This window comes from Sarcophilus harrisii, chromosome 4, assembly GCF_902635505.1.
Source record: "Sarcophilus harrisii chromosome 4, mSarHar1.11, whole genome shotgun sequence".
In the NCBI taxonomy this organism is placed as follows: domain Eukaryota; kingdom Metazoa; phylum Chordata; class Mammalia; order Dasyuromorphia; family Dasyuridae; genus Sarcophilus; species Sarcophilus harrisii.
Window position 1 is genome coordinate 416,166,169 of NC_045429.1, and position 60,626 is coordinate 416,226,794.

A 60,626-nucleotide genomic window follows, 5' to 3' on the forward strand; every position below is an offset into this window, starting at 1 on the left:
GCCCGTGCCCCTGGTGGGCACCCCCTGGTGTTCAGAGCGCCCCTTCTGGCACAAATGCGTCCCAGGCAGCCGCGGGGTCTCTGCAAGTGTCATTTTGTCCTGTCCGATTTAAGGATCATTTCGTTGGGCAGGGGAAACAGAAGTAGAAGAGAACAGGTGCTTTTTCTCCTTTGAAGGAGGCATTTGGGAAGAGCTTAGCATAGGGACCAGCACACAGTCGGCACTTAATAAAGGCTCGTTCCCTTCTCCTTCCCCCATCCACGATCCTGTTCACAACAAGTACGTGGGGCCGCCAGGTGGCGCCACAGCACACAGAGCCCCGGGCCCCACCCAGGTCAAGAAGACCCCTTCCCCAGTTCAGATCTGGCCTCAGGCCCTTCCCGGCCGCATGCCCTTGGGCAAGTCACTTCACCCCGGTTAGCATCTATAAAGGGAACCGCGCCAGGAGCTCTGCAAAGAAAACTCAAACTGGGTCAATTACAGTGAGCGCTAACTGGCCAACCGACCCTCTCCCACGATAGAGCCAAAATCGGGAGGTCAGACAGACCCAATCTGGTCCTTCCCGGCAGCCTTTGCGCAGCGTTTCCGGTCCGCGTTTCTGCGTCCGAGGTCCCTCGGCAGCCATGCTGGTCTCTGTGGCGGCCCCTTCTCTTTGAAGCTGCGGACCTTCCGTCCCTACCGGGCGGACTTCCTCCTGAGAGTTGGAGGCCGGGATCTCCTCCTTTCTCATTGCAGTGGGCCGAGATGCGGGTTGCGGCTCAGTCGGCTCCTGCTTGTCTCCGCTCTGCTCTGTCCTTCCGGGCGGAAGGAGCATTTCCGCAAGCTCTGCCGCTTCCGGTCCCAGCCACGAGTTCCTCTTGTGGAGGGAACCAAACCCGGAAGCCAGTTTTCCCCACCATTGGTCTCCTCACTTTTCAAGTCAGTGATTTTTATCTCGCCTGCTGTTGGAATAGAGAGAGCCAGCAAATTAACTGCAGAATCTAAGATTGCATTAAAAGCATTCTGCAGTTCCATGCTGGGCTTGTGCTCTTTCCTCCTATACCCAGTCATGTTAACTCCCACAACAGCGTCCCCCATCTTTTTTTACTCTCCATCTATTTCCATCCAAAAGCTTTGGCCCCGGATCCAGTTCCTGGATTTTATCTTTGTACAAATGTGTTTTGGGGGGTTACATCTGAGTTCCAAGTCTCTCTCCCAGCCCCATCCTAGAGAGGGCTCGCACTTGGCCCCGATATATTCATGAAACTATCAAGTCTTCCTCCATTGGTCCTTTGCACTTCGTTTCAACATTCATCCAAGTCAGTGGCTTAGTCTTTCAAATTTGCTCTTTCTTTGAACAAAGTATTGTTCTTGTAGGCAACGTTCTCTGGTGCTGCCCATGTCACCGTCATTTCATGTTAAGACTTTCCATGTTTTCATAAACCCAACCCGCTTTTCATTTCTCACACCACAGGGCCGCTCCTCCACACCCAAGTGCCACAAACCCTTCCGCTGTGCCCCAGATGAAAGGCATTGCTTCAGTTTCCAGTTCTATGCCATCGGAAAGAAAGCTGCTCTAGAAACTAGGCACGGACCCACACCTGACGCCCAACAACAAGATCAAAATGGGTCCGTGACCTAGACGTAAAGAACGAGATTATAAGTAAATTAGAGGAACACAGGATAGTTTATCTCTCAGACCCGCGGAGGAAGGAATTTGTGACCAAAGACGAACTAGAGACCATCACTGATCACAAAATAGAAAATTTTGATTACATCAAGTTAAAAAGTTTTAGTACAAACAAAACTAATGCAAACAAGATTAGAAGGGAAGCAATAAACTGGGACAACATGTTTACAATTAAAGGTTCTGATAAAGGCCTCATTTCCAAAATATATAGAGAATTGACTCTAAGAAATCAAGCCGTTCTCCAATTGAAAAATGGTCAAAGGATATGAACAGACAATTCTCAGACGAAGAAATTGAAACTATTTTCACTCATATGAAAAGATTCCAAATCACTATTGATCAGAAAAATGCAAATTAAGACAACTCTAAGATACCACTACACACCTGTCAGATTGGCTAAGATGACAGGAAAAAATAATGATGATTGTTGGAGGGGATGCGGGAAAACTGGGACATTGATGCATTGTTGGTGGAGCTCTGAACGAATCCAACCATTCTGGAGAGCAATCTGGAATTATGCCCAAAAAGTTATCAAACTGTGCATACCCTTTGATCCAGCAGTGTTACTACTGGGATTATATCCCAAAGAGATTATAAAGAAGGGAAAGGGACCTGTATGTGCACGAACGTTTGTAGTGGCCAGAAACTGGAAACTGGGTGGATGTCCATCAATTGGAGAATGGCTGAATAAATTGTGGTATATGAATGTTTGGAATATTATTGTTCTGTAAGAAATGACCAGCAGGATGAATACAGAGAGGCTTGGAGAGACTTACATGAACTGATGCTGAGTGAAATGAGCAGGACCAGGAGATCATTATACATGGCCACAAGAAAACTATACGATGATCAATTCTGGTGGAAGTGGATATCTTTGACAATGAGAAGATCCAGTTCAATTCCAATTGATCAGTAATAAACAGAACCAGCTACACTGGGAAATGAATGTGGACTGCTTGCATTTTTGTTTTTCTTCCCAGGTTATTTTTACCTTTCTAAATTCGATCTTTCTTGTGCAACAAGAGAACTGTATAAATATATACACATATATTGTATTTAAAATAGACTTTAACATGTTTAACAATGTAAGAGACTGCCTGCCATCTGGGGGGAGGGGGGTGGGGAGGGAGTGGAGGGAAGGAAGGGAAAAGTTGGAACAGAAGTGATTGCAAGGGTCAATGTTGAAAAATTACTCATGCATATGTTCCGTCCATAAAAAGCTATAATAAAAAAAAGAAAGCTGCTATAAACATTTTAGAACATACATGTATATTTTTTCTTTTTCTTTGATCACCTTGGGAAACAGGATTAATAATGATATTTCTGGCACAATGGGTAGAGCACCAGCCCTGAAGTCAGGAGGATCTGAATTCAAATGTGGTTTCAGACACTTAACACTTCCTCGTTGTGTGACCTGGGCAAGTCACTTAACTACAATTGCCTCAGCACAAAATAATAATGATGACAATTTTGATGAGTCAAAGAGTAGATACAGTTTTATGGCCTTTTGGCCTTAATTCCAGATTGCTCTCCACAATGGTTGGACAATTCTACCAAGTCTATTAGTGTCTCAATTTTCCCACATTCCCTCCAACATTTATTGTTCCCCCTTCTATCATTTTAGCCAATCTGATAGATGTGAGATGGTATCAAAGTCATTTTAATTTGCATTTCTCTAAATCAGTAATGACATAGAGCATTTTTCATATGTCTACATATAACTTTGATTTCTTCCAAAACTGCCTCTTCACATCCTTTGTCTATCAAATGCGGAATGACTTACATTCTTAAAAATTTAACAAAATTCTATATACATGTAAGATATGAGACCTTTATCTGAAAAACTTAAGTTTATAAAAATGTCCCCCAATTTTCTGTTTTCTTTCTAATCTTAGCTAAATTGGTTTCATTTGTACAAAATCTTTTTAATTAAATGCCATCAAAATTATCCAGTTAACGTTTTACAATCCTCCGTTTATTCATAAAATCTTCTATCCATATATCTGATATTTATATGTTTCATGTTCTATTTTACTCCTATCTTTATGTCTAAATCATGTATCCATTTTGACTACCTTGGCAAATGGTGTAAGATATTAGTCTTTACCTCATTTCTGCCTGGTTTTCCAAATATTTTTACCAGGGTGAATTTTTTCCCCCAAACCTTAAATCTTTATATATTCTACTTTCCATTGCATAACTACTTCTTTCCATTAATGCATCATTTTATTTCCTAGCCAACACCAAGTAGTAGTAATAATTACAGCTTTAGAATATGGTTTTTAAGATCTGGCACTGCTAGGCCTCCTTTTACATTATTTTTCACGAATTCCTTTGATATTCCTGATTTTTTGTTCTTCCAAATGAGTTCTGTTACTATTTTTTCCTAGTTCAACAAAGTAATATTTTTAGTCATTTCACTGGGCTGGTATTGAACTGAGATTAACAGGTAGAATTCTCATTTTTATTACATTGGTTCAGCCACTTTATGATCAATGAATATTTCTCCAATTATTTAAATCTGATTTTATTTATATAAATAATATTTTATAATTAGGTTTACAGAGTTCCTAGGTTTGTCTTGGCAGGCATTATATGTTTTTTACCATTATTTTAAATGAACTATCCTTTACTATTCTTGCAGAGCTCTGTTGGTGATATATATATAGTTGATTTTTTTATGTGCATGTACTTTATATCCTGCTATTTTGCTAAAATTATTGTTTCAATTAGCTTTTTAGTTGAGCCTCTAGGATCTTTCAAGTAAAAACTATTATACAGTCTGCAAAAAGAGATAGTTTTATTACCACAATTTCTTTTTCTTTTCTTATTGCTACTGCTAGCATCTCTAATGTAAGATTGAATATGATAGCTCGCTTTCTTTCAAAGGCAACTATGTGACACAATGGAGAGATTGCTAGGCGTGGAGTCGAGAAGACTCATCCTCCTGAGTTCAAATCTGGCCTCCGATACTTACTAGTTGTGTGATCCTGGGCAAATCATTTAAACTTTCCTCAGTTCCTCATCTGCAAAATGAGCTGGAGAAGGAAAGAGCCATTCCAGTGTCTTCCCTAAGATAATCCCCAAAGGGGTCACAGACATGATTGAAAAATGACTGAACATGCATACTGAGTATGATATATCATTTGATTATTAATTTGTAATATGCCCTTTCCACCAATCTTGACCTCTATCTTTTTTGGGGGGGTCTACCCACTGTACCATCTCGCTGCCCTTGACTCTGATCTTTTAGACTAGAAGAGAATCCTCTTCCAGTTTGGAACTAGCTAATGAGGAAGACAGCTACTCCCTCGTCCAAAGGCAGCTGCTTTGTTGGTCCCATAAACAGAGTCAGTTGGGGGTAAGATCACCACTTAGGGGTGGTTCTCATTAAAATTTGGGATGACCTGGTTTCTCTGGCATTCTCAGAGAGGGCATGAATAGTCATACCTGAAGGTCTTCTCCACCCTCCGATCAGAGTTGCCTTACATTTGCCAGGGCAAGTCCAAATGATGTATTCTTAGGCCAATCAGATCACCCTGCTCTGGATCTGTGCATGAAGCTGCCATAAAGACTTTACCTCCTGTTATTGCTATTCCACCATGATCATAATGCCCTCTCCGTTTCTATAGCATCCATCATCATCAGGATCAGCATCTCTAATTGTTTCATTTATGCATGCACATATGTACAAATGGCTATTTTTCCAACCAAACTGCAAAGGACAAAGACCACATCATACTTCCGTAATCTATCTCTGTGAGGTACCAAGTACAAATAGGTGTTTAATGAATGCTTTCTTTGAGTGATGGCACAAGCCTTTCTTTACAATACAGACAAGATTCTGTTCAATCTCAAATCTTAATACCTGTTTAAATGGTTTGGGCTTCCAGTTCACCCCAATTTGGCTTTCCAAAACACAACAAAATGAGCTATAGTTAGAGCCTGAGATTAGTCACTTTTTCTTAATTCTATTGCTGTGGGAGGTACCTTACTACACAGTAGTATTTGAGTCATGAGAGATATTAAGAGCTATTTGGCAAATGAAATGACAAAGACCTGGAATAACTCTCGTGAGGACTCAGCTTGTTAGCTGCCAGAGACAAGCCACCATTTCCTTATAGACTCAGAGACATCACAGGAACAAATTTTTAATGCTCCTATATTTTACACTAAGACCATGTTTCATGTAAAAGATATGAATAAATATTACCTGGTGTTTCATTATCTCAACAATAGCCACGATGATTGTTAGGATTAACTCTAAAAGCATGCAAGCTCTATAAACTCAATCTTTCTTATAGTCTATCAGAAATTTGCAGTGAAAAGTGTCAGTTTTGTTTTATTTATTTTTCATAAGAAAAGCCAAGAAACTGAAAATTCTCCGATAAGGTTCTTTTATTGGATTCAACCTAAAATAGTTTCAATTTGATCTCTTTGCTATAGAATGGAAATCTCCAATTCCATAGATTATAATGGAAGAGAATTGAATTCACATTTTTTCAGGAAATCAAATGTGCTTCACACTTTGGGCATTTACCAGTCACTTAGAAGGCTACTTCCATGTAAAAATTGTAACTGTCAAAGCATTGAAATGCCCAGAATAAATTTCCTAACCTGGGAAATTATTCAGTGTAATATGGTAACACAGGAGAGGCATTAGTTTTCCAACGCTTCACATTGTTTCAAAACTGTAAAAATGAAGTCTTTAGCATACACACGGTTGTGTGCCAACTCTTGATTCCCAGGAAAAAAATCATTCACAGATCTGTCAATAGATGAGAGCACTTCTGCATGCAAAAAAGTGGAAGGCTGTCTCACTTGTTCCTGCAGTTGTTCATCAAATGGTTAAGTACCGAAACCAGCAAGGATTTATGGTCCAAATCCACCACTCGGCTCATGGCTTAATTTTCCACAGCTAAGAAAAGAAAACATCCACCAGAATGACTTTAGCATTAAAAAAAATCAGCTTTGATGTAATTCAATTAGTGATCTGAAGGCACACCTACATAACAGTAAACTAGGGAAACATTTTTTTGGTTTGTACATGGACACAGGAATGAATTATGGGCTGTAAGCTTGACCCATCCTGGGCAAAGTATCTAATGAAACTATTAAATATTAACAACCTCCCTGTTTATTTTTGTTTGTTTTAGTCACGCAGTATTTATACTGTTGTCTAAAAGGAAAGAAGCAACTCTGCTGTGGAAGAGAGGGTCTTGGATTGAGAATCAAATCCGGATTCAAGAGCAGGTTTTGCAACTTACTAGCTATGTGACATTATTAGCTGCATGATCTTGGCCAAGTCCTTTAACCCTGCCTGCCTCAGTTTCCTCATATGTAAAATGAGCTGGAGAAGGAAACGGCAAACCCCTCCAATATTTTTGCCAAGAAACACCACATGGGGTCATGAAGAGTCAGACATGATTGAAAAACGAATGCTATGTGACCTGAAGAAAATTATTTAACTTCCCCAAATCTCAGTCTGTTTGCCTATAAAATGAGGATTGTAATTCCTATACTACCTATCCTCATAGGGCCGTTAATACGGAAAAGCAATTGATCAACTTTAAAATGCTCAAGAAATAAGATCGTATCTTTCCATTCTGTTAAAGTGAAATGAAATCTTGAAACTTGCTTGGGCCTAGTTTATCTATTCTTCAAAATAGGAAAGGAATGGAATAGACTGATACTGTCAGATTTAGAGTTAGTAATGTTAGCCATATATAGTGAACAATAAGGGATGAGAACCCAGAAGCCTAACACTGTACTGACAACAAGAGCAAACAATTATTTTCATCGGAATCACTCCCTCTTCTCTATCACACAGAAAAGTATAAAGAGAAAATATAAAGCATTTTGACAAAGAAACGACCTCAAAGAGGGCAATACAAATGAAAGACATTTTCAGACATACTTACTCTTATATTAAATCCTAGTAGATCACTTATAACCCCCGAGACAGCTGAAAGGATAACCACTCGAGTTATATTGTAGATTAGGGGATTCATGGTAAGGCCATAGAGTCTAAATGGTGTGTCCAGCTCCTATGACAAACATAAGGAAATTGAAAAAAGAAGAAATCAGGCATTCAGAACGGCATCAATGGAGGGCATAATTAGCTTTCTGAAGGCCTATGTCACAGTGACTTATGTCTACTTGAAGAGAATGTGATTCAGTTCCCTAAAATACTCAGGAATTAATAGTGTTAAAAGCCACCTTCCAAAAGCCTATAATGAACAACATCACTACTTTCCCCAGTTGGATTGTGTAAACTATCTCATTTTCCTCAAGCTAAAATGGAGAGTTAAAAAACTCAAACTATATATGGAACCCATCTAAAGAAATAGGGGTTCAAGATGACTTGACCAAGATGACCTGCTGATAATGCAAATTCTGCCCCTCCACTAGGCTCCAGGGCAGGAGTTCTTAACTTGGAAGCTACAGAATGGATCCATTTCAGAGTTGGTGAACTTTAATGAGAAAAAATGACATATTCATTTTCACTAACCTCTGAAATTTATCACTTCTTCAATTATGAATTTTTTTTAAAGGGAAAGAAATATTCTGAGGAATCTCCAGACTTCATCCAACTGCCAAAAGCAGTCCATGACACAAAAGAAGGGTTAAAAACTCTTTGTCTAAAAAATTGTTGGGAAAACTAGAAAACAATACAGCAAAAAGTAGGGATATATCAACATCCTACTCCCTCTACCAAGATAAGGTCAAAATGGATTCATGATTTAGATATAAAAGATGATACTGTAAACAAATTAGGAAAACAAATATATTTTACCTGTCAGAGAAAGGAGGAATTTATGACCAAACAAGAAAAAGCTAGCATTACAAAATGCAAAAGGGATCATTTTGATTACATTACGATAAAAAGTTATTGTACCGAAAAACCAATGCAGCCAAGATTAGAAGGGAAGCAGTAAGATGGGGAACAGTTTTTATACAGTGTTTCTGATAAAGACCTCATTTTTTAAAATATAGAGAAAATAAGTCAAATTTATAAGAATACAAGTCATTCCCCAATTGATAAATGGTCAAAGGATATGAACAATTTTCAGACAGAAACTTAAAGCCATCTACAGTCATGAAAAAAAATGCTCTTAATCACTACTGATTAGAAAAATGCAAATTAAAACACTTGAGATATCACCTCATACCTCTCAAATTGGCTAAGACGATAGGAAAAGATAAATGCTGGAAGGGATGTGGGAAAACTGGGGCACTATTGCATTGTTGGGAGAGTTGTGAACTGATCCAGCCATTCTGGAGAGCAATTCAGACCTGTGCCCAAAGGGCCATCAAACTCTACATACCCTTTGATCCAGCAGTGTCTCTCCTGAGCCTGGATCCCAAAGAGATCATAAAAGAGATGAAAAGACCCACATATGCAAAAAGGTTTGTAACAATTCTTTTTGTGGTGGCAATAAACTGGAAATTGAGTGCATGACCATCAATTGGGGAATGACTGAAAAAGTTAAGATGTATAAAGGTAATGGAATATTATTGTTCTCTAAGAAATGATGAGCAGGCTGATTTCACAAAAGCCTGGAGAAAATTACATGAAACGATGCTAAGTGAAGTGAACAGAATTAAGAGATCGTTGTACACAGTAACATCAAGATTATGTGAGGACCAACTATGACAGACTTAATCCAAGTGATCCAAGACAATTCCAATAGACTTGGGACAGAAAATGCCATCCTCATTCAGAGAGAGAACTATAAGAACTATAGAGACTGAATGTATATTGAAGCATATTATTTTCATCTTTGTTTTTTGTTGGTATGTTTGCTGATTTTTCTTTCATAATATGACTAATATGGAAATGTTTAATATGATTGTTCATGGATAACCTATATCAGACTGCTTACTGTCTTGAAGAAATTAGGAATAAAGGAGGGAGAAAAAATTTGGAACTCAAAATTTTATAAAATTGAATGTCTAAAGCTATCCTAATGTAATTTGAAAAAAACAATTGGACATTGATACTTTCTACTGTCAATTTTTTACTGAATGTGGGGGGAGGCAATGAAATAATTGACAGTAAAAAATATCAAATATTCCATCAAGATTTAATTGTTTATGTAAAAATAAATGATAGCACATCCATTTTATTAGTATGCAAATTTACTTTCAACTTTAATAAATGGCAAAATTATATGCACAACCAAGAATTATTTTAAAATAAATTTCTTTATGATTTGTTATCAGTAAATGTTTGGTTTGTAGACCTACTTTTTATATATCTATATACCCAGAGACATGTCAAGATTACTTGGGTCAAAGCGGGTCACAAGTAGAAAAGTTCAAAAATCCCTGCTCTGGGAGAACCAGCTGTCTTCCTGAAACAGTGGGCTGTATTTCCAGCCATGTAAATCCTTCTCACGTAGTGTGGATGGGAGCCCACAGACTGTAGGATACTCTAATCTTTCACCCCCCCTCCCAGCACCAAAACATGATAAAGAAGCTCTGAAATAGAAGGGGAGGGGACCTGAGAACACCCACAGAAAAACACACGCTCAGGCCCCCCTTAAGCTCCTGGGCATCCCTAGGCTGACTCTACACTGCCTCTTACTCTTTTCTTTCTCACTCCCAACACCTAAACTCCAGACTCACGCACCATTAACCTTAAGGGAGCAAAGGGGTTTGAATGTGGACAAGGAGAGCAGTATGGGGGTAGAGGGAAAAGTCGATGGAGACCTTCCCGCCTTCCCCCACTGGCATCTGCAGAGTTCAGTGGCCCCTGGTTGTCAAGAACAGCTCTTTTAAAATAGGAGGCAGTTTGCCTATCTCTTTGCTTATTTGCCTCTCCTCCTTTTCACTGTCAAATTTCTAGGAAGTTTTCCACATTGCCTGCTTCATTTCCTCTCCTCCTATTCACTTCTTAACAATCTGCAGTTTGGTTTTGGATCTCACCACAACTAAAACTACTCTTCAGGTATCCAAGCCCTCAAGTACCGAGTTCAAGCCTTTCCTCACTTTTTTCCCTTCTTGATACTCTGCAGTTTTGGACCCCAGTAACTTACCTTTTCCATCTGGACAAGCCTCCCTTCCCTGGGTTTTGGCCATGCTGCTCCCTCCTGGGCCAGCTCCTCAGTTAGCAGCCATGGCCTACTAGTGGGTGTGCCACAAGCTTCTGTTCTGGACCCTGGTCTCTTCTGCCTGAATTCCCTCTCTCAACAGCTCCCAAGGGCTTAATTATCTCTATACAAGTGACTCCTATCTCTGTGCATCCCTACCTAATCTTTCTTCTTATGTGCTGCAATGACTAGTTCAAATATGTCCTGATGTCCAACCGTGCAGACATTTCCACAGCCTTTCCAAATTTAAGAATCCAAAAGAGCGCTCCTGACTCCCTTACCCTTCCCAACTTTCCATTTCTGTCAGGGTTCCTTCAGGCACCCGTGGCTTGCAGCTTCTGCAGCTTCAGCAGCATCCGGGATTCTTCCCTTTTCCCCAACCCTCTGTCCAATCAGTTGTCAAGTTGTCCCTCCATGACGTGTCTCACCTGTGTCTCTTCTTCACTCACAGTCACCGTGCTAATTATCACTTCTCATTCTAATTATTAATGTGGCTTCTAATCCAAAACCGTCTCCCCACACAGCTGCCCAAGGAAGCACAAGTCTATCCAGCTCTCTCCCCAATTCAATAACTCTCTGTGGATCACTATTAACAAAAGTTCCTCAATTTGGCATTTGAAGCCAATTCCTAGGCTTGCTCCAGTCTTCCCACTAGACTTAATAACCAGTCAACAATCCAGACAGATTGGCTTCCTATTTTCTACCTTTGTGCCCTTGCACAGCTCACTAAGTTGGGAATGCCTCCCCTTCCCTTTTGCTTTGTAGGATTTTCAGCTTCCTTCAAAGTTCAGCTCATATGCTTCCTCCCATAAAAAACACTTCCGGTCACCCCCCTATTGTTAGCATTCTCTCCCTCCTCAAGTACTACCATATTTATATAGTTAAATATCATAATCCCTTTATAAAGTAGGCAAGGTAACAAAATTAATTTGGAATAGTTCTAAATTCTCAAAAGAAATAATCAAAAGATGCAGAAATAGAGTGGGAATAGCATTGCCAGACTTCAAATTATACTATAAAGTAGGAATCCTGAAAACTGTTTAGTATTGATTAAAATACAAAATTTGCAAAGTAGAACACAAGAAATAAGGAAAAATCTGTATCAAATACACTCAATTGACTTGTTCAGTAAATCCAAGAATGTAAATTACTTATAGAAGAACTCTCTATTTGAAAAGAACTGCTGAAAACACCAAAGTAGTTTGGAAGAAATTATTTTAAACCATACTACAATAATTTCAAAATGGATATACAACTAGAATATCAAATTAGGCCAAGCCATAAAAAATTTACAAGAGAGCCAGATTGGGTACTTTTCACAAGTATGGTTATTGACAGAATTCTTAACCAAATGAGAGGCAATGACAAATGATAAGATACAATTACAATTACACAAACCTGAAGAGTTTATGCACTGACAGAATTGAGATAGTGAGATAAAAAGGGAAGCAGTCAAATGGAAGAAAAAACAATTTGTATCAAATATCTCCAATAGGGGTCTCATATCCAAGATATATAGAGAATTAAAAATTTACAAAACCAAAACCCAATTCCCCATGGGAACAAATGGTTCTCAAAAGAATAATGTACTATTAATAACCTTGTGAAAGATCGTCCTGAGTCATTTGTAGGGAAAATGAAAATCAAAACAATATAGAAATTTCATTCCATATATTTAGAAAATTAACAGAAATAATCTATTTATTTAGTGCTATACCAATCAGACTACCAAGAAAATATTTTAATGATCTAGAAAAAATAACAACAAAATTCATATGGAAGAACAAAAGGTTGAGAATTTCAAGGGAATTAATGAAAAAAAAAATCAAATGAAGGTGGCCTAGCTATACCTAATCTAAAACTATATTATAAAGCAGCAGTCACCAAAACCATTTAGTGTTGGCTAAGAAACAGATTAGTTGATCAGTGGAATAGATTAGATTCACAAGACAAAATAGTCAACTATAACAATCTAGTATTTGACAAATCCAAAGATCCCAACTTTTGGGATAAAAATTCATTATTTGACAAAAACTGGGATAACTGAAAATTAGTATGGCAGAAATTAGGCATGGACTCACACTTAACACCGTATACCAAGATCAGATCAAAATGGGTCCATGATTTAGGCATAAAGAACGAGATCATAAATAAATTAGAGGAACATAGGATAGTTTATCTCTCAGACTTGTGGAGGAGGAAGAAATTTGTGACCAAAGATGAACTAGAGACCATTATTGATTACAAAATAGAAAATTTTGATTACATCAAATTTAAAAGCCTTTGTGCAAACAAAACAAATGCAAACAAGATTAGAAGGGAAGCAACAAACTGGGAAAACATCTTCACAGTTAAAGGTTCTGATAAAGGCCTCGTTTCCAAAATATATAGAGAATTGACTCTAATTTATAAGAAATCAAGCCATTCTCCAATTGATAAATGGTCAAAGGATATGAACAATTTTCAGACGAAGAAATTGAAACTATTTCCACTCATATGAAAGAGTGTTCCAAATCACTATTAATCAGAGAAATGCAAATTAAGACAACTCTGAGATACCACTACACACCTGTCAGATTGGTTAAGATGACAGGAAGAAATAATGATGAATGCTGGAGGGGATGTGGGAAAACTGGGACACTGATGCATTGTTGGTGGAGTTGTGAATGAATCCAACCATTCTGGAGAGCAATATGGAATTATGCCCAAAAAGTTATCAAACTGCTTTGATCCAGCAGCGCGCATTTATCCCAAAGAGATACTAAAGAAGGGAAAGGAACCAATATGTGCCAAAATGTTTGTGGCAGCCCTGTTTGTAGTGGCTAGAAGCTGGAAACTGAGTGGATGCCCATCAATTGGAGAATGGTTGGGTAAATTGTGGTATATGAATGTTATGGAATATTATTGTTCTGTAAGAAATGACCAGCAGGATGAATACAGAGAGGCTTGGAGAGACTTATATGAACTGATGCTAAGTGAAATGAGCAGAACCAGGAGATCATTATATACCTCAGCAACGATACTGTATGAGGATTCTGATGGAAGTGGATTTCTTTGACAAAGAGAAGTTCTAACTCAGTTTCAATTGATCAAGGATGGACAGAAGCAGCTACACCCAAAGAAAGAACACTAGGAAATGCATGTAAACGGTTTGCATTTTTGTTTTTCTTCCCGGGTTATTTTTACCTTCTGAATCCAATTCTCCCCGTGCAACAAGAGAACTGTTCGGTTCTGCACACATATATTGCATCTAGGATATACTATGACATATTTAACATGTATAGGACTGCTTGCCATCTGGGGGAGAGAGTGGAGGGGAAAAATTGGAACAGAAGTGAGTGCAAGGGATAATGTTGTAAAAAATTACCCTGGCATGGGTTCTGTCAATAAAAAGTTATAATTATTAAAAAAAAAAAAGAAAAGAAAATTAACAGAAATGAGAAATGTTAATGCTGGAGAGTCTTATGGGAAGACAAACGGGTACACTACTGCATCGGCAGTGGAATCTATCACAGTGGTTCAACCACTCTAAAAAGCAATGTGTTTCTTTCCCTCCTTTGTAAAAGGAAGAATAAGAGGAGAAGGGGACAACTATAGATGTGGAACAAGCCAAATACCAGAGTTAATATCCTGATCTGCTTTCTCCCTCTTTTACTTTTATTCTTTATTGTAAAGGATTGCTCTCTGGGTGGAGAAAAGGAAGGGATAGATTGGGAAATGAAAGTGATGTAAAACACCAGCTATCAATAAACAATTAGCTTTTAAAATTGAATTTTATTTTTCTAATTAAGCAAAATTCTTTTTTCCCCTTCCTACCTTCCTCAATTGAGAATGAAAGAAAAAACAAAATCCTTGTTGCAAACATGTCAAGTCAAGCAAAATCATACATACATGTAACGTGTATACATTACACAATATACAGGTGCATTTTTATTGCACACACATGTATGTACATGTACATATGTTCATGCATACATGTATTGTTTTCACTGAGTCTTTCTCCTCTCTGTCAGGAAGTGAGTAGTATATTTCATCATTCATTTGTCCTCTGTAATTATGGCTGGTCATTGTGCTAGATCAGAATTCCTAATTCATTAAATATATAAATGACTCTCCCAGTTCTGTTCATTTTCCTCTGCATCATACCAATCTCCCCAAATTTCTCTGAACCCATCATCATCATTTCATATAGCAAAACAGTATTCCATAGCATAATTATAACTTAACTTGTAGATATATCTTCAAATTCCCTTCTTTTCTGCCTTAAAAAACTATGTATTTTTGTTCTTATATTTTGGTTTGCTTAGAACAAAGCTTCCCTTTTATCTACCTACCCTCCTTTTCCTTCTTTCTCCTCTTTCCCTCTTCTCTGAAATGTATTCCTGTGTCCTACAGTGTGTATATTCTTCCCTCCTTTGACCTTCTTTGTTAGATGAAAATAAGATTCAAAGAGCCGTTTGTCTGCTCTTCCTTATTGTCTATAAAAACCTCTCCTTGTGCACCCTAATTATGTGATATACTTTCCCCTAATTTTTCTTTCCTTTCCCCTCCTAGTGTACTCTTCTTTCCCTCTCTTACCATTACTCTTTTAAGATCATCAAGACATAACAGAATCACTCCCCAGACCTTGTAATTAGATTCTCTCTACAGCCTTGATTGATTAGAGTTTGGAGGGGACACATTTATCATCTTCTTATATTAGAATATATACAGTTTATCCTTGTGCATCAAGTCCTTTATGAGAGTTCTAGGTAATCTTTTAATGTTTCTCTTCACTCTTCTGTTTGTATTGCAAAGTTTTTCTGCAGCTCTGGTTTTTTCATCAGAATGCTTGTAAGTTTTCTCTTTTTTCAATAAAGGTTCATTTTTTTCCCCAATAGGATTATTTTTAATTCTGCTGAGTAAATTATTCTTGATTGTAAGCTCCCATACTTTGTCTTCTGGAATATCATATATCATGTTCTCTACTCCCTCAAAATGATCGTTGCTTAATTTTGTGTGATTCTGACTATAGCTCCTCAGTTGGTAAATTCTTACTTTCTGGATGCTTGCAGTATTTTTTCTTGGATGTGGAAGTTCTGGACTTTGGCTATATAAACTGTTCCTGGAAGTTTCCTCTTTGCATTTTCTTTCAGGAGGTGACTAATAGATTATTTCTATTTCTACTTTGCCCTCTGGTTATAACAGATTTGAGAAGTTTTAATATTTCTTGAAATATGTAGAACTCTTTCTTTTCTTTTCTTTTTTGGTCATAGCTTTCAGATAGTCCAATAATTCTTAATACTTTTGTTTCCCATCTGTTTTCAAAGTCAGTTGGTTTTGCTGAGATGCTTTAAACTTCCAATCTTTTGATTGTTTTTTTTTTATTAAAGCTTTTTATTTACAAAACATATGCATGGGTAGTTTTTCAATACTGACCCATGCGAAACTTTCTGTTCCAAATTTTCCCCTCCTTCCCCCCACTCCCTCTCCTAGATGGAAGGTAGTCTAATGCATGTTAAATATGTTAAAATTTATGTTAAATCCAATATATGTATAAATATTTATACAGTTATCTTGCTGCACAAGAAAAATCGAATCAAGAAGGAAAAAAATATCTAAGAAAACAAAATACCAGCAAACAACCACAGAAAGAGTGAAAATGCCATGTTGTGTTCCACAGTCCTCTCTCTGGGTGTAGATGGCTCTTGTTATTACTGAACAATTGGAACTGGTTTGAATCATCTCATTGATGAAGAATGCCACGACCATCAGAATTGATCATTGTATAGTCTTGTTGTTGCCGTGTATATTGATCTCCTGGTTCTGCTCATTTCACTCAGCATCAGTTCATGTAAGTCTCTCCAGGCTTCTCTGAAATCATGCTAATGATCCTTTTTCTTACAGAATTTGATTCTGTTTTAATATTTTTTTTCTCATGTAATTAACTGACTTCTAGTCTAGTTTTCTGGAATTTTGTGGTTTCAATAAGGATTTGTATTTCTTATGCAAACTTAATTTCCTTTCTAATCTCTTCTTTCATAGTTGCCATTTTATTTGAATTTTTTTCAAGCACTCATTTCATTTACAAAAATATTTTAAATTCTTAAAAAAAAAAAAAAAAACAACTCTCACTTCATGTCTTCTAAGGATTTTAGCTGAATTTGTGCCCAATCTACATTTTCCTTTGATGCTTTGCTTATGAATACTTCTGTCACTCTTTTTCTATGTATTTTATTTTACTTTTGTCTTGAGCATCCATTACCCTAATTATTTTTTTATTGCTGGAATTCTTTTTTTTTTGCCCATTCTTCCAGCTTATTTCTGACTTCAGACTTGATAAGAAAGCCAGACTCCACACATGTCTGGAGGAAAGATCTGGGTTAGTTCCACTGATGCTTCATTTATATATTAAGTGTTATGTTATTCAATGTTTTCAGGGACAACTCAGGCTAAGGACCAGTAAGCTTCCAATCCTCCAACAGGATAAAATTTTTAGGGCAAAATTGCTGCTCTTCTGGTCTGCAGATTCTTGACCTGGATTTGGGTCTAAATAACACTTAGACTTCTGGTATCAGTCCCTATCAGCCATCTAGGAAGCTCTGATGGTTCAGGGGGCAGAACTATGGGCTTCTCTGTGGTCTGGGATTACTGTCCTAGTTATTCATCCGCATTCTTCAGACTAGGCTGGAAATTTGACCTACGCCCCACTCTGCTCAGAGCCCCCTGCTGCTGTTTGCTTCTCAATCTGCTCCCTTCTCAGTACACTGCTCAGGACCTGCAACTATGCCTTCTCTTGGAAAGCTAAACCTAGATATAGGATCCTCCTCTATGGTCCTGGATGCCTACATAGTCATAACTCAGAACTTGGCAGGGAATGACAAAGCTCCCATACCATGCCCGAGGCTGAGGGTCTGGGTCTGGATCTGTGACCTTGTCCTGATCCAGTGCACAGCTCTGCAAGGCACACTGTCGGTCAGCCGCCACTCCTAGTCTCTACAGACTTCTCTTTCTTCCTTTAGTTACCTGGGCTAGAAAAATGACTCACTGTGATTTTTTCTTCAATTTTCCTTTCAGGATTCAACCTGAGGTACTTTTTAGATCAATTTGGAAGACTTTTGTTGGAGAGGATTTCCCTGTATTTCTTCCAACTACTACTCTGCCACTTTTACAAAGTTGTATTCTTTGGTATAACTTAAGCTCCTTAAGGGAGTGCACAAAGTTTTTCTTGTTATTTTCTCCCCAGTGGCTAGACAGGTGGCCACATATACTTATTAAGTTCATACTGTGGGTCAAGCACTGTAATATGTACTAGGGATAGAAATACAGTGAAAAATAAAAACAACTCCAGCCTTCAAGAAGTTTACTTTCTAATGAGGGAAGAAACATGGCAAGAAGTTGGAAGGGAAAGTGACCAAGGAGTTGAGAGAAGTTCCAGGGGACAAAGAAAAGGATCAGTACCTGCACAGAATAGGTGTTGAATCAATACACACTGGACAGAATTGAAAGTCATCACAGATATTCCACAGATGTGAGCTTCGTCCCCTGTCCCCTCATGTCCTTTCCATTCCTCCCACATACTTCCAACAATGCCCTTCCTTTCTTTGCCTCAGGTGCAAACATTTTCTGCAAAAAACAGCAGTAAGAAAGCCCATGCTCCTCAATTTGCAACATGATATTGGCTTAGAAATGACAAACCCAGAATGTTCCCTCCCCAAGTTTTCAGGTGTCATGGGCAGTAGATGCCCTAAACATTTCGTAAACCCTCTATACTACTTCTCTAGGACACACTGGCTGATTTTGTTTTAACAAAGATAATAGAAACATTGTCAGATAACACTCACTTTTAATAACTTGGTTGACAGCTTTAGCACGTTGTTTACTAGAGTAAGCTGTTCTTTTTTATTTGGCTTCTTTTCCATTTTGAGATATAAGTTGATCTAAGGGAAAAAAATAAGTAACTGAATAAATATCACAATAAAATGATTCCCATTAGAAAAACTGGCAGATTCTCTGAAAATATTTGTAGTGAAAAAAATGCTCATAAGCAATTTTTATAAAACTACTACTAAGTCACATAACTAATTCCCAACCTGGGGAACAAATTCTGCCTTTAGGAAGGGAAGCACTTAAGAGAGGAAAAGTGTATTTTTTAATCTATCAATGAAGCTATATTCCTAATAACAACAAAGTTGGTTAAAAGGTAACAATTACAACTATATTAATGATAAAATAATATTCAGGTGTTGTCATTCTGGGTACTGAACAAAACATATTTATATTAAACTACAGGAATGTATTTAACTCTCATTCATAAAATTCAATCTAGTTACACTATAGGTTTCAATTTAATCCTAAATTGATAACTTTAATTTATCAAAAAATCCCATACTTCCATACAATTAACCAATTATTAAACATTTATTAAGCACCTATTATGTGGCAGGGTAGGTGGCAAGTGGATAGTGTGCCAGGCTTGGAGTCAAGACCACCCAAATTCAAATCTGCCCCTCATTTGGCTTTTGACTCCACTACTCAACTGCTCCCTCCAAAGTTAGAAATGATCTTTAGAACCTTTTATCTTTCAACTTGTCTGCAGCTTTGAGTGCTTCTGGCCCAGTCCCTCATTATCAGCTCTCCTCTTACCTGACTGGCCTCTTCCTTTGTTATGCTGGAACATCACCTTTCTCCTGCACTATCAGCAGGTATCTCTGGGGACATCTCCCCTTCTCTCTATACATACTTTTTAAACATTAGCTTTTAAAAAATAGCTCCAAGTTTATTTATTAACTCAATGGTTATTTTGCTTTGAATTTATTAATCTATTCTTTAATTTTCAAAATTACTGTTTTGTTGCTTTTGTGGGGACAAAACTGCATTTTTCTTTGAGACTTTGGCTTACACACGCTGGGGTGGTATTCTCTTCGGTAGCTCTACACAGTTCTGGAGGGAAGAGTAGGTTCTTATTTGGACCCACGTTGTACTCTGGAGGTCCCAACCCTGCTTCTCCAGGCATTTTTCAAGGATGCTAAAACAAACTAAGACCAGGCAACTTTCAGGTCTCCCTACGTGCTCTCCTCTGAACAACACAACTGCAGGCTTGCCTCTCATTGAAGCTCCAGTAGACAGCTGCTAGGCAGCCTTCAAATAGCTGGAAAAATGTGCAGATTCTGAGAAATACAACAGCAAGCTGGTCCCTAGTGTCTTTGTCACCATTGGGCTTAGTCAGATCCAGGCTTAGGAAATCGAGCATAATCTTGTTCCAGGCTAGACTCCTGCTGGTCCCCACAGCCTGTCCTGGTACACAGATTCAGGGCCTACTCGCCTTTTCTCCATACTGCTCGGTGGTCACAGGGACACAGCTTTAGGCCCCAAATGCACTCCATCTATGGACCTCTACTGTCTCCGGCTATCTCCCCATGTGGGGAAAAATGGCCTTCTGCAGGATAGTGCCAAAAATACTTCCTTGATCTTGTTGGAAAAATTGTGGGAGAGTAGAGCTCGATGTTTCTTTTTATGCTGCCATCTTTGCTAGTCGTCTTATTTTTATCATTTTGATGAAAATCTAAAACTTAATTCTAAAATTAAGCTGGCAGAGGATTTGTGTGCAAACAAGATTTCAAATGGAATTGAATTTTTTCCTAAGAATAACAAGTCTTTTATTTAATATTTGATAAAGTTCTATGGACTGTTTTCCTGACACCCCTGAGGCAGCACTGTCATCCTTATTTAATATGTTAGGGAACTGAGGTACCAAGGACCTTAAGTGACTTGGTCAGAATCACATAGTTCAAAGGTGGGCCAGCCAGAATCCAAATCCAAGGCTCTCTGGACTCCCAGAGCCACTGTTCTTTTTTGTCACTTTAGGCTGTGTTGAATCACACAATCAGAGGCCATTGTGACATATGAAGTCATTTCTTCTTGGTTAAATGGGGCTTTGGGAAAGACTTTTTTGTTTTTTGTGTCTTTTGGTACATTTAGTTTTTTCTCTCCTCTCTGCTTTTTGGTATGTTTATTTTTCTGTCTCCTTTCTGCTCTTAGAAAGCTGTTCACATTTTGTTTCAAATGACTATTACTAGGTTTTCATATCTATAAAATAAACATTTTAGGATGTGAGCTGAGTGACATCTATTTTGGCTGCTCTCAGACCCTTCTGTATTTTTTTTTCTTGGTTAGGGTCTGGGATAGCTAAAGGTCATTGACTAAAGTCAATAAGCAAGGTACTTTATAACAGGAATCTTCAATGGAAACATGTTGGAATTGTACTGGCTATTCCCCACGCCCTACTAGTCCAGCAGCACCATTACTGAGTCTATATGCCAAGGAAATAATAGAGAAATGGACCAAAATGTAGCAGCTCTCTTTGTGGAGCAAAGAAATGGAAAATGAGTAGAGGCCCATAAATTGGGGAATGGCTGAATAATTTGTGGTATATGAAGGTAATGGAATATTATTGTTTTATAAAAAATGATGAATGAGCTGATTTGAGAAAGGCCTGAAAGATTTACACAAACTGATGCTGAGCAAAAGAAGCAGAACCACAAATACATTGTGCACAGTAACAGTGTGTGATGATCAACTATGCAAGACTTAGTGCTTGTCAGTGGTTCAGTGATCCAAAGCAATCCCAATAAACTCTGAATAGAAGACATCATCTGCATCCAGAGAGAGAACTGCAGAGACTCAATCTAGATCAACACATGCTCTGGTTTTTTTTCTTTTTCTTCTTTTTTTTTTCCTCTTGTGATTTTTCTTTTTTGTTCTGATTTTTCTCTCCCAACAAGATTCACTAAGAAATATGTATTTTAAAAAATTAATGTGCATGTGTAACCAGAGACATAAAGAATATTTTTAAAAAGCTGTTCCTCCTCACAAGTTTGGAGTGGCATCCATACACCCAGGGAAGCAAGAAACATGGACACACACCTTTCTTAGCTTCTGGATTATGGAAAAAAGGCGATCATTTTCTGCAAATGTATTGGTCACAAGAAATCTCATTTGTTCAATGTTGTTCTGCAGCTTCTCAATTCTCTCCATCAGCTTTGCCTCCTTGGAAGTGGTTTCTAGCAGAAAGCAATCTTCTCTGTTCTTTCCATGAAATGTGTCCCACTTAACGATGCTATGACATTCTGTTAATGCCTCTTTCAATTGATACAGTTCCACCCTATGAGACTCCCGTTCTCTTTCCAAAGCCCCATACTTCTGTTTCACTTCAGCATTTTCCTTGAGCACTGCCAGGCCATAGGTTGCAGCCTGGACTTTCTCCAGGATTATCTTCTGCGACTCGCTGGATAACCACTCTACCTCTGCTTTCAGATCCTTCTCTGTTCCAGAGGGGATGAGCTGGGCCCCTGCCTTTTCACAAGAGCTTCTGAACGCCAGACCAAAAGGAACTGCATGGATGCTTTTCTTCTCACCTGGGGTAAGCTTTCCAACTTGTAGCCAGACAGAGGTAGATGGAACAAGGGACAGCCACAGGTAACTGGCACATCCACATGGACTCACAGTCTCCCATACTTTTTCTTAAAGATCTTACTGGATTCAAGTTAACACCTCTGTGCAAATAACTATCACTCAATAGTCAGCTCCGATTGCTCTCTTGAGCTCATCAGACATTTCTCCCTGGAATGTCCAGGAGATATCACAAACTCAACATGGCCATGAAAGAACTCATTATGTTCCATGCAAACCTGCCTCTTTTTCACATTTTACTGCTCCTTCCAGTCACCCTATTTTGTAACCTCAGTCATCTCCTTTCCCCTCCCCTCTAACAACCCATCCTATTGTTCCTTCCTCTACTACAGCTCTCCTGTCCCCTTCCCTTCTGTCCACCTTTGGCCACAGACTACTCATTCTGGCCCTCCTCTTCTCTTGCCTAAACTACCCTGAGAGCCTCTAAACTATTTCTCCTGTCCCCCTCTCCTAGCTAACCCTCCACATGGCTGCCAAGAAGATCTTCCTGTATCCACTGTGCTCAAAAACCTTCAGTGCTTCAGCCATGTATCTGTATCTGTATCTATATGGTAAAATTCCAAATTCCTTGACTTGGCATTGAAGGCTTTGCACAATCCTTTCCATCTACCTGGCCTTTTTTATTTATATGCAACTTGCCTTTGTGCACTCTGTTGTTTTAGCCAAATTACACTATAAACTATTTTATGAACCTGATAACTCAGTATGCCATCTCTAGAATCACATATTTCATGCCTGAAAATCGGGGTTAGGTCCTCCATAAACTCTTCCTTAAAATCTTATACCCACTACCCCCTTGAAAAAATTATCAGTCTCTCACCTCCCTTTTCTTCATATTAGAGGAACTTAATTCAAGTAAATGTTGAATCCCTCTAGTAGAATGTAGGTTCCTTGAGGAACGTGTTTCTCTTGCTCCGTTTATGTCTCTGCGTGCCCCGGGCCTAGTACACAGTAGGTGCTTAACAAATATTTGCTGAATTGAATGAAACTCTGCACAATAGCAGAGATTAAAAGCAGCAACATCACCCCTAAAGTACATCATCGGACTGTAAGCTAGATGAGTCAAGTGCATATGTGTTACCTGCTCCGTAAGCAGTACTGAAATATTACTGTATTTCTTATTGGTTTCAGACCCCAGCGAGGCAAGGCGCAATAAGAAGAGCAGTAGAGCTGTTTCCCAAATCAGGAACTCCCAATTGTAAGCGTCATCCAGAAAAGTTTTATGACCTTGGAGAACCTACAGAAATGACACACAGAGATTTTAAAATCATGGCAGCTCAGAAGATTCCCTTAGTCTTCACATTAGTCTGCTTCCCACAGTGACCCAAAAAACAAGGGTTTTATATGTCCCCAGCATCTCTGGAAGGTTCCTTCTCTCCAGGAAAGTTACTGAAGGGGGGTGAGGTGAGGAGGCTTGTGCTGTAGGACAATTACAGCTGGATGGAGGACGGATTAGAATGGGGAGAGATTTAAGTCCAACTTAAAGGCTCCTGCCAGGAGAGGAAGGCCTGGACTAGATAGGCCAGTGTGGGAGCTGAGAGGGGGATGTCTGAGAGATGCTGCAAAGGTGGGAATGACCAGGCGTGACTGGAGTGGCTATAAAGGAAGAGGTGGGAATGATTCCAAGACTGTAAGCTCAGGTAAATGGGAGCAGGAGGATGCCCTATACAGTTATATGGAGGCTGGGAGGAGGGGTACATTTGGAGAGAAAGAGAATGAATTGTTGTGGACATGTGAAGTTTAAGATGTGGGCCAGCAGCTCAGGTGTGACCAGGATAGGATATAGAATCTCAAAGCCATCTGTATGAAGATGATAATTCAACCTAATGGAACTGATAAGATCACCAACAGAGACACTATATAAGGAGATGAGAGGAGGGCCCAGGACAGAGGCTTGTGGGGCACTCATGACTAGTAGTAATCACCATGATAAGTAGGTATGATTACTGCTCAGCACAGTGCCTTACACACAGTAGAAGCTTAATAAATGTTTATTGAGTAACTCATAAGTTATTGAGTAACTGACTGACAAGAATGAAGATGCAACAAAGGAAACTAAAATGTGGTCACAGGTAGGACCACCACCATGAAAGAGCAGTGTCATGAAAACCTAGAGCGGGGAAAGGTAATCAACAATTTCAAGTGATACAGAGTAGTGGAGGAGGAGGACTGAGAAAAGGCCTTTATAGATTTGTCAATTTACAGATCATATAAGAATAGCATGACTGTATGATTTTGCTAAAATGTTGATAACTATGTTTATATCAATTAAGCTGTGAGCTCCTTGAGTTCAGGGGATGTCTTTTGCCTTTCTTTGTATTCTCAGAGCTTAGCACAATGCCTGGCACATAGGAGGAACTTAATAAGATGCTCGTTGGCTGACATTCTATGACATTTCCATGATCTGTCCAAAAAGGAAATGGGGTTAGCCTGGCATTATATGTTTTTGATGAAACCATTGTGAGACTGTGATTCCCATTGCCTTTTCTAGATGTTCTATTAACTATCCTTTTAATAACTTTCTTGATTAGGACTCATATTTTCACTGATGCAGAGAATGAGGAAATTTCCTCTTTCAATGTAGATGAGCAATATAGAGGTTCTATAACTCTCAGTTTTAGAGAAGTGCCTGGGATACTAAGAGGTTAAGTGACTTGCCCAGGATCACAGACTAGTACAAGTCAGAGGCTGAACTAGAGGCCAAATCTTTTTTAAATATAAGGCCTATCTATGCATGGCATCACAATGGGGAAAAATTAGACTTCAAAATTTTTAATTTCAGACCACAAAGGATTCAAAAACAGTAACAAATAAATGCAAAGACATTTTTCAAATGTAACATACCTTAAAATTAAAACAACTGAGGAACAGAGGATAAACCTGGGATTTTAAATGGGCAACATAAAATAGCATTTTCAATTCTTCTGTGAAATTCTTACCTGGGCACAGCAAATAAAAGCAATTGAAAGTGTCAGTAAGAATACTGAGGACACAACCACATCAACTGAGCGCTGTGGACCCCGTCTCTGTAGAATGAAATATAATAAGCTAATTTATCAGACTGGAAAGTTTAAAATATTCAATTCTAGAAATTACAAAAAACTAATGGCAGCAATCTAGCAATTTCTTTACCCAAAAAAGCAATTAACATTTTGAAATTTTATACATTTTTGTTTTTAAAAACTAAAGGCTTCAAAATATAGGAAGTCAATGGTATAGGACCTGAAATATAAACAAAACAAAACAAAACAAAAAATAACAACAATCCAATTTAAATCTTAATTTTAATCTCAATTTAATCTCAATTTAAAGTTACTAGTTTATTGAGAATGGGGGCATTCTAAAATCTATCCCCTTTCTAAATAAGGCAGTAATTTGCCTGGGGTGGGGTGTATGTATATGCAAGTATGTCCCAGAAGCAAAGGAAAATCATGGTATTCTAATACTATATTATTCACACTCTAAGAAATTTAATTTTCTTTTTTCCTATCTAAATTCATCTCTCAGGGTCTTAAATTCCTATGGGTAAGTAACGGCACCTATCTAAAACTTCATTCTTGTTGGCTACCGAAGTCTCTTCCTTGCTGAAATCCAGCAACAGTGTATAAGCATTTATGATAATAAACATTGATACAGCACTTTAAAGTTTACAAAGGGCTTTCCTCATAACAACCTTGTATAGTGGATAGATCAAATTTTACTTGAAAAGGAAATTGAGAAATGAAAACAGACGAGATCATAGATTTAGGGATTTTAAAGACTGACTCCATCATTACGTAGATGAGGGAATTTTTTTTGGTTTGGTTTTTGTTTTTTCAGAGAGGTTGAGAAGCTTGTTCAAGGGCAACACGAAGTAAGTGGAAAAGTGAAGACTAATTTTCAGGTCTTCTGCTTCTAAAACCAACCCTCATTCCAATACATTATGGTATCTCCCCAAAATAAATACATGCAAAGTACATTTTGGTGGTAAAATATCATAATATCTCTGTAAGTCTCTCCATATAATGTTAAGTTAAAGTTTACCTTTAAATAAGAACGTAGTGATAGCCATATCTTAATGTTCTCCACCTTTTTGAGTCTGAAGTGGGGGATTTCATATTTTCTAGCTTTCCTGGCAGAAGTAATATGACTAAAAAGTTTTGCAAATAAAAATCGCTAGGGAAAAGAAAAACATACAAAGAGAAACAATGTAAACCATCTGTCAATCTCTGTTATTGCCAATTCCCCCCCCGGGGGGGGGGTGAGAAAGAAACAGCATGAAATTTTACTCAGTGTACACTATGACATGACTAAATTTGTTTAAATGAAATTACCTTGGCAAAACAAATTCAAAGTGATATATGCAACTAGTTGCAATCACTCTTATTAGGTGGTTTTGCTTAATTGTTCTGAAGGAATATATTTGGTCAGGGAAAGGCTGATTAGGTTTTTGTTGGAAAATATCTGTTATGTCAAAAACAAGTATCACAAAATTAATTTATTACTCAAAACTTAAAAGATATAAAGACAAAATTGATCAAATGAAAACCTATTCCATTTCTCAACAGGGTGATCAGAAAGGATTCCCTGTCTGTCCCAAACAAAGAGCAGGCCCTACAGGGCAATGCTTGCTCATCTAGAAATAAAAACAAATTCACCTTCCACCAAAGACTTTCTAGCACTTTTAGACTTCTTTAATCTCCTTTTTCTTCACTATCTAAAGTGAAGATAGAGAACTAATTCTATGCCATAGGATGTTAAAGAAATGTTCAGAAAAAAAGACATTAGCTAAGTATAGAATATTTATTCTTATGAAGTAGAAAACCAGTTCAATAGGGGCAGAATAGATTTCCAAACTCTTTTGTATACACAAGAATCTTACTCTAAGAAAATCCATGGATAGAATATTATCCTCTATTCCTCCAGTAAATTTTACAGATACATGATAAATTCATTTCCAATTAAAAAATTTCAAAACCTCAAGAATATGTTAAGAACTAAGCTATATGATATAATGAAATACACTCTCCCAAATTTTTTTTAATGTCTTAGAATTCATATGAAAGAAACATTATCTTTTCCATGGCCAGAAAGAACCTAATTTATGCAGCTGAAAAGGCACACAATTTACTGAATACACTGAAAATAAAAGGAATGATGTTTAAAAGCTAAGTAATTTTTCAGATTTACAGTAGAAGTTTCTTGGTCATCCCACATTCTTAAATAACAACACACATATGGGTTACATATGTACTAACAATGTTTCAGAGATATTCCTCCTTTTGTACAGAGGAGAAATGATGAGAGCGGTCCTGCTGCAACATGACTTAGGAAGACTCGGTGAGGCTGCCACTGACCTGCTTGTATGTTCTTTCTGCCACACACATCATAAAAAAGAACATCCAGGTCAGACATAAGCGCTCAAGAAAACTGATCATCGCCAGAATGATGACTGATATTGAAGGCGGTGCTCCACAAAAGAGAGTCAGGAGCTCCTCAGCCGAGATGGTTCGTATTTGGTCGAGGTTCTTCTCGTGAAAAAGTCGGTGTAAGAAAGGGAAAAAGGCTAAACCGGCAGTTACAATATTTCCCAGCATCTGGTAACCTACGCCCTGCTGATATGCATTAACCTGGAGATTAATGAAAAATCACCATCAAATAAGGATTTACAAAGATCTTATTTATCAAAAACTCTTTGAAAAATGTATTACACCTGCTTTCCATAAATGGATCTAGCAATAGAACAATGTGACGTTTCATATACACTCTGCTGAGCTTTTTTTTTTTTTGGTTGGAAATTTGAATAAATATTTAGTTTATAATATGTGTTAGGGATATAAAGGGGAAAAGGCTTTGTCCTTAAGGTCACATTCTAATGCGGGGATAGATTAAATATAGAAACACAATTCAAGGGAAATTGAGAGAAAGAGAATTAACTGAGCAATCATTGACTGCTTCACTAAGCTTATTCATAAAGTAGTCCAGGATCCTGAGAACTGGAGATGAGAAAGTGCATACTAAACCCAGGGGAAATGACATGTAAAGATATAGAGGTGGGAGACAAGTTTCATAATAACTATTAGTCTAGACAGGCTGAAATGTAAACTTCATGAAGGGAATGAGTATGAAATAAGGCTAGAAGCATAAGTACAAGTCCAATGCACAAGGCCTTAGATATTAGCAGTGGGAGTTTATATTTTATAGTTTTCTTTTTTCCCCCAGCACGTTTAAGTTGCATTAAACCTTTGTGTAGCTTATTTTTGATATATTTTTCTCTTTCAAAAAGTTCTTCTATCAGCTCATACTGAAATCCAGATAGGCAGCCTGGGATATGAGCTCTGCCTTGTGACTAGGAAGATCCAAGACCAAGTCCTGTCCCTGACATTCTGAGCAAGACACTTTCTAAACCATTGAGGCTGCAGAGAATGCACTGACCTTCTTAAGCACAGGAAGTTTTCTCACCCTGAAGTTCTCCAGTGAACTCTAATGATATCAAAGACCTAATCTCAATCCATTTAAGTCTAATGCTCAAATCCATAGACATTCAACAATGAATTTGGGAGCATAAGATATAGGAAAAAAAAGAGAGCTAGGAAAATTTTGACAAAAAAGAGAGGAAATTATGCCATTATTCTCCCAGACAAAACAAACACTTTCCTCTAATTGTAATACTTCAAAAGAGTTTTAGTTACACTGTCACAGGTATTCCCTCCACTGACACAGATCACAATAGTTCCATGTTTTAGTTCTGGGCTTCTAGTAGCCAAAATTACATTCCATCAATTGGAGACCAATTTTATTTCTAAAGACTCTCCTGGGGAAATTGAAGAGTTAGTTTGATTTCCAGCTTTGATTATCAGGGAAGCTTTCATAGAAGAGATGACATTTAAAGTGGACATTTGGAAGGACAAGTCTTTCTTTCAAGATAAACCCCACTTCCTCCATGATGCCCTCCTTGACGCTCCATTCCCCTCCCACCCCAATCCAAGTGGTTTATAGTAGATCTTTGGAATCATATTTTTTAATATACAAGTTCCTAGGAACAGGGGCAGTTAAATTTGTAGAGATCATTTTAAAGTTTAAATGCACATGGCAGAGGCAATAGATAGCCCCAATAAAATTAGACGACTGTGACCTTGCAAATAAATAAAACAGATTTTTTTTAAAAGACCTCAGTCCTCAGATATAAAATCTATGGCTGGATTTATATGCTTGAAGATTTTTGATCTTTAAAAAAAACAAACAGAGCTTATACTCTAAACTGGTCTTCAAGAACTCAGTCATCGCAAGCCATTACAAAGTAGGGCAAGGGAAGCATTTTTATAACAAATTTCATATTTAACATTTAGAAGGAAAAATATCACTAACACCAAGATTATCACATAACTCTTACTTCTTTCACACAGAACTCTAGGATCCCAAGGACCACAATTTGGGAAGTATTGGAATAAATCTATTGATTTAAGATTCTTAAACCTTTCTCATTAAAGATTAGTCTTAAATTTGGAAATAAATATACATAAATAATAACAGCATTAGTTGTCCACATACAATATATAAGGCATAGGCAAACACCAGCAGCCCTCCCCTGGAAGCTGCCATTGTTGGTGACACATAACAGACCAGGGGGAGGAAGGACACAAAACACTGAGAGATATCTCTTCTTCCAGACTGCACAGTATCAGAAAATCAATAAAATATGAACATTTTGAAAACTGAATTTCTGAAAACAGATGCAGGACTATTTCAAAATAGCAAACAGAGCCCACCATGTGGAATGTGTGAGAATAATTTCAAGATTTAAAAAAAAGACAAACTTACCCTACTCATGATGATGCCACTGATTTCCAAAACAGACATATCCATTTTTTTGCATTCGTTACCTTCCCAAATTATTGCACTCACTCGTTCAGAGGCAGGGCTTGTATTTTGAAGCCAAAACAAATGGTTCTAAAAGTAAAAATAAAGCAAGGTTTCTTACCAAAGTTTTCTCAGTCTCCTCTGCTAGCACTTCTTCCTCACTCTGTCCCGAGGACATTTACCAATGCACAGGACTCACCTTCAGTAAATTTCTCTCTACAAATCCTTCCCCAGAACTGGAATTGGGGTTGGAGAACCACCGTGGATAATAAAGAAAAGATTCCTGCACACTGGGTGACAAAGCATGCTTGCTGATCTCTTAAGATGTTGGATTTCTAGCTGACTCTTAGATGGTTCTACCTAGATTCCCTACCACCATTTCAAATGTAAAGGAGAAAGCAAAATGATATATTAAATTAGGAGACGGGAAACCTAAGTGTTGCCCATGATTTTGCTATCGTATAATAAACCTGACAAGTCACAATCTTTCTGGCTATCAGTTTCCTCATATGTGGAACTACACAAGATCTAAAGTTATTTAAGTATATGATTCTATGAATAAAACTAAACTTTCGTCATGGCCACCACTCTCATCAAGGATATCCCAACCTCCAATCTCTATCTCCTCTTCCAATTCAGCCTATTTACTGTAGTCAAACTGACTTTCCTCAAATACACTTCCCTCATACCATTCTCCTCATCAAGGAATTTTCAATATTCTTGACAATACTATTTAGACTACAAGTTTAAATTGTTAAGTGTGATTTTCAAGGTCCTCCATAAGATAATCTTACAAAATCTAACTCATTTGCAATATTCTTTAACATAAATAAAGCAATCCTTGAAAACATACTATATATTTTTTAACAACTCTAAAACTTCACCCATGTTACTTTTCCTGTAACAGAAATATATTCTGGTTCCCACCTCCTAATTATTCCCATCCCCTAAGGTTCAGCTCAGATCTTGTGTACTAAAGTCATCCTTGACAATTCTAGTTTTTATTCAATCCTCTCCAGTTTTTTAACCAAAGAAAGCAAAATTTCATTACACAAAATCTTTAATTATCTTCTACCATCACAATAAACAGTTTTTACAATAAACAAAATAATATACATAAAATATATTAAAATAAATAAAATAAAACACTGACAAAGGAAACGTGTACAGGAAGTGACAAAATTCCAAGGGCCCAAGGTATACATTCTCAAGATATCTGAAAGAGGGAGGAAGACACTGAAATTGGAAGGAGGGAGATGACCTTGATGGTATTAGAATAACCAACATATCTACTTTCTCACCTCTACAAAATTTTTATGAGCACAATCTAGGTACCCAATGAACATTATCCTTGATGAAAATAAAACTGTTAAGTTTTTGCAAATAATTTTCTTCATCAAATCTTTAGTTATACCAACTGGTGTTACTTTTCAAAAGGCAAAATGAAGCCTTAAAGGCATTAAGGTTTAATGTGTCTTTCTCTTGCAATTATTAATATTATGCATGATTCCTTTATAGATATAACAAAAGAGCAAATTGTTAGCACTATCAAGTAAATCATCAAACCAAGAAATGTTTGGAAAAGGTACTTTCCACATGTGAAAAGCAAGCTCAAATGGAAGAGAAATTTCCTAAAAATGGAGCATTACTGCAAATGTTTCTGTTTATAGATGGACTTTGTTGATTGCACCAATCCCTGGAAAAACATAATACCTCTTTAATGATACTCATGGCCACTTAAGGAAAAGTTAAGTGGCTTAAGAATGCTTAAGAATTGGACAAAATATGATAAACAGATGGATGGGAAAATTTATTAAGTGAGTACATTCATATGTGCAATTTCCATAAGTTCTGCAGATGAACAGTGAGTTGAGCCCAGAAATTAAACAAGAAAATGGATTGGATTATATCTGTGGCCTCCAAGAGCATAGTTATACAAGAGGCTGGGGAGTTAAAGATTACATCAAAACTTAAAGCAGTGGTTCTTAACCTGGAGTCCATGGACAGATTTCAGGGGGTCCAAGTATTGAATTTGGATGGCAAATACACGCACACCCACCCACACACACTTGCACTTAAATAAAAAAGTTAAGAATTCCCAATTCCTGTAGGGTTAATTTTAAAACTTCCAATCATCTACTTCATTAGTGGACTCATGTTTCATGTCTGGACATATTTCCCATTAATCAACTACCTAAATACAAAACCCTCTCCCCAATCTCAGTTGGCTGCTCTCTTATTCCCACTGACCTCAACCCCATTCCAGATCCGCCTGTCCCACCTACTGGACTCTCTGAAACACTTGCTTTATTAATCAGCAAATTTCCTCTCATTTTTACATCACTTCTGCTCTTGTTCCTTCCTTCTTCTGGTACTTGTTGAGTCCTGAATGATGATGATGATGATGACTCCCTGGCTATATTTGCCAATATTGGCACTTTCACTCTTCATGTACTCACTGCTTATGATGGACTCTCCCTATACTGTCATCATTCAAGAGACCTTTCTTCCTTTGTGGTTCATAAAATCTAAATTTGTCACCTAATCTGGATTTGGGTAGCTATTACCTACCAGCCCCCAAACATTCTCCCTTCTTTCTGAATTAGCAATCAGAGCCCAGCCCACAAAACTTCTCTTAGACCTCTAACCTAATTTCATTTTGGAAGCTTCAATATGTGTGTTGAGATTCCCTCAAATATTCTAAGTTCCCAGTTCCTGAATATATTTAACTCCTTGCTCCAGTTTTCCATGCCACTTCAATGACAATCACCAATGATACCTTTCACTCTCCCTGCCCCTTACACTTCTTCCTTTACTTAATCTTCATTCTCTGAGTATGACCCACACACAGTATGACTGTCCCCTTACTGACTACACAGAACTTTCTGCCCTATTTTGATCCTTTGATAAGCCAACTAAAGATTACATATTATCCTTTTTCCTTCTGACTTGGTCTTCTCTTGCTCAGGCTAGAAACACAAAAGCTATTCCCAGGACTGATCCTACTACTAACACAGAGCTCTGACCTATTCCTGGCCTGGTAGTCCCTTCTTAGGTAACCTGTTAGCCCCTGCTTCCAGCTGCTAAAATACTGATGCCAGACTTAGCCCTGACTCCCAACTGGTTTAAGAAACAGCAGCCCGGCCTCCCTAGCTTAGGGGATCCACCAGCCTCAGCCTCCCCAGCTACCAGGGTCATAGCCACAGCCACATTTTGAATCCTTTGTTCCCCTCCATCACTATTCACTCTTCTTCGCCAAATCCCTTCACCATCTCCCTTGTGATTATACCACAGACTCCTTAACAGAAGGGGAGGAAATCCCGAAGGCAGGTTGGCCACAATTAGGTAACATTCATTCAGAGAACCCACCACGTGCAGTAGCCAATGCTCCCTCCCTTTCCTCTCCTCCCTCCTTCCTATATTCTCTGCGGTTTGGCTTCTGAGCTCATCACTCCACTGAAACTACTCCCTCCAAAATTACCAATAGCTACCAAATCTAAGGGCCTTGTTTCACCCTCACACTCCTCAGCCTACCTGCAGATCACCTTTTCTTTTGGATAATCTCCTCTCTGGGTTTTCCTCCTACCTGATTAATTGCTCTAGCCCAGCCTCCTTGGTTCAATCTAACATCCATGTCATACTATATTGTACCACAGCATATTTTTTTTTTCTATTTTTGACCTTTTTGTTTTCGGATCAACTCCCAGAAGCCTTTCTTTGGATTGCTTAGGACTTAGTACAGTGCCTAGCACATAGTAAGTGTTTAATAAGCGTTTTTCATTGACTGAAGGAAACCAGGAATTTCAAGAAGTAGACAAGGAGAGAGAGAACAAGCTAAATACAAGAATCAGCTAGTACAAAAGAGAAAGAAAATGGAGGGTTACCTGTGGAAAATAACAAGGTGGCCCAAACCTGTACCTCAAGTGGATTTGAAGCTGAAATTTTAGAAATGGGGTCTGAGTATGAATCAATTACAATATCCTAGGCCTGAATAAGGAATGAGACCATACTAGTAAAGAAAAGATGATCGATTTGTTAAAACACTGTCAAAGTAGCACCAATTTGATATAGGATGTCTGAGAGTCCAGAAGACTCCAAAAGGAATACCAATGTCTAAAAAGATAGTGCCACCTCAAAAAAAACCCAGCAAAGAGTAAAAAAAGATTGTTACTTTACTTGCAGATATGTTAAGTTGAAGGTACTAGCAAGTGGTAGTTAAATGTGAGCTAAAGTTTGAGAGAGATTATCAAACAAACAAACAAAAATTTATCAAGCACCTATAAGGTATGCTGGACACTGATGAGGAGTTATACTGAAGATGAAAAATAGGTTCTGGAGAAGTTAAGAGATGGAAGAAAAGATTATTACCAGGAAGGGGAATTTCAGAGTTCAAAATCATAGATAAAGGTGACACAGTTATAAATGGTAAGAGCAAAGGCATGACCTCATGTGGATAACTGAGCTAAGACAGGACACTTTGGATAACCTGTGGATAATTGAAGCAAAGTAAAGATGCAGTTATATCCTTCATGGTACTTAATAGTGCTGAGCACATAATATGTAGTTAATAAATACTTGTAAATTGATTTTCTGACTGGTTTTGTTCTTTCTCTTCTTCTTTCTCATACCCTTTCTCTCAATCACTAGTTTCCATGGATTGAATTGTCATTTCTATACAGGCAACTCCCAAATGTACTTAAGAAGCCCCCATCTCTCCACTTATCTCCAGATTCCCGTCACCAACTGCTGCCAGAATCTCCATCTGGATATTCCACTGGCATTTCAATCACAGCAAAAACAGAATTTAATGTGTTTCTCCTCCAAAAATTCCTATTGGCTTGGTTCTATGAGAAGCTGTAAAAGCTACAGAAGGAGGCACTGTGACCACATTAAAAAAAAACAACCCTCAGTTTAATAAGTGACAATTATGGAGTAAAGTTTACCATGTACTTTCAGTACTACCTTTTTGGATCCTAAATAAATATTCTTTGTTCAGTTTTAAATATTAGTAATTTTCAAATCCAGATGACATAATTAATTTTAATTAATTAAATTAATATCTTATTATGGTCTACTAAATAAAGTTCAAACTAGGAAATCAAAACCCTTTTCAATTTAGAACCAAACTCCATTTATAATCTTATCTCCTACCTACTTCATCACCTATTCTCTTAATCAAACTGAAACTTTCTCACAAACATACCAAATGCTTTCTTGTTAAATATTTTTGTAAATAAGAGTTCCCTAAACCTAGAAGATCCCTTTTCAGCTTACTAAAATCTTTTAAGGCATATCTCTTCCATACATTTTCCTTGTCCCATTCTTGGTAAAAAATTATCTTTTCCTCTTCAAAATTCTTATTAATTTTTCTCTGTACCACTCATACACAATGATATTCTATTTTATATTATTTATTTCTATGTATGAATCATTTAGTTCCTTGTAGCTAGGGACCATACCTTATATAACTTTTGCTTCTCTTTTAGGAGTTAGTACAGTGCTTTACATAAAGAAGACATTTTAATCATGTGTTAAATGTTGTTGTTGAATGAATTTGGCTTATATTTCACATTCAAACTTCCTTAAAATGTATTTAACAAACATTTACTCTATGCAAGATACTTAATGAAAGGCAGATATGCATTCAACAACTCCTCTGTAGGCCTCCAAAGAAATCCAAAGCCTAAATACTCACTTTCTTACATCTGGAAGAGTAATCTGATCACATCAAAATACTAAAGTTCTTAATTTTCTCTCAAATTCTCAGCAGGTTCTACTGATAAAACAGGTTATGACCATCAATTCATGTTGCACTGACTCCACAATCCAGGGCATCTAGTCACACAGCACTGTACATGCAAGCAGGACGTCCACACTCCCTTCTCCTCCAAACTCTAGACCCTCTTCTAATCATCACGCCACTTCCTCAATCCATTCAAATTCCTATCTATTTTATTTCTGGGGTCAGGTTACAGAGGATTTTAAATGTCAAACAAAGGAGGCGGAACTTGAGGGAATGACTTGGAAGTCAGATGATGACTGCCAGCAGGGACCACTGCTTTGCATGAGCCTCAAAAAAAAAAACCAAACCAAAAACAACTAGGGCAGCTAGATGGTGCAATATAAACATCTTTTCTCAGGCACTTCACCAAGGCTCTGCACCCAGCGGACATTTAGTAAATGTTTGCTGTAGGGTACCACTGTAAAAGAAATGGTGAGGCAGAGGGAAAAATCACCGATAAATCTGACTGCTGCTAAAGCAATAAATGCAAAGTACTCGGGCCAGATGTATCAAAATCTCTCTTTGAGCTTTTCCTCAGATCCTTTAAGAACCATTCTTCTGCAGACCTTCAATGAACCTTATTTGGGTCTGAACCCAAGGTTACTTTACATTAATGAAATATCTCATTTTTCCTTTTGTTTCTCTTTTCTTGAAGGCTGAAAAATATATCTCTCTCTTGTGACCTATTTAAATGGAGCTCTGTTTTATCCCAATCAGTATTAGTTTGATATGATTCCATAGGGATCCTGATAATTCCTGGAAATTAGGCCCCAGAGTTATGAATTGTAGTTTGTAAGTTCACTTGTTTAATCCTAAGAAACTAATCAGAGAACTTCCACCCTTGCTTTTTTTTGGTTATGGTGACCAAACCCAGTTATAGCAGTATAGATGCCTCAATTACAGGGAAAGTCACCCAGCTTTTTGTTGTCCTTCTATCCCTTCTCATCCCTCTACTGCCCAACATGGGAAGATGGCCCTGAGTGCTTGACAATTCAGGTTGCTGGACTACAACATGCCTTTCTATCAGCCCATTGGCCCATGTAGATGTTATGACATCCACTCACCAGCCCAACTCCATGAGCTGTTCAGTGATTTTGGCAGGATCTCATGGAAAGTCAAGAGGTCTATTTAAGGTCTGCACACTAACCCATTTGTCAACCTATGGGATTTTGCAAGATTGAAGGGTTAAAGACAAAGTCCATCTTAGAGACAGACTATACTTTTGGCCTGCTCCACTTGTATTGTCCAGGTACCAAGCACTGTAGAGATGAGGCCCTGAAGGAGGTGGACATCTCAGATTGTGAGGAAAATTTGAGTTCCACTTCATTAGAGGGAACCATAGACCATTTAATAAATGCCACTGGCTCAGAGATGTACCTTAGTAGGTTTTTTCTCTTGCAGACAGACAATTCTGAAAATCCTAAATAACAAATCTATGGTGTCTCGGGCCTCTGAAAGTCCTTCTTGAATCCAGGAAGATAAAATCACAAACACCAATTTTCACATAGTTTTCTCTATGAATTTACAAGTATATCAAAGCTTATAAAGATATGAAACAGAGTAAAGATCCAAACAATCTAGGGTCTATAAATCAAGGGTCATACTAAAGAACATCAAAAGAAAAAAGTAAAAGAGAAAAATGTCCACCCTCCTGCCAGTCCCTACCCCCAAGAAGGATGACAATTTCTGCACACACCTGCTGGAAAACGTCCTCTTTTGGATCCCGCTTGGTGCCCGGGGGCAGGGTCTTCACATTTACCTCCTCACTGTCGCTTGTGGCTGATGAGCGGCACTCGGGCCCATGCAGAAGATCATCCCACAGCATGTCCTCTGTTTCTGAGTCATGGCGGGTGCTTTCCGAGTCCCTCCGACTACAGCTTCTGGAACCACCACTGATACCAGACCGAGACTCCTTCATATCAAAGAAGAAAAAGCATTCATGTTTTCAAAAATGTCGCCAAATCTTTCTCCATTCATTCTACTCTGATGTCTCACCTGCCAGCTACACACTTTCATATTCAGAATGTCACCCCCCATAGCATTCCCTCATGACAAGGGGCTACTCTGAACACCTGCCCCATCCTACCCCAAACTTCTCATCCTTAGAAGCATCGGCAGGCTTCCGGGGTCTCAGCATGACAAGGGCCTCTTGTAGCCTTCCAACATACATCCAGAGGCTCCATATGACCAGCCTTGCTAAATTAGGCAGCTGTGGCAGTAAAAATAAACCCCAAGGACATGGGATTTCCTTTAAGGGCCCTCAACATAGTTGGCAACAGATATTTTAAGAGGACCCCACTGGCCTTTGGTCAGCCCTCATTCCTAATGCCTGTTTCCTATAACACTGGGCCCCAATTCCTCCCTTTAATAAATATTCTCTCCTTCCTTGGCTTTCATGACATAATTCTCTCCAGGACTCTTCACACCTGTCTTAGCCATTCTTTTTCAGTTTCATCTATTGAGTAATTATCTAAGTCTCCCCATCTAAGTATTTGGGGGAGGGGTCCCAAAACAATGTCCTGGGCCCTTTTCTTTTTCATACCCCTTTTCTTCTGGGTCAAGAACCATCATGGATTCACTTATTCCTATGTGATTCCAAATGTATATAAGCAACCTCCATCTTTCCCCTGGAATCCAGACTTATCACCAACTGTCCATGGAAACAGCCATGTGGATGGCCCATTAGCATTTCAAAACCAAACTTCTTTTCTTCCCAACCAGTCATTCCTCCAGATATCCTTAATTACGATGAAGATGCCCTCAACCTTCAGGGTACCTAAGCTGATGACTCTGTCTCCTTTAATAACCCCCACATGCAATCAGTTGATCGGTCTTATCAATGAGATCTCCAAAGCAGCTCTCGCCTCTCCAGTTACATGCTCACCACACCAGTTCAGGCCTTCATCACTTCTCACCTGTACTAGCACAATCACTGGAGCCCCTTGCTTCCATGTTTTCCCTCCCTACACTTCAGCTTTCACACATTTACCAAAAAAATAAATAAATAAATAAATCCGTCTGTCTCACCTCCCTATGACTGCCTTCACAGTCTCTCCATGATAAAACACAAACTCCTTAATGTCCTTCACAAGAGGGCTCCAATCCACCTGTCCTGACTTATTTCTTTTCACTTCCTTTTACCATCTCCATGTTTCAGCCAAAATAACTGATGTGGCTTGCCAGCCCTGGCTTCTATAACCTTGGACATATGGAAACACCTTCTCTCCTCACCTTCACCCCTTGGAATCCTCAAGTGCCATTTCTCGTGGGAAGCATTTTCTGGCTCCCTTGGTGTTCAGCACTATTACTCTCCTCAAATTCTACAATATTAACATCTGTTTATATATATCTTCCAGTACAATGTAAGACTCCTAAAAAGCAGTGATGAATTTAAGTTTTGCTGTCATATCCCTAGTGCTCAGTATAAACTGCCCACATAGTTAGGTGATTAATAAATGTTGAATTATTGAACAGCAAGGCAGTAGCAGACTCTTATATCCAAACTCATATGAAAATCCTTCTGTTAACGCCAGTTGATTAGGATATGGCCTGCCCATAGTCTACCCTCCAATGTCTTAAGTATTGTAATACTGAAAAAATAATCTTTTCTGCCACCTTTGTTTCAAAAGTCATATGCTACTGATCTTCAACAAGTCCCAATGTAATGATTAATCTACAGACAATAAAATGACAACAAATGCTACCATTTCAGATTCTTTGGCAAAGAAATGTACTCACCTGAAATAACTTTTTACACATAGAATAGCTTTTTACTACTTCGGTGACTTTTAATCCTCCTCCTCCTCATCATCATAAATACTTTTCAAGGTAACAGTATCACAAAGTTACTAGTTAAATAACTAAAAATTACCTTAAAAGTGTCCAAATGGTGACCAGATAGCTAGAAAGTGATAGTTTAATTTTAAATCATTAAACTCTTGGTATTACTGCTTTGGAGCAGCTAAAGAAGATGGATAGAATGTAAAAGATATTTAATCCTTACTATTTATGTCTAATGAATACTTTACCTGACTAAAGGCAGCTGACTCAAGCTCTGATTCAGCCAGGCTATCTGAATCTCGAATCATTCGACACCACCTTGAAGTGGAACTTTTCTTTACCTGACCATAAAAATAAAACATAAAAGTAAAAATACTGGAAACACAGATTGAAGACATGTATAATATTCAAATTATAAGAAAGTACTATTTTTATTTCTGCTTTTTAAAATTCAATTTTATTCCATTAATAGCTCCAAATTCTTTCTCTTCTACCTTCCCATTACTCTTCTTTTCTTGAGAAAGCAAGATTATAAGCTATAAAAATATAGTCAAGAAAAAAAAGGCCCCAAATTGGCTGTGCAAGAAGTGATAATTGAGATTACCTGAGTGCCTTCATGTTTTGAAGAACTCAGCGGCTTCTCGTTCTTGATCTCATAGCCATTGTCACTTGAGGCCCCTTCCACACTTCTGCGCAACAAGATCATCTGCGTTTGCTCTTCACAGTCATCCTCACTTGACAGCTCATCCGAAACTCCGTTTCCTAAACGTCTAAAACCTTCCTGGAAAGGGGACAAGAACACCCTCAACAGGGACAGCACATACTGAGCTTTAACAAGTAGATGTTAAGGCACACTCTGAGGTGAACATCAAAACACAATGAACACAAAAGCCAGAAATAAGAGTCACTCTTTTATGCCAACAGAGAACTGCCTTAGTTAATACACTGAAAAAACCAAACCAAAAAAATCCTAGTAAACAAATATACTAAAGTTGATTTCAATTATTACTAAGGTCTAAGAAATGCAAAGCTATTTCCTTTGAAACTATACATTAAATTTTCAGTTTTAAAATGTCTTCTAGTTAGGTAATGTCCCTAAAATATTCTTGGGGCATAATTCATCAACCTATATACAACTTTCTATAAAAAAAAGATAGAAATTTCTCTTTGCCAACTGTCTGTATATTGTGGTTAAATAAATGAGATCAAGAACTCCTTTAAATCCTAAGAATAGCTTTTACGTTTCTTATGGCTTCCAGGTTTAGTTTATTTGATAAAAAAAATTATGTACAAAATTACCAATAATCTATTTCTTGTGAATTTCTGACACAATACAAGATTGGAATCAATGACTGGAAAGAGATAATTTTAAGAATATATTTCTCATTTAAATTTTACCTGAGTCTTTTCCCCATCTGAAAGTTTTGCTTTCTCTCTTCCCTGCCATATTCTCATTTCTGATCGGGGATGTTTTTTCTTTGTACTGAGATTCAAACAAGTTGGAGCATTTTCAGTTTCAATGCCTTTGTCAGTTAGTAATTTTACTCTTTTTGTCCGACTGAAGAAAATGGAAAAGAAATAACCATAAACTGCAAAGTTTCTAAAAAGTATTTATCTTCTAAAGTCACTCTTTTCTACTGGCTATATATCAAGTTATATGTTTTCAGCTACACAGACATGTGTTTAAGTGACTCTATGTAACCCTAAGAGACAAGAAGGCAATATTCACTCATATCAAAAGAGAGGAAGAATTGTAATTTCCAGTCATCTTCAAATGCCATACCAATTTCTGCTTCCATACTTTTGATGCCATGTCCCCTGTCTAAAATTCCTTGTCTTCCCCGCTACCCCAATGCTTTCCTAAATATTATATGTAACATTCAAAGCTCAAATTAACTCTTACCTGTTCTACGAAGTCTTCTCTTAGTATTGTAATCCACATCAATTTCCCCTGTCAATTCCTATGGCCTTTAAATAGTACCACCCAATATACTGTCTTGGGTTATCCTTCTCTGAATGTGTCATATGCATTAATTTTCCTGTCACTGTCATAACTGAAAATCCTCCAGAAAAGCTTCCATGATATATTTCCTTTGTAGCCATTCCCCAATAGTATTAAACATAGTGGCAAGCACTCAAGTACTAATGGATTCAATAATTTTAGTTTAATACATATTTACTAAATACTACCATGTGCTAGGTATTAAAGATGCAAATATGAAAAATGTTACAGAGGTGAAATAAACATACAAAAATTAAACACAATACCATCTGTGTTCTTGAGGAATCTAATGATGGAAGGGGAGTGACTGAATATATATATATATATATATATATATATATTTATATATGTGTGTATATATATATATATATACACACACATGCAAATAAATGATTAAGCAAAGTATAATAACAAAACAAAACAAAAAAAGGCTGGCAAAATATTTAGAGAAATTTGAAGGAAATAAAGATCACTTTTAGCAGGAAGTGAGAAATGTAATAAAGTGAGGCAATGGGGACAGAACAGAGGAATGTCATAGAGCAAAGGGGAGTTAAGCCCAGAAAGGAAAGAAACCTCAACAGATGGAAATGAGGGTGAGAGTCTATTCCAAACATGGGAAATATCCTGGATAAAGGAACCAAAATGAAAACACCATATTACCAGAGAAAAGCAAAGTCAACTAACATTGTTCTAAATCCTGGTTCTGGCATTTTGATCCTATGTGACTTTGAGCGAGTCATGTAAACTCTATGCATCCCATATTCCTCGTGAGAAAAATAAAGGGGTTAACTTAAATCCTGCTCTAATCAGTGATTCTCTTACAGAGATATGGAGAGAGCTCCCAGTTGACTGAAGCATTCTGTAAAGGGAATAATACAAATGAAAGATTGACAGGCAGGCTGATGCCAGCATGCCGAGGGCCTTGAATGCCAGAGTCAGGAGTTTATTCTACAGATATCTAACATTCAAAGAGTTTTGAATCAAAAGCAATCATAGTAGTCTACTAAGTTTAGTGGAACATTACTATACCGGAGAGAGGTTAAAAAACAATTGATTAGGAGTAGATTATAACAGTTTAGAAGACAGATCAGGGTCTAAATTAGAGTGTGGAGGCTGGATCAGATGTGTTAAAGTCTAAGTATCTAAGAGATCACAGAGATATTAATCAAAGTAGAGAAATTAGGGTAAAGAGAAGGTGGATAGAGGGGTTAGTTAGCAAACAATTCAGGTACTACCATCCAGAAGAGAGAATGAAATTCTATGAAGATGATGAATCATCTGCATGGAGAGGCTGCTAAAGTCATGCAAAAAGGTGAATTCACCAAGAGCAACATGTAGGCTGAGGGGAAAATGTATCTGGAACAAGACCTTGGGAGGAAGGTAATGAAGTAGCAAAGAGGGCAGAAAGAACAGTCAGTTTCCCTAATTCTATGAGAATATCAACTGATGAATATAAAATATGTATAAAATATATTTTAAAAATGCCAATAACAGACAAGTTATTTTTATTACTAAATCATCAAGACAGTAAAATAAGCAATTTTAAAAGTCAAAGACCCAAGGCAAACTGATCCTGTGTCTTATTCCTCCTAAGGTTTACTATCCCCTACACTACTCACAATAGAAGGCATTCTAGTTTCTTTTAATCTTTTCCAAAATTGTGAGTTAAAATAAATTATGGTTTTAATACTTCCAAGGGTATTTGCACTTTAATAGGAGGTTTCTGAAAACTTAAAGCCGTTAAAACACAAAGAAATGAGTCCAGGTTCCAAGACAGGCATTGGAAGAAACATTAAGGGGCAAAAAGGTCTTTAATCCTCTAAATTATAATACAAAGTCTACTTAGAGGACTAAACAGAGTTAGAAGATTCTGGCTTCAAGAGCTGGCTCCACTTCCTACTAGCATTAAAAGAAGTCTGCTTAATCTCTTGGAGTTTCAATATCTTCCATAAAATAATTATATAACCTTAGTTATTGTAAGGATTAAATGTGAATATAAATGACATGCTTTATAACTGTACAGCAGCATATAAAAGTAAATTGTAATTTAAAAACCAACTCTGATTGTATAGCTATTACATCTAAATATGGACAAAAATATGAAATCAAATAAAATTCCAATGTAAGACTTCCCACCTGTTGCAAAAGAGAGTCCCCCAAAAACCACCATTTAGGGATGCAGATTCCGAAGATTCTACTCCTCTGACTTTATCAGAGCAGCTATAACTTCCACATTCTCTGCTCCCATCACCATTTACAGTTTTGCGTAATTTTCTACAAAAGAACATTTCAACAACTTCAGATTATTTAAACCCTTCTCTCTTCTGCCACATTGAACATCCAAATACGCAAGATTATACCAAACAACACAGCTATACATACTTTAAATCTGCATACTTTTGCAACAAACCACCATCTTCCTGACATCATGTACAGTCAAACCTACATAGCAAAGGAAGATGACACACCAAGAACACATGAGATTTAAATAGTGTGGTGAAGAAACTATTGACAATATAGTCCCAAATCCAAAGCCCTATGGAAGTGGGTGGCTAAAGATATCATTTATTTAATTACAAAATAATCACTATTGAGAAGTATCCTTAGTAACAACTGTAGACCAAAGTTGTCTTCACACATGGCTAAGAGTTTCTTCAAGCACATTAATGGATAGCACCAGCATCAACAGCCATTAACTTCAAATGGATGATCAAAAACAAAACCTCCAAAACAAAACAAAACAAAATCCAGCCCCAGTGAAGGCCTAGGCAAAAGAAATTTGTCCCAGCATTAACAGACTGGAGCTAAAAAACATATAGTAATGATCACAGATGGCATCCTATATACATGGATGGAACAAGTAGTAAATACTAATAACAGAAACACAGCACTTCGTTTTCATAGAAAGCTTTTAGACTTGTTTGGCTGTGATAAAATTTAATTCTTTTCTGAATAAAAACAAAACTGACAACATTCAAAAATAAGCACACACAGATACTCAGTACAAATAAACAGAAAACAACTTATAAGATGATGTGGAGAATAAAATTATACATGTTAAGTGGAAAAATAAGATAAACATTTAGCTATAAAAGAAACATGCCTTTTACTATGACTAAAATACAGATATACCTTGAAATCTGTAAAACTATAACTTGAATTTCAATTAGATGTAAAAAAAAATCAAATTAAATCAACTTCTGTTAATGTTTTAGAAATTATGTATAAAGGTATCAAAGAAGGGAAATTGGCACATTTAAAGCATGGTTGAATGCATACAAAAACATGCCCAATTTTTAATTATACTGAATTTTCACCCACTTTTGGTTGGGAAGTTGGATTTGAGAAAAGAAAGCTTGCATGTACAATTATGAAAAGACTGAATGTCATTCACAGTTTCATTAACGGCTTGTAATATGTATCATCCAATTATCAATCTAGCTAAACTTTGATGAGATCATCATTATATTTACCAGTGTATGTTGAATATTTTGGTCAGAGATACTATTAAAGATGGTTTTCCAAGTCAAATAGAAGGCAGAGAAGGTACACACAGTGAATACCACTACATTTAATTTTTTAAATAATTATTAGAATGAAAGAATCTCAACTCAAAATAAGCTAAAGATTTCTAAGCAAACTGGAATGCAAGGATAATTTTTATTATCACTCATTTCTATAAATCATAAAAAACAGAAAGAAGCACAACAAAATGCATAATTTTCAACCATGAATTTTAAAACATGTACATAAAATATCTTTCCAGAAAATATGTAATTATAAATATAATTTCTCATTTTACCTCCTTCTCCGGTTTCCATTGGTTCCTGAAGGTTTAGCAATCTGAGTGGAGACTATTTGACAGTGGACAGTTCCCATCAATAGCATAAGGCACATTGGACCAATCACTTCACTTACATTCACAACAGGCATTACGAAATACAATACAAATGCTATAACTGAAAAGGAGAAGTTTCAGAATGTGAAAAGCTATACTAAGGGAGTACCTTTGATTCCTATTCCTAAATAACTTTACAATATTTATCATTTTATTAAAGTTTCAAAGTACATATATGTAATTCTATCTTACTTCACATAGAAATTTATTTACCTTTGACAATAAAATTCTGTGAAAAACTATATGAATGAGGTCCAAAGATTGTGCTTTTTGATACTATGCACAATTTTTCCTTTTGAAAAGGATAAACTATGATATCTACAAGCAATTCATTAGAATTAATTCAACTAGTCAGGATTTAAGAGTTTTACAAAATTGAGAGGCAAATTCAGGTTCTAAAAAAGGATTACAATAATTTACATCCAACAGACACTGAAGATGGAAGTTACCTCCTCTTTAAGAGTTGTCCAACAGAGTGAATAAAGTGACAAACCTGAAGTCAAAAATACCCAGGTTCAAAATCTGCCTCAGTCTCAGATATTAATTGTGTGACGCTGGGTTAACTCACTTCACCTTCATGGGGTTCAGTTACTTCATATGTAAAATAAAGGGGTCAGAGTCAATGACCATCTAGATCCTAGGATCTTTTCTAAGAAACCTTAATCAAAACTCAAGGGAATACTAGAAATTCCACTAAGTAGTAAGACACAACCCATACAGAATCTTTATTGAGGGATATCATGAAAATAAAAGGAAAATATCATCAAATTTATGAGATCAAATTAAGAAATGATAGTAAAATCCACTGTTGAAAAAGAAAGACTATAACAAAGAGATGATATCATAGATATGTCAGCAAGGCTACATAGATAATAGAACCCCAGATCTTTAGACCAAATGTGGGACTAAGACAACTTAAAAAACATTTCTAGTTCAGTTTAAGTAAATTTATGTTATAAGATCTCTTCCTTGGGGATCTTACTATTCATAAAGATAAATACCAAGGCAATAGATATAGATATAGATATATTAGGTGTTGCCCCAAGTAAAAAACAACAATGAACAGAAAACATTTTGAGTTTCCATCATTTGAAATCAATTACTTGAAATGATTTTGATAATTCCAGCAATTAGTCAATATTAAATGTCTACTATGTGCCAAGAACTGTGCTAAACAAAAGGATGGTAACAGAATATTCCCAAATATGGTTTAATAACATGTTAAAAGTGGTCCCCTGCAAAGTAACATCATATGGTACTATAACTGATTCTGTATGTAACTTGGTCTCCAACAAACAAGTCATCTACTATGTGGAAGCACGGTAATGTATGCTAGGGGTACAGAGATCAAAAACAATGCTAACTTTGCCCTCAAGAAACTCATAGTCTAATCCAAGAGTTACCATGTATACAATAAGTATGATACCAGGAAGAATGTAATGGGTACAAAAGAGGGAAGTCTAAGAAGGCCGAAAATCCTTTAAGTTGGGGAGAGGAAGGGAGTGATTTGCAGAAGAGAGGGACAATTTCCTTAAAAAAGTGGTACTTGAGAGGACTGGACCCAATGAAATAAAAGAATAAGATACTTACTTTGTACCTATTTTATATATACTTAATACATGTTATTTTCCTCAATAGAATTTAAATTTTCTGAGGGCAAGAACCTCTTCATTTTTGTGTTTGCACACCTAATGCTTAGCTAAGCAGTGGGTGGCACACAATAGGTACTTAATAAATACTTATCAATTGACTGAGGAAGTAGTGTGTTTCTGACAAAAGATAGAGTAGAAAAAAAACATGAAATGAACAGATAAAGTGTACAATAAGTATGAATATAGGTCTTTATTAAAGAATATCAAATGAGTGGAATGGCAAAATGTGAAACAGCATAAATAGTCACACAAGAGTTGTTCAATACTTTTAGTTACCTTGCATAAGGTAAAGCAGTAGCAGCCAAATAAAGATTCGTAAAGAGGTAACCTGAATCCACCATTTGCTGAACAGTGGAAAACAAATAACCCGAACAATTCCCTTCCGAGTTAGTGATGTCCATGGAATTTCAGGTTTGGCTTTGGCAAATGTTGAGCCTTCAAACAAACAAAGCAATACATTTTAATTTGTCATTTTAACCACACACATTTTACTGGTTTATTATACATTTAAATTAATATGGACAGCATAATAGATAGGAAAAATCAAGGCTAAGCAGCACAGTTCCAAGCAGCTTTAGAGTTAATGAAGCATCTGTACTACACAAGGCAAAGGAAGCAAGTACTATTATCCTCATTTTTCCACTGGTGAAAGAGCCTCCAAGGGTAAGTGGCTGAATGGTTAGTATTAAGAGCAGAATTTGAACTCAGGTTTTCCCTGAATATAAATCTTGTGCTCATTCCAATCTATGAAAAAAGACTAGACAATGCAGCCAATAACGCATGACACTAAATCGCTTCACCTTTACACTTCACCACTGATTTTTGATGTATTTTTAATTAGAAGAGAAGAAAGAGTTCACATAAGTAGTTGCATTTGAGGAAACTTTGAAAGAGGTATAAAATTTCAACAGATGAATGACAATACTTTTGGAATAGGAAGATAAAATCAAAAATACAGAGTTAGGAAAGTACAGATGTGTTTGAAGAATGATGATCTGTCTGATTTGGGCTGGAACACAGGCTATGTAAGGCCAGTAAGTTTTGTGAGACAAGAATGGAGAGGTAGAGTGAAGCCTTGAGTGTCAAGTTAAGGAGACTTTATTTTATTTTAGAGGAAATGTTTAACAACAGCAGACAGAAGAGATTTTATTTCTGAAAATGGGGTAACAATCAAAATTATGCATGAGAGATATTCATCAGGTAATAATGTAGGTCAAGAGTTCTTAATCTTTTTTGAGTCATGTCCTATGGGATCCCTTTCTCAGAATAAAAGTCTATAAATGCATAATAAAACACATTAAGACTCTTAAGGAAACAAATTGTATTAGTTATCACATTTTTTTTATAAATTCCTAAACCCCCCCCCCAAATTAATAATCCCTGCTGTAAATGATGGATGGAAATGGGGAAGAAATGGAAACAGAAAAACTTCTTGAGACTATTCTAGTATAGATGAGAAGTAGTTTGAGCATAAGTTAAGGGAAAAGAAATGAGAAAGAAAAGGACAAATGCGGGTGACAAGAGAAAAGAAAAAAATTAAAAATGACAAAGTTCATTGGGTGAGTAGAAAAGTGATGGTGCTATGAACAGAAAAGGAAAAGTTAGAAGAAATTAAAGGCTGAAGGAAAAAAGAGGATGGTTTGATTTTGAACATGCTGAATTGAAGGTGTCAGTAAAACAGACAAGATTAAAAGATAAACTAGTGTGAAACACAGGTAGCTTGAGGTGGGCCAGGATTAGAGATACAGGTCTGATGCTTATGTTTACAATTTTATCACTCTAATATCAATCAGTTGTAAGTTAAAGACCAAACCAGAAAACTTTTAAAGTTGGCCCAAAGGAAAAGTCTTACAAACTCTCCGTTTCTAATCTTAGTTCTCACCTTTCTGGGCCTGACAGCCTCAAAGAGTCCTAGTACATTCTCTTTTTAACCATTCCGAAAACTAATATTATTCTATGGTGGATGGATTTAGCAGAACTTTTTAATGTTTACTCCTCCAAATTTATAGTATTATTTATTTATTTATTTGTTTTGGCTGAAGCAATTGGGGTTAAGTGACTTGCCCAGAGTCACACACAGCTAGGAAGTGTTAAGTGTCTGAGGCCAGATTTGAACTAAAGTCCTCCTGACTTCAGGACTGGTGCTCTATCTACTGCACCAACTAGCTGCCCCTATAGCATAATTTTTAACAAAATAGGATCAAGAAAAAGAAAAATGTCTTAAGACACACATTATAAAAATAATGAACTACTATGACTATTATATCATATTTCTGCAAGTAACAGAAGAAAAGGAATTTTATAAATTAAAAAATATATCTTATTGTTTTCATAAGGACAATATATTGCCAACAATTTTAATCTAATAAAAACTTAGAACAGATTAAGAATTGGACTGATTTTAGAACCCACCTCTGATCAAGTCGACATCAATCAAGTCCGGCTTTATGTGACCTGTCTTTTTTGGTTTGTTTTTGAAGCCCTAGGATTTTAAAACACAAAGAACCATTTATATTTATATTTCTTTGCATTGTTTGGTTCACAGAAAGAACCTTAATACTAAAATTCTTCCAAAGCAACAGTCTATTTTTCATGTTTCCAATAAAATCTTTTGAAAGATATGTTTTCTCCAACAGTTTATCTTAAAGAACTCTATCAATAGAAGTCATCTTATAAAATTAGTTACTAAATACCATAAATTTTTTGCTCCCTAAAAATACTACTATGTAAGAGATCTTCAAGGAACATCTTTTGTATCCCAGAACTTCTATCCAAAAAAAGTGTTTTTCATTCATCCAGAATGGTAGCAGTCCTATAATCACTATTTCCGTACAGAGATGAGAGATCTAGTGCAGTGAACAGTAGCTGTAATGGAGGTAGAAAGACCTAGGTACAAGTCCCACCATTGATACATACAGATGTAATCTGAGGGAAATCAATTAATCTCATCCTGTTCTAAGCAATATTTTAAAAGATTACAAATTTCAGAGGTCTTGACTTGCATTAGTAAAGGAAAACAAAATCACAGGTGTTGTGCCTATTTCTAACAAATCTTACAAAGACATTCCAAATTGTCTAAATGTCATTATGCTCTTAGTGATTTCCTGGTTCAATATATTCAAGTATATGATATTTATGTCATCTGTAACATATATAGGAAAAATCCATCATATCCATGATATATTCCATCTTTTCATCCAGTTGTCATTTTGCCAATTTCTGCCTCCCTGCTGAAAATCAGTACATTAAAATGACTGAAGCTGAATTTCAATTTGGGAAACATGATCTGATAGCACTTTAATGTGGAAACACTCTGGATCAAAACATGAAGGAAGATTAAAAGATTTAGTCTTTTGAAGCAGAATATAAAGATACCTAGCATTTCCATTCTGTTGCAGTCAATATTTAGCTTTCATTCTATTTAATTAAAAAGATACAGAGAAAAGTTGGCTGTTAAAAAAGTTTTATAAAAGACATAATTTGTTATAGTAGAAAACATTTTGGTCAAAATACAATAAAATTTCAACTAAGGTGGTGCCAAATTTTATTTTATTTTCTTTAATAGTATATCATTTTTCCAAATACATATATAGTTTTCAACATTCAATTTTACAAAATCTTATGTTCAAAATTTTTCTCCCTCTCCTTCCCTTTTCCCTCCAGTAAGTGATACAATATAGGTTTAGCATCAAATTTTAAAGTCACTTTTTTTAAAAAAGGTACACTCTAAAAAGATTCTAAAATCTCTTAGTAATCAATGCAAAATTTTGACATTAAAGCATTAATGACAATATTGTAATATACTGAAAATCGGGTACAAAACTAAAAATGCTGAAAGTAAAAATATAGTATACTATCCGAAATTGACTATATGGTCATTTACCTCAATATTATTTTGCTAAGGCTAAGGCTTCTCAAACTGCCTTTACACTCCTAGCTTTATGATCAACATAATTATTTTACTTTTTGTTAAACTTATTGGAAAACTAACCTAGTAATACTTATGAAATACTAGAAATACTTCATATTTATACTGTTTAGAAATTAGAAAATATTTCTTATATAGAGTATTGCATAAGCATGGCAATATATCAATGAAATAAGAAGTATATCTCCCTAAAGAGCTTGCATACTAAGGGTAATAGGGACAAGAAATATCCTTATATGTGGGCTATGATAATTCTGAGGTAGAAGGGAAGAAGTGGAGATGGTGGCACCAGTTAAAGTACTGGAAAAAGGAAGGAGAGCTAGTAACTGGCAGAGATAAGGAGACTTCAAAGCACATTCCAAAACAGAAAATAGTAAAGACAAAGGCAAGAAATAGGAAAGGCAAGGTGAAAACAGGGGAAGCTGGAGGTCAGAGGGCTAGTAGTTCAATTTGTCTGAAGAAGACCTTAAGAAGGATAAGTGGTGATATGACTAAAAAGGCCAAATTATATAGGACCTAAATACCGGGATAAGAGGTTTCTATTTACTCAGTAGCTGTGAAGAATAGTAATAATTACTTCTTACATTTATGAATATATAGTATTTGCCTTACATACAGTAGGTATTTATAAATGTTTAATAATTTAACTGAATATAAGGGATTTTAAAGTTTACAATGCAGTTTCCTTACAACCTTGTAAAATAGACAGTAGTATAATAGATTAAGAAGTTTACATAAACAACATTGTGAAGAATGGATTGGAAATAGGAGAAAACAAAAGAATATTGGTTAAGACTATCATAATAGAGTGCCAGAACTAGGGTAGTTTGTAGTAAGAGTGTAAAGAGGGGCCAATAGGAGAGATGTGGCAACCAACTGCATCTAAAAGAAGAACACAAAAAATTAGAAATGACTACAAAGTTTCAAGCACAGGTAATTTGGAAGAGGCAATGCTGTCAAAAAGAAAAGAGGGGAAAAAACAAGTTTGGGGAGAGTAACATAATAAGCTCCTTCTTTATCATGTTGAGTTCTTAATGCTGTTGGGACACCTTAACTAAAAATAACAGCTGACAATCATTTTTGGCAAAGCATTTTAGAAACATTGTTTCATCTGAATGTAACAATAACTTTGAAATAGATCTACTGACACTTGAAAAATATAATCTGCTTTATTAAAATAGGTGTTAATTCTATTTTAGAGGAAGATGTTTGAGATCAAAAGTCTTGTTCATTGTCTATGGTACCCTTTAGTAAGATACAGTTTCCTTTCTTATCTCTTATTAGCTCTATTTTTGCTTTTGCTTGATCTGAGATTTGGAAGGCTATCCTTGCTTTTTTTTAACCTCACTTGAAGCATAATAGATTCTGCTCCAGTTGTTTACCTTTACTCTAAATGTATCATTCTGTTTTAAATGTGTTTCTTGGAAACAACATATTGTAGGATTCTGGTTTTTAATCCAGTCTGCCATCTGTTTCCATTTTATGGGAGAGTACATCCCATTCACATTCACAGTTAAAATGACTAATTCTATATTTCCTGCCATCTTATTTACTCCAAGTTATGCTTTTCTTTTTCCTTTTCTTCCTCACCAGTATTTTGCTTCTGGACACCACCTCCCTCAAAAAGCCTTCCCCATTTGTTATATTTTTCCTAAGTTTTCACTTCTATTAGCCTCCCCCTTTCCTTTCCCTTTTCCCCTCTCACTTCCCTATAAGGTAAGACAAATTTCTCTGTGAAACCAAGTATGTCCAATATTCTCTCTTTGAGCCTCATCTAATGAGAGTAAGATCCACACAAAACTCATCTCCCTCCCTTCTTTCCCTCAATTATAATAGATCTTTTTTGCCTCTTCATGAGATGTAACTGCCCTCATTTTTCCTCTTTTTCCAGTATAATCTGTGAAGACCGAGTTAGCACCCTGGATACCTTAGAATCAGCTGGATTCAGGATAAGCAAAAGTCCTTGGTCTTTATTCTTGGTCTTTGGGGTAGAAATAAAGGGAACGGACACAGAATCTCCGTGACCTTCCTTTTCCACCTCCATCACCCAAGCAACTCTGGCTCGTCTTACTCCACCCCCTAATCCTTCCCACAATTCTCTGTATACACCAAAAGACTGAACCAGCACAGAATAGTGGGAAGGGCCATTTTCCAAGCATTTGCTAATACAGTATCGTCCAATCAGAAGTTAGCCTTAAGTGCTCGGTTGTCCTACGTCAGTACATCAAGAGTTTCAGCCCTTTACAACAATCCCCTTTTTAGCTCTCATTTCTTTTTTATATTATCACAATAAAATCAAATTTTACCTCTGTAAGTATACCCATAACAGAGATATAGTTCTCAAGTGTTCTTTCCTTTTTACCTTTTTATGCTTCTCTTGAATTCTGTATTTGGAGATCAAATTTTTTGTTCAGCTCTGGTCTTTTCATCAGAAATAAATGAAATTCACCTGTACCATTGAATGTCCATCTTCTTCCCTGAAAGATAGTGCTCAATTTAGCTGGATAGTTGATTCTTGGCTGCAATGCAAGTTCCTTTGCCTTTCAGAATATCAGATTCCAGGCCCTTTGATCCTTTAAAGTGGAAACTGCTAGATCCAGGGTAATCCTGATTGTGGCTCCTCGATATTTGGATTGTTTCTTTCTGGCTGCTTGCAGTAGTATTTTGTCGTTGGTCCAATAATTCTGAAATTTAGCTGCACTATTCCGTGGAGTTTTCATTTTTGGGGGTCTCATTTAGGAGGTGAGCAGTGAATTCTTCCAATGGCTATTTTACCTTCAGATTCTAGGATATCAGGGCAGTTTTCCTTGATGATTTCCTGAAAGATAATGTCTAGGTTCTTTTTTTTTTCATCATGGTTTTCAGGAAATCCAATCATTTTTAGATTCTCTCTCTTAGGTCTATTTTCCAGGTCAGTTGTTTTTCCAATGAGGACATTTATATTTCCCTATATTTTTTTTCTTTTTTTTTGGTTTTGTTTGACTGATTCTTGATGTCTCATTAAGTCATTCATTTCCATTTGCTCAGTTCTAATTTTTAGTGAATTATTTTCTTCAGTTACCTTTTTAATTCCTTCTGTATTTGGCCAATTGAATTTTTAAATGAGTTATTTTGTTCTATGAATTTTTTTTCCATTCCACATATTCTGCTTTTTAGGGAGTTGTTTTCTTTTTCCATTTACAAATTCTGTTTTTCAAGGAGTTGTTTTCTTTTTCCATTTCACAAATTCTGTTTTTCAAGGAGTTGTTTTCTTTTTCCATTTTGTTAAATCTATTTTGTAAGGAGTTATGTTTTTTCCATTTCACTAAATCTTTTATAAGGAGTTTTCTTCAGATAATTTCTGTGTTTCCTTTTCCAAATCGTCTTGCAAAGTTTCCTTTCCCCATTTTTCTTTAACTCTCTTTTAAGATCCTTTTTGAATTTTTCCAAGAGAGTCTTATGAGATGGGGACCAATTCATATTACCCTTTGGGGCTTTATCTAGAGACGATCTGCTTTCAGTGTCCTCAGGGTTTGTGTCCTCAAGATTCAAAATCAGTTCTTTTCTTTCTCCAGAAAAAGTACCTATGATCAGAGTTCTTTTTGCTTTTTTGCTCATTTTTTTAAAAGGTCGAGATCTGCTTTTAAGGCAAAGGGGAGATTGTACAAGCTTCCTCTACAAGAGACAACAGCTGCACTTCATCGGACTATGTTCCGGTGCTGGGTGGGCATGGCCAGATCCTGCAATATTCTGGGCTCACTATTTGCTTTTTGTATTTGAATTGGATATTTTACAGCAAATCTGCTGATATACTGGTTTGCAACCAGGATAGAGTAGCCAACATTGCTACAGATTCCTCCTGGTAGATTCCCCAGCTATCAGGATGCCACATGGCCCTAGGTCTCTGTACTGTCTACACTCAGGAGCCTGAGCTCAGCTGCCTGCTCTTCACCCTCCGTACCAATTTGAAACAGACTTTTTCTGAAGATTCTCTAAATTATCTTCTATTGGAATTTGTTACACTCCAAATATTTGTGGGTTTTGTCACTCCAAAACCAGTTCAGGAGCTTGATTTTCTGTTAATTTGAGGAACATTAGAGAGCTCAGAAAAAAGACGTGTCTCCTCTCTGTCATTTTGGCTCTGCCCCATAACTTGTCCATTGTCATAAGACATGGGGTTTTGTTTTTGTTTTTTAGAATATGAGAAAATTTAAACATGTCTGTATAATGAAGCAAAGATGCCAGTGGAGAGAGACTGAAGATATATTAGAGAGGGAGGACTGATGGAACAAGGTATAAGAGCAAAATAGGGATAGGATCCTGGGCATAGATAGGTTATTCTTGGAAAGGAAAATAGTCACTTTTTGTCCTGAGTTAAAGAAGAATGGGGGCAGCTAAGTGGTGCAGTGGATACAGTACCACCCCTGAAGTCAGGAGGACCTGTGTTCAAATTTGACTACAAACACTTAACACTTCCTGGCTATGTAACCCTGGGCAAGTCACTTAACCCCAATTGCCTCAGCCCCCCCCCCCCCCCAAAAAAAAAAAAAAAAGAAAGAAAGAAAAGAATGAGTAAGAACACAGATCTGTAAAGAAATGGAATGGAGAGATGAAGAATTGCTCCATTTCACTTTGGATAGTCTTAATTTTCTTGGGAAGTTCAGTAAGTTCTTCACAGAGAATTTGACTTACTTCTAAAGTCTCTGAAGTCTGAAATTATATTAAATAATTTTTGTGGAATGAAATTAAGGACAAAGGGAACCTTAGAGGCCATCATCAAGTTAAATCTCCTCATTTGCCTACACTTTGCTCGATATAACTTTTCACTACAAAACAGAAATAGTACAATATTCAAATTAAATCAACATTTATTAAATACCTAATATGTGCATGACATACGTTAAGGTTAGGGATAACAAAAAAACCATCTATCCACACACCCTTAAGGACTTTATATTCATGCATGCAAATAAACACAAAGAAATACAACAGGCTTTGGAGTTACACAGAACATTGATAATTAAGGAAGGGTACCTGGGAGAGATTCTACCTGACCTAAAAATTTGAGATAAATCAGCAAGCCTTCATTGAGTATCTCTGACATATGCAGAGCATTATGGTAGGTACTAAGGATTCAAAGACAAAAATCAAATAGTCCCTCCCTCAAGGAACTTACATTCAATTGGATACTGTACCATATACAAAGTAAACACAAAGTTAAGTTCAAGAAGGATGCACCAGCAGCTCTTCCATAAGAGAGAGCCTCAATGTAAGAAGTGGTTAAAGTTGAGTGTGAAGGAAACAAGGAATTCTAAGAGATAGAGGTGATGACACAAGAGTACATTTCAGGCATGTGGGACTTATAGTTTGGACAAAGGTACACAGATGGAAGAAATATCATAGAAGAAGAAAAAGCAAGACATCCACTTTGGCTAGATAGAACTAAAACAAGAGTGAGAGCAATGTGTAATAAGTCTGGAGAAGGAGGTGGGAGTCAAGTTATACAAGGTTTCACACTGCACTAAGGAGCAAATGAAGTTTCTCAAGCAAGAGGTTAACACAATTGGATCTATGCTTTAGGAATATCACTTTGGCAACTGTGCAGAGTATGGCTAAGACTAAAAGAAGAGAGAACAATGTGAACTACTGCAACAATTAAGGAAAGAGGAAATGAGTTAGAATGATGAGAGCAACTAGAGCAGTGGCCAGCTAAGTGGAAATGAGGGGATAGCTAACAGAGACGATGTAGAAATACAATCAAAAAGATCTGGCAATTTCCTTGTCAGGGAGAGTAACTAATCAAGGAAAGCTCTGAGACCATAAAATTGGGTGACTGGGAGAATAATGGTACCTTATACAAATAAAGTTAATTCAGAAAAAAGGTCAGGTATAGACAATTAGAGATGAAAAGAGTACATTCCAGGTATAAGGGATTACCTGCACAAATGCAGAAAGGCAAGCTATAATGAAATGTCCAGTTTAAGAAATCAGCTAGTAATCAAATTTACCCTGTACATGAGGAGTACCAGAAAATAGTACTGGTGTACTACTAACAGTGGTTAAGTAATTCACTGGAAGGAATGTTGGCCTGGAATCAGTTCAAATCTGTCCTCAAATACTAATTCTGGGGCTCTGGGCAAGTCTATATAACCCTGCTTGCCTCAGTTTCCTCATCTGTAAAATAAGCTGGAGAAGGAAATGGCAAACCCCCATATGGGGTCATCAAGAGTCAAACATGATAGAAGTGACACAACAACAACAAAAGTATTCGATATGACTAGAAAGTAGGCTAGAACTAGATTTATCAGGTTTTTAACTGCTGGGGTTTGAGGGAAGTATTTATATTTTATGATAGAAGCAATAGGGAGCCACTCAAAAGTTTTTAAGCAGGAGGGTAATTCTATTAAACATTAATCTTTTAGAAAAATTCTTTTAGAGCCATGGAATCTAGGTTGAAGAGGGAAGACAATGAGAACAGTAAGGTCAATTAGATTGCTACTACAATAATCCAGGGCAGACAATAAGGGTGGTAGTATTATCAGCAAGGGGGGAGCAGATTTCCACTACGTTACATAGTTAGAACCTATGACTTGGGAGGACAGTAGTCCAAAGTTCTGGAGAAGGGTAGTTTAAAGGGGAAGAAAATGCACTCATTTTTTAACACCATGAATCTGAGATACCAATTGGACACCCCACATTAAGCATTAGAAAACTAAACTATGGCTAGAGGTAGGATCAAGAGAACTAGCTTACCTTTATCTGGGTCTGTTCAATAGATTTTTCCCATATCTGCTGATCATATGCTCCAATCTGTAATAGATAACAGGTGGTTCAAATGACCTATAGTAAATAATTAAATTTAAACCAAATCCTAAAAAAGTTATTTTTGAAAACTAGTGAAAGTTATTTTTTTTAATTTCCTAGAAAATAACTATGCTTCCTTGGATTATAGAGAACCATTATGCCCAAGGATCATATTCTTCACAATGCCCTAATGACTGTTTTTTAAAGGAAGGGTCAGATTGTATACATATTGAGCTTTGATTAGATATTCCAATTTCTTAAGAAAATGACCAATGAGGAGCTGGAGGAAAGCAACGCTAAGGGCTTGTTATAAAGAGACGGACTGTAATACAGCATAGGAGGAAGCGAACCGTTGTGAGAAAAGAACTGAGATTTCCACCAGGTGGCTTGGATTGGGGGAGTGACTGGGCAGAGGATGAATCCTCGACTGCAGCCGTCTGGGCGGAAGAAGATAACGGCTTCTCTAGGAGCCGGCCGACATCCCTGCAGGGATGGGAATCGGCCCCTCCTAAGGGCGTGCGGGGGCAGGGAGGGTGAGTAGAGCCGGCTGCGGCTGCGGGGGCAGGGGACCTAACCAGAAGGCCGGGGGTGCTACGAGAGGCGCAGTCAGCGGAGGCCCCGCCCGAGCCGCAGGCGCCCCTCCCCCCGGGGTGGGGGAGGGGCGCGCTCACCTTCTTCTGGTACCACGATATGGCATCTCTCTCATTTGCGTCCATCTGTGTGTCTCCAGAGAATGGGATTTCACGGAGAGCTAGGGAAAACGCGTGAGCGGGGACGGGCGGTTGCCGGGCTCGGGCTCGGCCTCGGAGGCCGCCTCTCCCTCCCCGGGCCTTTCCCGGGGCCTTGGTGTGAGGCGGCGGCCGCGGCGGCGGCGGCGGCGACGGCTGCGGCGGCGGCGGCGGCGGCAGCGACGCGCGGGGATGCCCCGGGGGAGGTGGGGGACGAGGGCCGGCTGCCGGGGCTCACCGTCTCCCCGGACCGCCTCGCCTCACCCCCACCCTCTCCGACAGTAGCGCTCTCACCTGGTGCCGGTTGCCCCTCAGTTCGGCGGCCGGGACCGCTTTTTTCAGTGGTCCCGGCCCGGCCGCAGGGCCCGCAGGCCACATCTTCCCCCAGAGGAGGAGACACCCGCGGGGGCGGTTACCATGGAGACCGCGCCGCCCGCGCCGCCCTGCCGCCCGCCGGCCAGCCACGGCAGCCGCGCCGTGCGTGCTTCCGCCGGCGGCCGCCGTTCTGCGTGCTCGCGGGGAGGGGCTGAAGGGTCGGGAGGATGAGACGGGAAGAGGGAAACGGCGGGTTGCCCCGGAGGCCGGGGGCTCGGAGGCCAAGGGGCCGAAGCCCGGGAGGCGGAGCGGACGCTTGCTCCCTGGGCGCCGGTGCTCGGCTCCGGGCCTCCGGCCTTCCCTAGCGCTTCCGGAGCGGGAAGCCCGCCCCGACCCTTGAAGGCCAGAGTCCTCCGGCCCCTCCCCGAGATGTTAGGCAATGCTTGCCACACAGAGAATTTCCACACCCCCATCGTAGGGAAATCCTCTTCTCCCCCCCATCCCAACACACAAGTTCAGGAACTTAAAAAAAAAAAAAAAAAAAAATCTGATTTAATACGTGGAGCCACGTAAAGAACTCCCGCTTTCGAATTTAATTGGGGAGAGGAAAAACATCATGCTCGACTTCTTTAGGTCCGTTGGGGTAGTACCCTCTTCCCGCCTCCACCTCAGGCTCCCCCACTTCCCCCGCGCCGGCCGGCCACCGAAGGACGAGTAAATGAGTCGATTTAATTCCATTAATCATCTGTCGATGCAAAACTTGTTCAGGGTGGTAGCTTTTACAACCATCCCATTATTTATATTTTTTTCCTATTTTTCCTATATATGTGCCTACAATAGCCGAGTTAATTTGTCAGTTAATCTGAGCCAGGCCTAGCGGCTAACCCTCAGGTTTAGGAGAAGCACACCTGGCAACTTTGGCATTCAGTTCTGAAAGAGAAAATCCCGTTCTTTTGAATAACCAAAGATTCAGTCCCAATACCTGGTCATTTTAAATTTTAATGTTTAACTTTTAATTTTGAAGAAACTTGTGTTTGTTTTTATTATGAATTCAGCTTAATGTTAAAAAAATATATTAACTGTGTGCAGTCTGGCAGAACTCAGATGAATTCAAGTCCAAATTCTGACAAATATTGAGGCACTATAGGCAAGCCACCCTTAGTACTGTAAGAAACTAAGACCAGGTTGCAGAGAAGGCAACCTGCAATGTTATTTTGCTCACCTAAATAAAGATTTTTCTCTCTCAATAAAGCCACAGGTCCAGTACCTTCTCCGGACCATATATAGAGGACATTCCTCCTGTCAAGTCCTGGTTATGAAAATAAGAAAAAGAAGAGCCTTCCATTCTATTTACAGTGACAAATCAGAAAAGCAGCAAGCATAACCAAATACATATAACCAAATTAAATTTTTCTTCTGGAAAATTGCCTTGTTGGTGAAATGCAACTAGTTGACATATTGGAATTTTCAGATACCTGACAGCTTCTCTTGCACAGAACAGCTGTTTGTCTCCAAGCTGTTGTTTTCGAAGAGGACCAAGATTGTCAGGAAGGTGCTACCATCACATGCAAGTGATTGGATTTGAGGGAGGGCTGGCCAAGGTCACCCAGCCTCACTTTCTCCTGCAGAATTGTTTGGGTCCAGTAGACAGATACAGATCAGGTTGATTGGTTATGGCCCTGGATGTAGTAGACCACCTGGCCA

At 37.6% G+C, this 60,626-nt stretch overlaps 1 protein-coding gene across 9 annotated transcripts; it reads right to left on the bottom strand.

Annotated features, from left to right (window-relative positions):
* Positions 1-6,049: 6,049 nt before the first annotated feature.
* On the bottom strand, positions 6,050-59,352 carry PHTF1 (putative homeodomain transcription factor 1). 9 transcript variants are annotated; one of them, XR_004234020.1, is made up of 19 exons: positions 58,902-59,075; positions 57,829-57,885; positions 49,581-49,650; positions 47,445-47,603; positions 45,421-45,577; positions 43,755-43,892; positions 41,015-41,174; positions 40,221-40,397; positions 39,865-39,957; positions 37,533-37,748; positions 30,016-30,144; positions 27,552-27,824; positions 26,239-26,370; positions 25,155-25,241; positions 23,297-23,452; positions 18,588-18,683; positions 18,205-18,369; positions 7,591-7,716; positions 6,050-6,587 (listed from the first exon to the last, which is right to left on the bottom strand). XR_004234020.1 is itself a non-coding variant. In XM_031967321.1 (18 exons), exons 1-18 carry the CDS (start codon positions 58,983-58,985, stop codon positions 6,567-6,569), a joined length of 2,331 nt encoding a protein of 776 aa, XP_031823181.1. In that variant the 5' UTR covers positions 58,986-59,352; the 3' UTR covers positions 6,050-6,566. The 9 variants fall into 9 exon arrangements, 7 of the variants coding, with proteins under 7 accessions (XP_031823181.1, XP_031823178.1, XP_003769841.1 ...); XR_004234021.1 differs by lacking the exon at positions 7,591-7,716; XM_031967321.1 differs by lacking the exon at positions 18,205-18,369 and having other exon boundaries at positions 58,902-59,352.
* Between the last annotated feature and the right edge of the window lie 1,274 nt (positions 59,353-60,626).

Excerpts from the sequence above, each read along its gene's own strand:
- PHTF1 (XM_031967321.1), bottom strand. The coding sequence starts at position 58,985 with ATGTGGCCTGCGGGCCCTGCGGCCGGGCCGGGACCACTGAAAAAAGCG. Across the intron at positions 26,371-27,551 it reads CAGAAAGAACATACAAGCAG|CGATTTTTATTTGCAAAACT; the intron begins GTCAGTGGCAGC and ends TCTTTTCCCTAG. Across the intron at positions 6,588-7,590 it reads TACTAGGATTTAATATAAGA|CTGTGGAAAATTAAGCCATG; the intron begins GTAAGTATGTCT and ends TTCTTTTCTTAG.